General features: G+C 48.2%; 1 long non-coding RNA gene across 1 annotated transcript; it reads right to left on the bottom strand.

The window, feature by feature from the left end:
• Positions 1 to 20,802: 20,802 nt before the first annotated feature.
• LOC105853712 lies at positions 20,803 to 40,655 on the bottom strand. Its single transcript, XR_001145497.1, has 3 exons — positions 40,368 to 40,655; positions 27,936 to 28,094; positions 20,803 to 22,469 (listed from the first exon to the last, which is right to left on the bottom strand). It is a non-coding gene; the product is annotated as an uncharacterized LOC105853712 (long non-coding RNA).
• Positions 40,656 to 57,906: the final 17,251 nt, after the last annotated feature.

The following is a 57,906-nucleotide window of genomic DNA, read 5'->3' as shown; positions in this document are numbered from 1 at the left end:
CAGGTATTGTATTGTTGAGTGCAGTTATTGCAATGTTGGATGCAGTTATTGCAATGTTGGATGCAGGTATTGCATTGTTGAGTGCAGTTATTGCAATGTTGGATGCAGGTGTTGCATTGCTGAGTGCATGTAATGCATTTGTTTTACAAGTTGATGGTTTGTGCCAACCTGCATCGACCAAGTCTGTTGGCACATTTTCCCAACAGCCTGTGCTCACTTTCTGTCTCTGTGTCATACTTAATGAAGCTACTCACATTGTCTTTTTAGACATAATGCTACTGCACACTTAATACACTACAGTCTAGTGTGAACATAACTTTTATATGCACTGGGAGATCAATAAGTTGCGTCTCGTTTCAGTGCAGTATTCACTTTATTGCAGCGGTCTGGAACGAACCCCCAAGATCTTTGAGCCATGCCTGTTTTAGTGTGTCTCATTAGTTCTGTTTCACAGGTCGGGAAATGAGGCGCCCAAGGCGGAGATATACATCTGGTATCACAGGTCCAATCAATGGAGCAATTAGACCTGGGATTCCTGGACCCTGGTCATTCTGTGAGCGTGTGTGCATATGTTTTAGATTAACGGTGCATTTAGTTGAGTTCATTGAGGCTTACACCTTACCCTTTCAGGAGCCTTAAAGTGGAAGTCGACTCCTAGCAAGTCAAGGGCACAGCATGAAAACGATCCTGTGTAAATGTTGAGGAGGGAGGGATAGACAGCAGTCAGTAGCAGGAGTCGGTGTGGTACAAATCATGCCAGACACATTTAATTGTTTTTTTCTAATCTATAGAAATGCCAGATGAGGAGATAAAAGGAAATCAGTGCATATAATAGCTCTCAGTTTTAGGAAAGTGCCTTGGAATAGGGACTTGAGTGAGGTTCTGAGGAAAAATAAATAATAACAATTCAAATGGGCCTGGCAGGGGATCCTGGTCTGTGGTTAGGAATGAAGAGTCTAGCTGTCCTCACTGGATACGGGGAAATAGAATCTGATAAGAGGATGCTAAGGAGAGACTGCTGCCAGATGGCCTTCACCCCATCTTCCCCCACCCCCAGTACACACACACACACACACACACACACACACACTACCCAGAGCCTGCATTTCAAATGAGGCCTGAGTCAAAGTCTACAAATCCCACACCTGAAGGGGCCTGGGAGAAGCAGCCGCGCAAGGCTGGAAGCTTGGCAGAAATGCAGTCTGGGGCCTGTGGTGTGTGCAGGTAACAGGGTCTCCAGGGAACTAGAGACACACCGACATTCCAGACAGGCAGCGCTGAACACTGGAGGGGTCCCCTCCCCATCACCGTGCTCCCCTGCAGTGCTCTCACCCACGAAGGACTAGGGCTCCCCAGAAACACTGCACCAAAGCTCACCTCCTGCTCCTCACATCAAGCACGTGCACGGCTGCCCTGGTGGCAGTGGGTTCTCCTGGAGCAAGTGGGCAGGCTTGGCGAGGACACCAGGGAGTAGCTGCCTGTTTCAGCGAGTCAGTTAGTGAGATTCTGAATTGGGGCTTCAGGTCACATAACACAGAGCTGAAAGGCGGGTGACATATCTCTGGGCAGGGGACTCCTCCAGGAGACCCCAACAAGAGGTGGCACTGATGGGGGCCCTCCATCCCACCAGATACCAGGAGCTAGAACAGACTAGGTCTCACTTACTCCCACAGCCCTGAAGATGTTATTGTCCCCATTAAGGGTGAGAAGGAGACGCTCAGTCCCTCAGGTAGGTTGGCTGAGGTGGCCCAGAAGGTTGGCTGGAAACTGGTGCTGCTCCCACTGTCTTCTAAACTCCATCTGCTCCCTCTGCACACCTGTGAACCCCTCTAAGCAATTGCATTGAGGTGCCGGTGAGGAGTGGGGGTGGAGTTTTGGCCAAGGAACCTCAGAACCTCATCTACTCCAACCTCTTGTAACATTCACAAGTTTGAGGAAGGGTGTGAGGAATGGAAAGAAGAGAAAGTAAATGATTGTCCAGCTGCTAACTGTATTATTTAGACCTTGCACATTTTCTCAAGTAAATGTACAGCATGGAGTTACATATATTAGCCCTTTTGTGATAAAAATTAATGAGTGCCACTGAGAAAAGGGAAAAGATCATTTCCCAGAGACTCAGGGAAAAGACAGATGCTATCACCGAACACAAAACTTAGCTTTTAGTCCTCTGGTAGTTGAAGAAGAAAGCGATGACAATTTCTAGCAAATATAGCAAGTACGGTCAGGAGACACTCACTTTTTTCTTAGCATTTAGAGGGAAGCACCTTGTGAAACTAACAGATGGCCCTGCCTGGGAAGGAGTGAAAAACTGATCATGACCTGGAGAAGGAGCTGTTTTCGGTGAGGCGCCCTCAAGTGCAATTCACTTTGTAAAGGCAGAGGCATTAACGTAGGAAGCAAAAAGTAATCTTAAAGAGAAGTCAGCAAGTCCGGAGTGGGGGACTCCAGAAGGAGGGGGCCCGCCATGAGACAGGCAGCTGCAAAGCAGAGCACAAATTAGACAAGTTTGCAATGAAAGGTGATAAAAAAAATAAATTTCAAAAATGAGGTGATTTGGGTGTGTGTGGCAGGGTTGGGACGAGGTCCCTGGTGGTGAGCTGGAGCCTGGGACATTGCAGCCAGCGTGGGTATCTCATTACCCGGCAGAGGTAGGCAAAGTGGAGAGAGTTCAGAGAAGGGCGCCAGGCATGATTAGCTAGCAGGAGAGATTAATTTATGAGGAAAGATTAAAAGCTAAAGTAGGATGGCTGGGCTAAGAGCAGCCTGGCTCCCAGGTGAGGAGGGGAGGTCGGGAGCACTGGGGCAGATGGGGAGGGAGGGGGGAACTATGAGGATCCCGGACCAGGCTATGAGGGGATGAAATGGGCCAGGGGGGAGGTGAGGGGGGGAATGGCAGAAACACCCACCTGAGGAGACCGCAAGGGGAACAGCCAAAATTAGAAACTAAGACAAAGCTGCCATTTCCAGGCACCAAATAGAGGCTCCAGAGCCACAACTTCTGAACAAAGAAGCATCAGCATGGGCTCTGCAGCCCCCGCCTCCTTTTTGTCAAGGGCCTATTCCTGAGGTGGAGAAGATGGGGGGGGGGGACGGGGCTTAGGCCACTTATTCAACCTTTAGTGGATCTCTGCGTGCACTTGGCAGTGTGCTCGGCATTGAGGAGATGTAGCTATGTGCTTGAGATCAGTCCCTGATCTCAAGGCGCTTGAGAAAACAGATCAATCAGTTCTTGCATGTCAATGTAATAAGTACTTCTGCCTGAAAAAATAGAGAGAGCCCTGGAAATCAGGCTGAGAAGCCAAGGGATGTCACATTCAAAGAAGTCGCAAATGAACCAATTTTGGAAGGATGATAAGTATTAGCAATAGAAGGCAGAGGGAGGGAGGAGGGAAGGAGGAAGGGGGGGAGGAGGGAAGAAAGGAGGGAGGGAGGGAGGAGGGAGCCATGAAGGCATCACACAAATCAAGAGAGGGGCCATTTCAAGGAGGAAGGAATCATTAGCAATGTGAGACACCCCCAAGTCCAAGCAAAGTGAGGACCAGAAGATCCTCTGGGTTCAAAACCCCAGAAGCCAGTGGTGACCAGCAAAAGGGGTTGGGAGGACCAGGGGGACATGAGCCAAACCGCAACAGGTCGCCAGTGCAGGCCATGACAAGAGTATCCCCGGCACGTGCACAGCAGCGTGAGCTGGTGCAGCTCACCAGAAGGCGCCTGCCCTCCCCGCAGCTCCCAGAGCCACCTGTGATGCTTCTGCCTCTGAACGTCCTTTTCAAAAATGAGAGGGGGATGGGCACAGCACCTTCACCCCTGCCTCCTCCTACTCATCTTTCTTCTCTCAGAGTGGACCCCCCCCCCGCCCCCAGGCCCTCTTGGGGCTGCTACCTGGCCTGGGCCTCCGAGAGTCCCGCCAGCAAGGGCACAGCTGCAGAAGTTTCTCCTGGTCACATGGCTGCTCACCAAGGGGAAGAGGCAGCCCAGTGATCAGGAGCACAGGGGGATGTGGACTTTCCCCAGGGCCAGGGTGGCAGGAAGTATGACGTAGCGTGCCCAGCAGATCCGGGGTGGCGCTTCACCCTGCCAGGCATGGCTTCTGTGTGTGTTTTGTGGGGCTGCAGCGTGCCCAGCTCTGCACACCTCTGCTGGGGAACTCTCCAGGCTCCGTTATACGCACGCAGACATGGGAAGCCAGAAGCAGGGAGGGGGTAAGGCACAGGCCCAGCACCCTCGTTAGTAGTTGAGGGAAGATTCAGACCCAGCAACCCCAGAATCAGGGTTGCTGTGAACAGCCATTGAGCCAGCCCTAAGAGCAGGGGGAGAAACCTAAGGAAAACCTGGCTGAGATGGGGGAGCTGAACTGGACTCCCAAAGCTGTGAGGGATCCGGGTCAGAGAAAAGTCAGGGGGCTGTTCACAGAGGGCCAAAGTTGAAATGACCCAAATGGGGCCTGGCTAAGTGGGGGCTACAATGACCCAAATGGGGCCACAAGTGCGATGGGTGTGGCAGGACACAGGAATATGCTGCATGACCCTGGGGGACAGCTTAGCCTCAGACACGCCTGCTGGACTCATGTGCGCACTGTGAGCTCTGACCTCCCCAGGGCAGGGAGGGGTGGGGGGGAGAAAAGTTTCCCACCGAGCGTGGGAAGAGCAAACTGGCAGTTGCCCTCTCTCCTGGCACAGCCTTGGCATCCCATCCCTCGTCAATTCCATTTCTCTCTGTTGACCTGTCACCACCGTAACCCAAGCTGCCGTGATCTCCTGTTTTGATTCTGCAGAATACATACGTCTGACCGCGTGGCTTAAAACCTTTCTGGACCTTCCCTTGCTTCTTAGGACCAAGCACGCTTCCTCCCTAACTCCGCCCCATCTCGCTCAGCCCCACTCCTGCCCACCTGGCAGGCACACAGGCCCTGGCACATGCCCGGCACTCTCTGGCTCGTGTTTCCTTTCTGACTTCTATCCATTATTTAGATTTCAGTTTCTTTCAAGAAGTCTTCCTCCAAATCCAACTTGGAGAACTTCTTTTGTTATTGTTTGCTTAGAACTGTATCTCTCTTTTCCATAGCATGTATTTATGCATTCTTTCTGTGATTATTCAATTCTATAAGAGTAGGAGGGTCTGCATCTGCTTTTAATCACCATGGTAACATACTTCTGGCATAGCACAGGCTGCACATTCTTATATATTGAATGAAAGAATGAATGAATGTGTGAATGAATGAGTGAGTGAGCAAATGAATGTGTGAATGAATGAGTGAGTGAATGAATGAATGAATGAGTGGCCATTGTTAGTGAGGGAAGGAAACCACATAGCCTCTCTCCTGATGGTGAGATAGGACAGGCCTAGGGACCTGGAAATGCCAAATTATGAGTAAATGAGCTCCACTTCCCAACCCAGAGTTGAGATGGCAGAGCTCCCCACAACCCCAGACTACACAGAAAGAAAGGGGGGCACTCATATGAGAGCAATTCAGACGGGCACCAGCAGCCAACTTCATTTAAAGAGGCATAACACTTTAATTATCATGGCACTCCAAAGGGCTAATCCAGCTGAAAACGAATTGCTGGTGGAAACTGCCCGTGAGGTCAGCAAGCCCAGGAAAGGCAGGGAAGACAGTGCAACTTGGAATTAGCATGCCAGAGACATCTGAAACATATCCATTGTGTTAATAGAAATGCCTAAGCATATTAGACATTTGGGGGCTTATTATTCATATTAGTTATAATATGGAAATCACATTTTATTTCTAAATTGCAATCAAATGATATTTTCTATTAAAACTTTAATAGCAAGCTAAATTAAGCAATGCTACGGGTTACATATTAGTAATCCAGTTTGGTTATCACTCATTTTTTTTTTATACTTTGCTATGAATCATCATGGGGATGAAATAAAACAAGATATTTTCCAAAATGAACTGAAAAGACTTTTTTTTGGTGAAATATAGAGAAACTGCTTAAGAGTTCAAATTAAGGTCCTCCTTGTGGCACAATGGGTTAAAATGCAGCACTGCAAACGAGTCGTAGTCGGCTCAATGGGAGTTCGATCCCTGGCCCCAGAGGTGACCCACATGGCGCGGCAGACCTCTCCTGACCCGCCCGGGGCTCCCCTCAGTGGTGTACTTCATCCACCTGCCAGTTCTACTCCCTGGTGAATACTCTCACCACTCCTGCACCTCTGGTCTGTACCCCAGTTCTCTATGTATAAATAAATAAATCTTTTTTAAAGAGTTCAAATTAGTGATACTATCTTAGTGATATAAATGAAAACAAGCACTAATGGAAAAGCTTTACATTCATGAAAATCATTCACCTTCTTCTTCTGTTTCATTTTCCTCCAAAACCGTGAGCTAGAGGGACCCTCAAGAGGTCAGTTAATCAAGCCTCCTGTCTCAAGACTTCTCATGAAGTCCTTCCTTAAAGACAGATATCCATACTTGACGTTTCTTCATCCAAATTGCAACTGACTTCCTTTGGAATGCCCACATCCTCTTGCACATAGTAAGTGCTCAATAAAAGTTGGATACCAAAGCTTGATTTGATAAGTTAATCAATCAAAATTTAGCCATTCAAAGACATCTATTGGCATTATATAAGCATATAAATCACCAAAACAATGCACACAGGAAGTATCCTTAAATATGAAGTATTTTTCTCAATAGACACAGTTCAGGGTATCAGTTATTCCCTTGTTCTGTCTAAAAGTCATTATATTGAGATTAGATAGCATTTATTGTGTTTAGCCAATGCCAGGTGCTATACCAAGCTCTTTATGAATATTATCCCATTTATTATTCTCAACAGTCAGCACGTGGGAGCTATTTTACAGGTGAGAAAAATGAAGTCAACAAGGAGACATCACAAAGCTTCAAAAGGCAGAGCCAGCCTTTGAGCCCCAAAGTCTGATGGCTCCTTGGTGAACTGACCATTTGGCTACACCGCCTCCCTACTTCAATAGCACCTTGCCTTTCCCTCCAGCATTCTGCCTGAGTCTCTGCAGACACTTGGGGAAGGTGGCGGGTTTTCTTCAGGCTCCACCTGCTCACCCTTCTCAGCATCCTCAGAAGCCATGGGACAGACATTGTCTCCCACAGGGACTCCTATATGGCCCCTATAAACAAAGCTTCCTCAGCCACCATGACCCAGTGGTACAAATTTCATCACTAGACCTTACAGCCAGAACTTCCTAGTCCTGTAGGATCCAAGAATAGGGACCTGACCAAATAGCCAGACTTACCAAAGTCTAAAGCTGCCCTGATCTTCCTCAAGCCCTCCCGGTACCCTGTGCCTCCTGTGTCTGGGCCCATCCCTGATGCTATCTGTGCCAGGATGAATGGTGAGGAGTGTCTGCACCTCCTCAAATTCATGCCACCTTGGACTTCAGAATGTGACCTTACTGTGTCTGCAGATGTAATCGAGTGAGGCTGAGGTCATGGAGGAAAGGAAGAACGTGTCCTGTACTTGGTGACTAGTATCCTTACAAGTGAAAGTGGTTCACAAATACAGAGTGACAGTCATGTGAAGACAGAGGTGGTGTTTGGGGTGATGGGGCTCCGAGCCAAGAGGCTTGTAGGAACCACCAGACACTAGAAGAGACAGGAAGCACTCTTCCCTGCGGCCCTCAGAGGGAGCCTGGGCCTGCCGATGCCTTGACTTTGGATTTCCCACCTGCAGAGCTGTGGAAGAGTAAAATGCTGTCATTTTAAGTGGCTCTGTGTACAACTTTGTTACAGAAGCCCTAGGAAGCCGATCCACTGTTTTCCCAGCCCTCAGTCCAGAGGCACAGTCCCTTCTCCTGCTGCCCCAGCACCCAGCATCTCTGTGAGGTCAGGACCCAGGGGAGACAGTGACCCACGCCAGCCCCAAACTTCCAATACCAATGCACCAAACAGTAACCCCCAGAATTGAGAGTGCGCACTTAGAAATGTAGGGCAATTTGACAGTCGCTTTAGTATCTGTTGACTTTAGCAATAAAATATCTGGAACTCATAGGTTGGATATCTCTGTTTATATCATTTTGCTAGTAACTCATTTTTACTAAATTTTGTAAAATAATCGCTCATGACACTAAGGGATAAAAGACAGATCCTTCACAGGTATGAAAATCTTTGAAGGTGATCAAGCACCTGTCCTGAATTGGGGCCCACCTTATACAAGGCAGGCAGTGTCATAAAGGGTATATTAGGGGGCTCCTATTTATGATGTACTCACCATGTTTCCTGGCACTGACCCACCATTCCTTAGGAAGCACATCCTGGGGACATCTCCAGCTGCCACTCAAGGGCGGTATCTGGTTTGCCCGGCGCCAGCCTGGGCATATTTCCTTAGACGCCCAACCTGTCCTTGATCCCAGGCCACTTTCATCTGCTGCCTAGGGCTGTGTCTTACAGAAATGTTTGTCGCTAGCTCCTGTCCCACTCCCCTGCAGCATTTGGCTTCTCTAGGGAGCAGGCTGGGGTCCTGGGATTCGGACTGGAGGGTGGGGGAGGGTGCAGCCTGAAAACTGTAGATCACTCCCTTGACAAACCTAGTCCCTCAGGCATACTCCTCCTTCAGAAGACCTCTAGACCCAGGAGATGCCTCAACACCCCCTAAGCACCAAGGTAGCTGCAGGAGCCCCACCTCTCATGCCACAAATGTGCCAACACACCCAAGCACACATTGCAAGCCCGAGCTGCACACCAGGCATGGGCCAACCCTGCCCCACTGCGCTACAAGCGTGAACACCAAGCAGGGCTGACGGACAATAGGCATTCCACGTGCCAGCCAGTGTTGAACAGCTGCACCACTTTAACTCATTTAATCCTTATAACATCTCTGTGGGGTAGATGTTCCTGTTACCCTACTTTGCAGATGAGAAAAACATAAGGTATGACATGCCTGAAAAACGTGCCCAAGGTAAGCAGCAGGTAAGTGGCTTAACTGACTCACAGTGGTCCTTTGCCTCCAGGCCCCAGGCCCTGTGCCCCGGCTTAGCCCTCAGTGGGCAGTTCTCACTGGAATAAGCCTGCACCGGTGTGGAGTGCAAGCACTTCTCATGCTACAAGCCAGCCAGGAGCTTGCAGAGTTCACACCAGTTACCAAAATCCCCAACATGCTCTGCCTGGCAGGGAGATTTTCAATGGCTTGCAAAAATCCCACAAGGGTTTGCATCTGTGTGTCTAAACTCTCACCCATTTGCACCTCCCCTCCCTGCTCCCAGCTGCCCCTCTGCTCCTTGGCCCTGCTGACCAGCCCCCTCCTCTCAGACCAGCCGGGGCACATCCACAATAGGCAGGAGGCCTCACCAGCATCAGGAGGAGAGTGACCACCCTGCTGCTCATGCCAGAGTGTCCTCTTCAGGCTTCGCTCATCTGCTCGAGAGAGGGGATGGTGATACTAAAAGGCATGAATCTTCACTGGAAAACGTGTCACACCATATAAGGCATGAAAAGGAATCATTAAAGCTCCTTTCCCCTTCTTCCCTCCTCACCTCCCCCAGTGTCATGCCCCAGAAGGAAAAGCACGACCCACTTCACCCTTGGAGTTGTGTTTAGTTCCAGAAGTTGCTCTCTGATGCGGTGCAAACGCCTCCTTACCCCAAGAAGAGAAACACTTCACCTTTCCCAGGTTATCGAGCCGTCTCTCCCCTCAGACCCCAAACCACTTGCTGAGACAAGGTCTTGAAGGGAGCGGAGCAGAGGACCCGGGCCCTGTGGCTGCCTGGGACACGCAGTCTTTGGTGGGGCAGGGGAAGGTAGAAAGGGAGGCAAGAGCCACCTGGAAGACTCATGCAAATGTCCTAATGCCGCTAAGTCCTGGGCCTTGGGAAAAAAAGGAGAGAGCAGAATGACCACCAGAGTCCAGCCACAGACAGCGCAGGAAAGAAACTTGCTCAGAGGTAAGAATCTGGCTGGAAAATATACCATGGGGCAGTGCATTCCCAGCACACAGGGGAGCCCACACCTCTTCCCTCGTAGCCAGGGCAGGTGCTAAGGACACAAACCCTCTCTCCCCTCTCTCCGCTCCCTTTTATCCCTTCTTTCTTCCCTTTTCCCCTCTGCCTTCTCTCTCTCTCTCTAGCTTCTTCCCTTTTTCTCTTAGCTCTTTCTCCTCTCTTCCTCCCCCTTTCTCTCCCTCTCTTTCCGCTCACTCCTCTCTCCATCCTCCTGCTCCTCTCACTTCTGTCTCCTCTTCTTTCCCCTCCAGGCCTTCTCCCTCCTTCTCCTCTTTTCTCCCCTCTCCCTCTTCCCCTCTCCTTTGCTCCCCTCTCCTCTCTCCGCTCCCTCCTACTGGTGTTTCCCAGTTTTAAAACCAGATTGCCATTTCGGCTGAAAACCTGTCGGCCTGTGCTGCTTTCTGCTCTTGCACTTTCGTGGGTTAACAATCCTGACGAGGATCCTGACGAGCACATCAGAGGGTGGAAATAATGCTCTCCTAATTCCCTCACTGTTCACCTATCCAGAGAATACCCTCATATAATAATCCTCCTCCCCTCCTTTCCCCGCAAACCAACAACAAAAAAACCCAACCTGTCATTTCTTTGTCCCCTGGGGTCCTCTGAGCTTCCCTTCAGAATCGGGAGTAAATTATCTTTGAGGAAGGGTTCATTAAGGATAAATAATAATTTGCACTTCTAGTGCACCTTTTGTCTAAGTATCTCAAAGCACTTTACTTAATTAATTAATTAAGAGAATTAATTAATTCGGAACACACTCCTGGAGGGAGGGAACAAATACTTAATGACACCTGTTTTCCAGATGAGTAAATTGAGGCCCAAACAACGGGCCCAAGGACACACCAGGAATTGCGGCAAAATGGAGTTGAGGAGAGGTAAGGTAAGACCAGCTTCAATTCTACACGTCAGTCTCCAGCAACAAAAGGCAGAGAGGGCCAGGCCCAGGAGGAAGGGAGCAGGAGGGTGGTAAGTGAAAAGCTAAAGCGGTGAGGTGAGCAGAGACTGAGACCGAAGAACTCAACTGAGGCTGAGGAACTAGCTAGCAAGAGCAAGGGCTGGAGTACCATCAATCTGAACCCAGGCTGGGTGAGCTCCTGCCAGGGGGTCTGAGCCCCTCCAAGGCCAGGCACCCTCACCTGAGTGACGGGCACAGGTTGGGGGTTGGCACAGAATGAAATGCCTCTGAATCTCAGCACTTCCCAAGATGCTTCCCAGAGGTCTACAGCCACCAGAGTCCCAGGCTCTGGGGCTGCAGGGAGGGGAAGCCCTCCCGGCTCAACCACTGGAGAGGAGCAGAGCTGGCGAACTGGGACTCTTTGAACATCCTTTCTCCACCCTTTCCCGGACTCTAACCCAGGGAAGCCCCTCAGCCCTTGCAGGCATCCTGGTCTGGGACATCACCTCGCCGAAAGACCCTCGCTGACTTTCAATCAAGTAGGAAACTTGCCAGTAGCCCCCCCCCCACCCCCTCTCGCTGCAAACCCTCTGTGCGGGCCCCATCCATCACCTTAGACCATCTACCCCTCAGTCCCCGACTGCTCCCAGCAAAGCTAATTAGGCCACATGTGTGTGCACACACGTACACACGCACACAGACCCCCGTGAACATGCGCGGCACTACAAATTAACAACCCAAGCTTGTCTTTTTCATTGTTTTTATTATGATGCTCCTCAATGATGTTTTTAAATGAATTTTGAATAGTCCCCGTAATTTGGTTTGTTCTACATTGCAGTGCAAGCGCCAGGGCCCCGTAGGAATTGCTGCGAGGAATACAATATTATGTGAGCATGGCTTCTGCTTGCCTTTCTGCTTCCTCATAATTAAGCTTTATTGAGTTGTAAAATGAATAACAATTAAACAAAACCTTTTTATTGATCCAGGTGCAACGTGCAGACATATAAGAAAACTTTCTCCAATTCCTGACCTCACTAAGTAACTTGTGTTTACACTCTCACCCCTTTGATCTCCTCTACGAGTGATGGATCTCAGTCAGCTGCGTTGGAGATTCCTTTGACACCATGAAGCAAACTGTCAATGTCTGTGTTGGGCAGAGACACCCTAACTCGGCCTTGTCAAGGGCAGAAATCAACCGAGATTCTCGGGGCACCTTACCTATCCCGTTGATGCTTAAAATTCTGTTATTTGGGAAGTCTACCACTTTGGAGAGGGCCTTGCACCCCGGTGATGTGCATATAACCTCAGGAGTGAATCGTATACTAGAGCCTTAAAAAAAAAAAAGCTCATAGCCTAACGTAGGTGATCAGCTCCAGGGACAAGTCCTTGGGAAGGCCTCTGCCCATGGGAAATTTAGGATATGGAGCAGTGGGACTAAAGGGGCCCAGAGCGCAGGGACAGCAAGCAGAGATCAGTCTGGAGGTAGCAAGTGGGCACTGACTCCGGGTGGTCTGGGCAGAAAGGAGGAGGCCAGAAGAGGAGTAGACCCCCTAGGAGGCTGAAAAGAGAGGTGGGAAGGGCCCCAGGTACCCCTCACTCTACTCTTCTTTCATGCCAGAGGTTCCATGAGAGCCAACCCCATGAGCAGAGAGGAGTCCAGATGGAGTTTTCAATTGCCCAAGGGCTGAAAACTAAATGTCCTAATCCCCAGCCCACACCAGTCTTCCGTAATAGGCCCGGTCATTTGTTTAACAAGTAACTGCAGGCTTTAGGGGATTCCACAAGTGAAGCCGTGTGGAAGAAAGAGCCCTGTCCCTTGTGTGCGCACCGCTAGGGAAGGACAGGGACCTGGATGGACTCAACCACCGTCTGTCACGCACTTTCCCAGAGAAATCAGGTGGCCCTCCGAGAGGAGGAGCGAGAGAGGGTGTCTGGGGTAGGTAGCTCCCAAAAGTCGGAGCCCCAAACGGCAGGGTTTATACAGTGTTCTGCGGAAGCTTGTCACTCCACCCATCGTGGACTCTCCTTATTGTTTGGGAGGGGTCAAGGTAGCCATGGCTACTGCTGTGGGCCGGGAGTGCTGCCGGCAAGCAGCAGTCTCTCCAGCGAGCAGCAGTCTCCAAGCAGCAAACTTAGCAACTTCCTGCTGCACTGTAATTTCATGTCATGGTACATTCTGGACACAAGCCCTGGCCAGGCGGTAAGGGCTTCTCCCATCCACATGGCTCTGCGTACAGGCTTCATCACCTGACTGCCCTCCAAAGGGAAACCAGTGGACACCAGGGCCCTGCATCGGGGCCTACTTATGTGTGACCTGGGAGCTTTGGAGGCTCTCTTCAGATGCCAGTATTCTAGGCAAACATTCAGAGAACCCTAGTTGCTAAGTTCCTAGCAGAGTAGCTGAGGACCGGAGAAGGAAGTGTAGCTCGTGCTTAGCATGGTTGACATGTGTGTGCACTCTTAGTCAATCTATGTACTGTGACAGATTATTATAGGTGATTTGAAACAGAATATCATGGGTGACTCAAGCAACAGAAATTCAATTCTGACAGTTTTAGACATTGGAAGTCTGAGATCTGGTTCCCCACATGGTCAGGTTCTGAGGGCTTCTGGCTGTGTCCTCTCAAGGTGCAGAGAAAGAATTCCAGTCCCTTCATCTTCCTATAAAGGAAATAGTCCCATCTCCAGGGCCCCTCCTTCATGACCTAATTACCCTAATTATTCTAAGGCCACCAATAATTAAAAAAAAAAAAAACACAAAGTATAACTGATCGTCTAAGAATGGAAAGAAAATAGAATTATATGACAATTCTCAGTTAAAATTACAAAAAGCAGAAAGAATGGAAAACAAAACTGAGAACGATGAAGACCAGCAACAAATAGAAACATCAATATATATAGTTGGGTTTTTTTAAAGATTTATTTATTTGTGCATACAGAACTGGGGTGAGGTACAGGGGTAGTGAGAGGATTCACCAGAAACAAGAGTGGGGAGCAGGCCAGGCAGATCGCGGAAGTACACTGCTGAGGGGAGCAGCGGACGGGTTAGGAGAGGTCTGCCGCGCCATGTGGTCACTTCTGGGGCAGAGACAGAACTCATGCTGAAGTGGCTTTAGCTTCTCAGTGCTATGCTAAACCGTTGTACCACCAGGGAGGGCACAATATACAGTTCTTAATCCAACTATCTTAATAAGCACTTTGAGCATCAGTGATTTAAATACATCACTGAAAAGACAGAGTTTGTCTTCTAAATATAAAGACAAATAAAAGTTAAAAACAACTGGATGTAGAAATACACACCATAAAACACATCAAAAGAGGGCAGGAGTAACTATATTAATTTCAGAAATAGACTTCAAACTGTTGGGGTAAGTAAGGGATAAAGAGGTTCCTTTAGGGCCCTCCCTGGTGGCGCAACGGATTAGAGCACAGTACTACAAGCTAGCTGTAGCTGCTTTAGTGCAAGTTTGATCTCCAACCCCGGAGGTGATCCACATGGTGCGACCGACCTCTCCTGACCCCCCCGCCGCTGCTCCTCTCTGCAGTGTAGCTCGTCGATCTGCCTGTTCTGCTCCCCACTCTGTCTCTGGTGAATCCTCTCACCACCCCTGCACCTCTAACCTGTACCACAGCTCTGTATGCACAAATAAATAAATCTTAAAAAAAAAAAAAGAGGATACTTCTCCAAGAAGGCAAAACAATCCTTAATGTTTATATGCCTAATAACAGAATGTCAAACTACATGCAACAAAAACAGAACTTCATAAAGAAATCAATCTATCATAATTGAAGACTTCTATCAGAAGTACCGCTCTAGCAGAACTAGACATATCCAGCAGGAAGAAAATCAGTAAGGACATAGCTGAACTCAACAGCACCATCAATCAACTGGATATAATTGGCATTTATAGACTGTTTCATCCAACAAAAGCAAAATAGACATTCCTCTGAAACTCAAATGAAGTTTCCACCAAGATAAACCATGCTACGGGTCATAAAACATACCTTCACATGTTTGAAAGAATGAAAATCTTACAATATCTGTCCTCAGACCACAATGAAATTAAACTAGAAATCAACAAAAGATAACTGGAAAATCCCCAAACTCATGGGGATTAAACAATATACTTCTAAATAATACATGAACTAAAGAAGAAAGCATTTGAGAAGTTTTTTTGGTATTTTGAACTCAGTGAAAATATACTTATTAAAATTTGTATGCAGCAAAAGCAGGGCTGAGAGGGAAATTTATAGCACTAAATATATATTGGCGGTGACCCTAAGCCATTCTAAATGATAGCCTTTTCAAAAAGAAAACATATTCTAGGCCCTCCCTGGTGGTGCAGCAGGTTAAAGCACAGCACTGAGAAGCTTAAGCCACTTCCGCATGAGTTCGATTCCCGCCTGCCCCAGAGGTGACCACATGGCGCGGCAGACCTCTCCTGACCCGCCCGCTGCTCCCCTCAGCAGTGTACTTCGTCGATCTGCCTGTTCTGCTCCCCACACTGTCCCTGGTGAATCCTCTTACCCTCCGCATCTCTGGCCTGTACCCCAGTTCTGTACGAATAAATAAAATAAATCTTTAAAAAAACAAAAAAAAAGAAAACATATTCTATAAACAGTCCCCCAAATGCCAGTACCAATGTCAAGGAAGAGATATTAAGGGGGGTGAAGGAGCCCATACGGTAGTGTCAGGGTGTGCACGTCTAGAACAAGCATATATTTGACTCCTCACCTCCCACATGGATGCAGCAACTGCTTCACACATGAGACTCTTGCATGAATTTGAAGACTGGTGTCTATCTCAATTTTCTATGATTTTCAGATGTACATGCTCACACACATGCTACACATATATAAAAGCATGTAGGTATGTAAATAATTTGCCAAAGAAGTTTTATAGGTGTGTGGGCAGGTGTTGATATAATGAACTACATTTGCAAGCCACATGTAAATATGCTGTGTGTACATCTGCTCCTGCATGCTTTATGTGTATCCATGTGAATGTGCGGATGTGGGTGTGAATAATAGTATCGTGGCTAGCAATGAGGAGGCCGGCAGATGGGTGACCTCTGAATGACTGACAAGGCATGAAGACCCGTGTGTCTAGGCAGATCCACTGCTGGGCAGGGAGGTCTGTGGGCCCGGAGCGCTGAGTAAATGCTTCAAGGGCATGGCCACAGGGAGAAGGCTGGGTCAGGCCATGGGGACTCAGAGCCCCAGAGGACTGGGGCAGCTGGTCTCTGGCCAAGGCCACTCCCCGGAGGAGCAGCGCCAGAACATTAGGCACAGACTCCCACTGGGGGCCAGAGCAGGAGGGCAAGTCAATACACAAATAGGCCTGAGGGTGTGAAGCCCCTGGAGGCCCCTTCCCTCCTCTCTCCAGATTTGCCCACTGGGAGCAGACACTTGGATTTATGTGAGGCCTGGGTATGACGAATATAATTGACATGTAGCTGGAGCCAGCAATGCCACTTGCAGTTATTCTGGTCAGAGGAAACTGAGGTCTGCGAATGGGCTTGTCTGAAGCCACATAAGGAATCAGCCCAGGATGATAAATTTCCTAAACAGTTATTGAATGAGTCAGTGAGTGAGTGAGTGAGTGAAGAAATTAGTGGGTAGAAGGATGCAAGGGAAGGAGAGAAAGGACTCACTGAGTGGACAACAGGGACCATCATGAGTTTATTGCATAAGCATCTACTCCTTATCCAAAGATGAAACACTCAGGGGCGAGTAGAGATGAGTTTATTAAAAGTGGGGAGCTTGGGCCCTCCCTGGTGGCTCAGCGGGGTTAAAGCACAGCACTAAGAAGCTAAAGCCACTTCACCGCGAGTTCGATCCCCCACCCTGAGGTGACCCACACGGCGCGGCAGACCTCTCCTGACCCGCCCGCTGCTCCCCTCAGCAGTGTACTTCGTCCGTCTGCCTGTTCTGCTCCCCACTCTGTCTCTGGTGAATCCTCTCACCACCTCTGAACCTCTGGTCTATACCCCGGTTCTTTATGCATAAATAAATCTTTTTTTAAAAAGTGGGGAGCTTAAGCATCCTATCTTCTGAAGGTGGAACAGTAGGCGTTGAGAGAGAAGTGTTATAAAGTACTGTGTTTTTTTATCACAATTAATTTGGAGCGTGCTCATGTACGTAAGGAGGGGTTTCATGTGGAAACGCATCTGGGTAGATACGCTGGGTAGAGAGGAAGTAGAGAAAAACCAACTGCTGCCTTCAATGACCTTCCAAGAAAATAGGAGAGATTTAACATAATCGTGTATAATCATGAGTGATTCAGTTACAGAGGATGACACAATGGATCACACCCACAATGTACCCTGAAGGGACCACGGACACAAGGCATGCTTGCCAACAGGAAGATGACAGGAGAGACTGCAGGGAACCAAGACGGACAGGCAGGTGAAGTGCAAGAGGCATCTGGAGGAGCCTAGAAGCAGCCTTGCATGTGTGTGTCTGGGTGAAGGGCTGCTATGGTTGGGGGCTGGGATTTGAATCCACATTGGGGTATATATATGTGATTCTTGCCCCCTCCATCACCCTGAAGCATGGAAATAGAAGGTCATGGTCATCTTCTGATATGACCAGATTATTATCCAGATTGGAGTGCTTGAAAGTAAAAGAAAGCACTAATTATGCCGGGAAGCTGACATCACCCCGGCCATCCTGTGCGCGCTGGGGCCTGTGGCTACTCTAGTCACAGAGGTGGGCAGCGGGCTGTCCTGGAGGCTCCAGCAATAGCAATGTGGGCATCCCAGTTCACCTCACTGACAGCAGTTCAACTGACAGCAGTTCACTCCCAAGCCATGCCCTCTTCTAGAAGATGTGCGCAGCCCCATCCCACTCTGCAGCGAAGCTGACCTTTGGGGGCAGGGGCCAGCGTTCCTGGTGGGCAAAGTGGAAGAAAAACTCCTGGGACCTCCAGGACCTTGCTGCCCTGTGGCAGGATTTGGTGCTCTGGGCCCTCGCGGTCAGCAAGCCTGCTGCCCAGCCTGGGATCTTAGCACTTACTCCATCCACTTTAGCACTGCCGTTTTCCCTGGTGCCAGCCCTGCTAGGCGGCTCTAATGGATTACTTGCATTATCTCCCTCATCACTGCTTAAATATTTATCAGACCATTATGTATTTAGTGGCCAGGAGCGGGAGGGTAGGAGGGAAGGGGCCGAAGGCCGGACAGCTTTGGCCAGATGCAAGGGTTAATTACAGATTGGATAAATCCCCCGATTTAAAAATTAAATAAATAAGCATGGTTGGGAGATTAAAAGGGAACCGTTACTCACATGTGAGGCAGTCCAGAGCAGCCCAGTCCAAGTTTTAGTGTCTTCCAGCGTCTCTCTGTATTATCCTGCTGTTCCCTTCCCCTACCTGCAAACCCGTGGGCTGCCTGAGCCTTAAATTAAAAACCATACTTAGGTTTTGCTCCTCAAGCAAACAGTGTGTGGGAAAATTCAAGCTCTCCTACAATGAGAGTCAACATCAGCCTCATAAAGGAAGTTCTGAAGGTAACTCCAGGGCTGGCACTGTGAAATATTGTTCATTATATCGAAGCAGCTGAGATAATGCTGTTTTCTAATTTCCCTTTCTCAGTCAGAAATTAAATAAAAAGTCATGTCTAAATTACAACACTGGATTGAGATCAGACGAGGGCCCCATGCAGAGAGCTCATGATCCATCCTTCCCACATTTCATAGCCATTAAAAAAGATGATCGCAGTTTTTTTCCCCTCCTTTTTCTTGGAGGCCATTTACATTTGTTCTGAACTCTCACTGTGTTTTATTTGAGTCTCTTAAAAGTGCCACTGCACATAATAAGTCAATCGCAAACTTAAATTAAGAAAAAAACAGACACCCAGGCAAACTAGAGCTCGGAATTCCAAGCTCAGCTACCTAGAGACTCCCTAGCTTGGCTGTTACCCGGGTCCATGCCCCCAGCCTGGCCCACAACGCAGGTGGCAAAGGCTTCTCTAGAGAGCCAAAGTGGGCGGGCTCTTGGACAAAATGTAAGTGCTGGACTGGCTGGTAAAGGTATTTAAAAATGCTAATGAGCCTTATTTGCATATTTTATTGAGTTTTTAGCCAACTATTCCAGGAGGGCAGAAGAGTGACGTGGCCACATTTCACGGGCAGATTTCAAGCATTGTATATGCTAGGATGTTATTTGCAGAATATTGCACAAAAGGTTGGTGCAGAATATCATCATAACTTTTGATGGAATTTTTAAAACAGCCTCATTCTGAACTTACTGTGGGCAAGTTGTAGCACTCAGATTCCCAGGCTTGAGTGTCTCTCTGCAAAGTACCAGGTAGAAGTGAACAGAGGTGGTCTCTTCCACAGTCCTGAGATCCTAGCTGTTCTTTTCAGCCAGGACAAGAGCACTTAGATTTTACTTATTATTGTTTTCAGTTACAGTGTTTTTTATTCTGGTAACACTTGGTTACTGGTTTGTAGCCCTGTATATGACTTAAGGGTATAGAAGTTCACACCTCTTCAGAGGTTAGTCACTAGTCTTCGTGACACACGTACCACCAGAATACCCATAATCCTTCAACATAGACCCCTGGCCCCTGCCTTCTCTGCTTTGGTCATTACCCCATCCTTCCTTCAAAGTAGCCTCAGTTTTGCAATCAGATTTTCATGGTTTGAAAATGCCGAAAAAATTACCATGATTTGAGAGTTGTCAGAGGGCACAGATACTAGAGGCTCAAGGGAGGTGGCTGCATTCATCAGACAAGACTTGGCAGAGCAGAAGCGCTTGGTCTGGGCTCTGCAGACCAGGCAGGATCTAACAGCAAGGACAGGAGATGAGAGGACACTCCAGGAAGGAGCCAAGTTTGAAGCAAAGGTCAGGGAATGGGATACGCCGGGCATTTAAGGATGCAGCAAGCAGGTCAAGACAGTATTTGAGGAGGTCTCCTGCCTCCACAAGCAACCTGACTGTGCCTCTTCAGGATGCCACTCTAGGGTGGACAGGGCTTGAAAGAATAGGCTGTCATCCCTGTGGACAGTGAAGATGACCCAAGGCATCTGACCCACACTGCCCATCAGGGCTTGGGCCACCGTCACTGAAATACAAAGACTGATAATCTGCTGAGGCAAGTCAGTAGTTATGGTACCAACAGTCATGGTGATCAGAGAAGAGAGGTAGGGAGAATGGGATTGTGGGCATGGTGGCAGCAGCCCTGGAGTGAACTTTGTGCTGGATGTATGCTTTTGTCTCTTTGCAGAGTTTGTATTCAAGTGTCAACCAAGTCAGCTGCAGAGTGAAAACTCCAGCAACAGCTCTACATTGTGCAAACAAGAGCACCATCACTCTTCGGAGTCCTGGACATGAGTAAGTTCCACTGGATTGAAACTCATCTGCATCATCACAAAAACTTTCAGCACTATACTTGTCAATGAAAGAAAGGAAGGCTGTTAAATTCTTTAAATATAATTTCAACTGCAATGAATCTTTAATGGTTAGAAAAATGGCTTTAAATTTTTTATCACCCACTTGTGCAAACCAAATTTCTTATCAAGGGTGACTACCAAGAATTGTTAGAGTTCAGCACCGAGAGTCTTGCTCAGGCCTGGTGCACAGCTGTACCAGATGGAAACCTTCATGTGAACCCGCTACAAATCAGCAAGCTTGGGCGGAAGCAAGTCCAAATTTCTGTTAAAAATAGAAAAATGTTTGGGCCCTCCATGGTGGCGCAGCAGGTTAAAGCACAGCACTAAGACACTAAAGCCACTTCAGCACGAGTTTGATCCCCACCCTGGAAGTGACCCACATGGTGCGGCAGACCTTTCCTGACCCGCCCGCTGCTCCCCTCATCAGTGTACTTCGTCGATCTACCTGTTCTGCTTCCCGCTCTGTCTCTGGTGAAACCTTTCACCATCCCTGCATCTCTGGCCTGTACCCCAGTTCTGTATGGACAAATAAATAAATCTTTAAAAAAAATAGAAAAATGTTTTATCCCAATTTGATATATAATGTCCTTCCTAATCTCTCATATTTTATGTCACTTTGTATAACACAGGGAAAATGGAATGGCATTTTCCCCAAGCTCTGGACCAAGCCCTGGGCTGTGGACTACAACCTACCGTTCACATGTGTCATGAATTTTAAGTCAGGAAGCTCTACTCAAACATATCTTATTTTATCCCTATGGACCACGGTGGTATATGACCTTGGCCAGTCACCAGCTGTCCCTTGCCATTGTCTGTGGGTCAGTGTGGCCCCAGGGCTTCCTGACACCCACTGGAAGGACCCAAGCATAGGGGCTAAAGATGGCACCATATGGCCCTAAAGAGGTTCCCCTGTGGTTATTCCATGGATACCCTCTTCTCATTAATGCTGCTCATGACTAAGACCCCACTGGTAGCAAGACATGGTATCATGAAGGAAGAAGGGTGGCATGGGAGATGGGGAGACACAACTCCCCAAACACAAAGGCTTACTGGCTTACACGGTCCAATGCTCCTGCTTTAGTTCTTCTATGGTCTCTTCTCCACCTCTGGATTTTAAATAACTTCCTGAACTATAAATGCAAAGCGCTCCAAATGAAAACTGATTGATAGCCTCATGTAATTATATAATAAAAGCACACCAATATGCATATACATTATGTGTGGGCTCAAACATCTATATGCATCTGTATCTATTCCAGAGGGAGGAATATGCAATAACGTCTCCTGAAACAAATTGTCAAGGTGTCAATAAGGAATCTCATAATGAATGTGTGGGTGTGATCTGGGGTAATTTCATCACAATTATGTTGCTTAGGCTGATTTCCCAAGACAGGTCTTAAAGGCACAAGTCCCATTCCCAAGCGGAAAGCTGGGTGTTTTGCTTTCTGTGGCATCTTCAAGGCATCACATTTCCAGACCAAAACGTCTTCCCCCAAGCAGCCAGGCGAATCAGGTAATCAGGCAATGTTAGGAGCTTCAGGCCACTGTTACAAGCTTTAAAAACCTTGGTGGGGTCAGGGTGAAGGTAGGGGGACTGAGGGAGGTAGTGGCTCTGTCTGACCCCCAACAAGGTTGGCAGCTATTCAGGCTAAGAAAAAAACAGCAGTGTCACCCCACCAAGCAAGTTCAAAGTCCTAACAGTGAGTACTGACTACATCAGACACTCCTAAAACTCTAGAGGAAAAGCAAAGTGGGGGGACTGGATGTGTGTGTATACTGGAGGGGAGAGGGGGCTATATGTAGCCCTTGCGCCCCAGGAATTCCCAGACTCTCCAAAGAGACAGATGCATGAACAAGGGCTAATACTTTGTAAGAAACTGAATGCAATAGAGGACACAACCATGACCACCAGAGAGGGAAGGAGGACCTAGGAAAGACTGCAGGCCTCAGATGGGGTTTGACAGTAGAATATAAGTGCAATCAGTGTGGAAAAGATTGTTTTTGCATAGCACCTTGCTCCAAGCTGAGCACAGCTAATAATGCAATAATGATGAACGACTCTAGATGCCATTTGGGAGTCCAGCAGGGTGAGGGGCCCCGTTGTCCATCTCTGGGTCCAGGACACAGAACCTGCTGTCAGGAGAGCCATTTGGGGTCCAGGAAAGTGTGCAAGCTCCAGGCTGCAGGTCAACACTGTCTGGGCCATTCACTGCAGCTACGTCCAGAGAGCTCTGGAGACAGACTGAAAGAGAACAAGAAAGGAGAGAACTACATGCTGAGAAGGCTTCCACAGGACACGGGAACCAGTAGCCACCATTTACTCTGCCTCCCAGAAAACATCAAAATCTAGACTAGCCTGTTCACACCAGAAACCCGCAAGTTTTTGTTAACGCCTCCTTGACCCTCACCCTTGCAATGCCCCTCACAGCCTCCTCCACCTGCTCACTCCCATCACTGAATCCCCTCAGCACGACTTCTGGAACGTTTCCTGATTCCCAGGGCCACTGCCAAGCTGTACCGGACTGGCCCCAGTCCCCTCCACTCCACTCACCTGCCTGTTACCAGCATGACTTAAAAAAAGAAAAAAAGCTTTATTTATTTATGCTTACAGAACTGGGGTACAGGCCAGAGGTGTGGTGGGTGAGAAGATTCACCAGAGACAGAGTGGGGAGCAGAACAGGCAGATGAACTGAAATACACTGCTGAGGGGAGCAGTGGGTGAGACAGGAGAGGCCTGCTGCGCCATGTGGGTCAGCTCCCTGGCTGGGGATGGAACTCATGCTGCAGGGGCTTCGCAATGCTGTGCTCTAACCCCTTGCACTACCAGGGAGGGCCTAGTCTCCTCATTCTTATCTGTACCCCAACAACTAGATTAGGTCTAGGGCGGGGTAACAGTTCACCCAGAATACCCCTAGACTTGACAGGTGAGTTGAAAAAAGATGGGAGCTACAGCACTGCCTGGCAAACTGGTGTTCATCACAGAAGCTTGGATCCCAGGTGCAAGCTCTTCAGGGAGTGTGGGATGTCTCTGCCCATGGAAAGGAAGCTGACCCCAGCCCCAGCAGCCCTCAGGCCAACTATCAAAACTCTCTTAAGTGAATGATATCTTTTCAGTTCATAGAATATTTTTTTAAGGATTATCACGTCTGGCAAATAGAAACTTATGAAAATTCCACCCCTTTGTCTAGGGATGACTTCTGAATTCTGAATAAATGAGAATCAGCAGGCTGCTTGCCATGGTCCTGAGATGCAGCCTTATGTATAATCTCTGTGTTCTCCTCTGATTATGTTCTTAGGCTAAAGCTCTAGAAGCAGAACTACAGATTTTTACAGTGTGACATTTTTAAGACTTTTAATAAAATTGTCAACTTTACTTCCAGGAAATTCACACACATATCAGTCCCACTTTTATGAGATGAGCAGCTATTTCACTATGCTCTTGCTAACACAGTAGAATACATTTGTAAAAATTAGAGTCATGTTTTGATTTGTAACTCATCAAGAACTGGGAATGTTGAGTTTTTTCATGAATATAGACTCTTCTGTGAATTTCCCATTAATTTTCTTGGCCTGATTCCTTATTGGGTTTCCTGTCCAGCATTACAGATTTGTACAAATTTATTTTCATATGTTAACTTCCTTAGTCCTTTGCCATGGGTTGCAAATATCCTATCTCTTAATAAATGTGATTCCTCTCACCCCAAGATTAGAAGTGAAAGAAGGAAGTTTCATTATCATTGAATGCTGTTTAAAACTTCAACATCATTAAAAACTTAATTTACAGCCCTGTGCTAGGTGCTTCTAGACATGTCACCTGTCCTCTAGAAGTTTGTGATCTGGTTAATCTAGTGAGGACAATTAGTCGCAAACACATACAGGAAGCATTAACAAGTCAGGTCTTTAGGAAAAGAGGGGACGTGAACTGACCTTGAGGACTTGCACAATTCTCCAAGGACAGAAAAAGAAGGGGGACAAGATATCTCAGATGGAGAAGAGAGTGAGCACAGGAGCAGTGGGAAGGTTCAAGGCAGGTTGAAGCAAGCCTGTGGAGTCAGGTGTGCGTGGGGTCTGTGTTGGTGTGAGGTAGGGAGCCGGGTCAGCTGTTCAAGGCCTGAGAGTTCCCGGACTTCTCCACTCCACATCTCACAGAGGCTGATGCTCTCTCCTGGCTCAGCCAAGCAGGAGGCTTTGTCTCTGAGCCCTTCAGCTGAGTGTGCATGCAGTGTACGTTCACTCTTTTATGATGGCTGCTGTTTGTCAGAATTGATTAGCCTTTCTGGGTAGGAGCCATCTGCTGTTTGTCAGGCTCCTTGTCTCACCAGCATGTTGATTTCAATAAATTATTACAGCACTTGGTGTTGGCTGGATAGGTTGATGCTGTATAGCTCACATCCAAATCAGAGCTGACAGAAACCCACTTACTGGTGTGTCCCCCTCACCATTGTCTTCTCTCTTGGTCAACTGCATCTAAAATGAACCACAATGGTATTACCGTGGGTTTCCCAGGACATTCTTCCCACCTCTTTCTTCTCTTTCTTCTACTCACAGTACCCAATTTCCCTGGACCAAGGGCTGGTGGAAGGTGAGCTCCTAACTCAAGCAGACTGAAAGTGTTTTCCACTGGAATTGCAAGCATGAAGGCAGTGTATTTGGAACAGTCGGTAGTCATCGTTGATGGAATGTGGAAAAAACCAAGCAGAAATGGGCAAAGATGAGACACAGACAATGTCCAAGAGATATGGAGCCCTTGGTTCCTACAACTCTTCCTCACCTCTAATAGCTGCATCAACTTCTTCCTTGCTTTCTCTGTCATTTTGTTTAAGGTCATTTGAGTTGTTATTCTACCACCCACAATAGAGGGACCCTCAATATACCCAACACTATCAATACAGTTGCAGAAACCAGGAATTGAGAGTCATCCTCAAATCATTCTCTTTCATCCCTCAATAAATCAATCACTGAATCCTCTTGCTTGTGTCTTTAAAATGTCTTTTCAATTCCTCCATTTTCTCTCTAGTTATCTCTCATCTGGGTGGCACAATAGCTTCCTAACCAGTCTCCCTGGGACTTTAGCCCCTCCCAATCTATCTCCTACAACTTGAGAGTTGGTCTTTCTAGAACTCAACTTTGTGACAAAAACTATAGAAGGCATAGATTACCCATGAGCCAACCTCAACATCAAAGGACACAGGCCTGTCCCTATCTTCTCAGTTCCTACTTCTAGTTCTTGACATCCAATTGCCCCCTAGTCCCCTCCAGCTCAAAGCCCTTCTCAGCCTTGTCTATCTGGTTTCTCTTCACATGGCCCATCCTTTGCAGTCTCCAGAGCCCTGCCCTGACAGCAGGAGCACAGTCTTCTACTGGCATTCCTGGGCTTCACGTTTGAGTTCATGACAGGGAGAACTTGTAGCAGAGCAGCGAAAGCATGGACCCTGGGTTAGCTGACCTCAGTTCCGAGTTCTGACTCTCCTTTATTAGCTGTGAGAGCTTTAACAAGTCACCTAACCCTGAGCTCACTTTTCTCAGAGATATATGAGTGTAGCTATAAAGATCAAATGTAAGAATGCGCGAAATTCTTAGGTAGAATATAATACAAAGTAGATGCCCAAACAGGCTATTTTAATCATTGCATTTATAGCTTTACATTGTCAGTATATGAACATGTTTCATTGTCAGTATATGAACATGTTTCCTCCTTCATTTGTTCCTCCCCAGCCCACATCATGAGCTATTTGAGGTCAGGGGCTGGGTGCTTCTTCTCATTCTGCTCAATACCTATGACACACTGCACTGTTTCTGACTCTGAGCAGCGTGCAATGAATCTATTCACCCACTGTATTCCGCTCTAATCACTGCTATTTTACTGCCATTATGACTGGAACTCCTCGTGGCTCAAAACTGACTAACAACAGGATCTTCATAGGAAATAATTTAGAAGTGACAACTAGTGAATAGAGAATACAAACATGTGTTCCCCAATAGAGCAAATACAATTTGTTGTCTATATAAAATCCCTTTCCCCATTCTTCTTTGCCAACTAAACTCTGATTTTGATCAGGCTCTTCTCTCAAGGAAGCGATCTCAATTCACAGGTAATTTTCTTTTTTAAAAAAATCTAAGCCAGGCATGATAATGCCTGTCCCCTTGCTAGAGTTTAGTAGGGGGTGGGCATAAGTCCCCAAGAGCAGTATATGCCAAGAGCAGGTAGTCCTCTGAGGAACTTTAATAGAAGGTTCCCTTGTTCTTAAAAAGAGACACGAGGAAGAAACAACCCCTTTTCTTCTACTTCCACATTGTCTGCAAAAGATGTCACCATCATTTGGCAACCATAAAGAAGTCCCAGCAAAGGATGAAGGAAGAATGGCAGGGCAGAAAAATGGAAAGAACCTGGATCCATAATGACATTAACGGGCCATAGAATTCACCAACCCTAGAGCAAATCTACTGTAGAACTTCTTCTTTGATGAGATAGCAATGTTTGCTACTGTCCACATCACTTACGTCATAGTTTTCTATTATTTGGGGCCAGAGCGTCCTATCAGGCTCACCTAACTTTACAGCCTTTCTCTCAACCTGTCTCTGCTCATCCCGTTCTTGAAGGTCAGATAAGGTCTTGCTCCCCCATACCCATTTTCACATATGCTTCTCTCTCTTCTTCAAGTCTATAATTTATTTCACTCCTTTTTCTCCCAGCTAAATTTCACTTGTCTTCTAAAGTTTGATTCACTTTCCTTGAGGGTTAGTTATCGGAACACAGCTAGGCTCTTCTTCAAAGCACTCGGTGGTTCCTCTAGAGATACCATAGGTAAGTCCCCCTTATTCTCCTCCTCAGAATCCCCTGAGTACAATCTCCCCATCTTAAGTCACATTTGATATCATCATTGATCTTATTCTCCCCAGCTACAGAGAGGCCCTCAAGAGTAAGAATGGCATCTCATTCCCCAGAACCCCTTGAACCTAGCTCATTGCCTGGACTGGAATATGATAAGCACTCGAAAGATGGCAACTAGATGACTAGATTCATGGGTGACTCATAGTCTCACAGGCTCATACACTCACCAGGGAAACCAGAGTAATGTGAACAAACATGGCATGCCAAAGAAGGATGAACCCACATGCGATGCACAATTAAAGACATACATATTAACACAACTTTAAGGTATCATTACATGATATTAAGTTTAAAGAAAATAAATAAAACATATACAATTCTATTGGGTGGACTGGGGGAAATAGTAAGCCTATGTACTGTCAGAAGCATTGTAAATTGGTTCAATCTATCTGGAGAGCAATAAGGCAATATGTAACAAAAGCTATAAAACTGCTCATACCCTTTGACATAGCAATTCCACTTTAAGGACTATACCCTAAGGAAATAACCCAAACCAAAAAAAAAAAAAATGGCAATTTATATGAAGACATTTATAGTAACAGTATTTAGAATACAGAAACAGAAAAAATAAAACATTAACTACCTAAGCTGTATTGAGACAGCAAAGCAAAGTGGATTATGATAGTTTTAGGTAGGAGCAAAAACTAGCAACATCCGCATATATAAATGCATATATAAAATATGATAAATGAGAAAATATCAAATAGCAGCAACATGCTGATTTGAATGATGTAAAATTTTATTTGAAAATATTTGTCTACACATTGCAAAAGACATTGAGGAGAAATAAAAACATTGTTTGTAGGTCATTGGTACCTGCATTTTCATGGAATTCAATCCTCCTCTCTGGCGTCCGTGCATCTTGCCTACAGTGCAAACAAGCTTCCGCTCCCTCTCCAATCAGCATGATGTTGTCAATATACTGAATCAACCTCATGTCTTGTAGGATGAAGATGTGATTAAATATCTCCGCGCCTGAATTGTGACATAGAGAGGAAAAGCTGAAGCAATAAAGTGTACCGCAATCCTTGCCAGGTGAAAGCAAACTGTGTCTTCTTCTCAGAACTGAATTTTTAAAAAGCAGTAGCAGTATAAATAGCATCCGAGGGTAGGTTATTTTCTCCAGCAATGCAGCCATATCTGGAATAGCTGTAAGTGGAGGTCACTTCATCATGGGTATAATAATCTGATGCCATTTTCCAAGATAGATCCACTTTCTGCACTGGATAAATGAGTGATTTAAATGGGGCTATGTTAGGGATCATGACACCTGTACCTTTTGAGGCTTCAAAGGATTTAATGATTTCCCCAGGGATAAAGTATGGTTTTGGATTTCTACTTTGCCTTCTATCTGGCATTTTCTGACCAAGGAAACTTTAAGGAAATCAATGTTATCATTCTGCCTGGTACCAAATATATGTATTCTAACTACTTAGTCAGGAACTTAGGAAGTAACACAGAATGGACTTGGGGGTCCAGTAAACAACCATGATGTAGGATATTTCACCTATGTCTTAAGTCCTGGAAGTTCCCTTACAGACCATTAAACCTCAGTAGTATACTGGTTCCCCAGGAATTAGCATGGAATGAGTGAAATATCTAAAAGTTATAGGTATCTCCTTTCCTACGAAGTCATCACAATCTTGATAAAACGCTCCAAATCTCTGGAGAAAGCCAAGAGTAGGAGTCACATATATAGTCATGAAGAGTCACAGGGTCCTACCTTTAATGGTTCTGGGTCTCTGACTTAAGATTAAAAATTGGGTGAGGCCCTCCCTAGTGGTGCAGCGGGTTAAAGCACAGCACTAAGAAGCTAAAGCCACTTCCGCATGAGTTCGATCCCCGCCTGCCCTGGAGATGATCCATATGTTGCGGCAGACCTCTCCTGACCCGCCCTCTGCTCCCCTCAGCAGTGTACTTAGTCTATCTGCCTGTTCTGCTCCCCGCTCTGTGTGTAGTGAACCCTCTCACTGTCCCTGCACCTCTGGCCTGTACCCCATTTCTGAAAGAGAAAAAAATAAATAAATAAAAATAAAAATTGGGTGAGAAGCAATGGCTCTCCGTAGTTAGTGATTCAAAGGAGGATTCTTTTCTCTAGATCTAACATTAGTTACCTATCTGTTTTTTCTTTATATGGGTTAAAAAGCTTTTTTGAAGAATGCCTGCCTATTTCAGTGTAAAAGACTTCATAACCAATTAGTTCAAGGCAGCTATAGGCCTTTGGATTGTCCTTATTTTCCTACTGCCCAGCCTCTGCTAAGGAACTAGGCACTCTCAGCAGGGTTAGACACTCTCAGCTGCTTGCTCGGTAGCCACCACTTCCTCCTTGCTCACAGAAGCTGAATTGTTGCAGTACAGTAACGTGCCCTGCTAACAGGTCTCAAGATCTCAACATTTTTTTTAAAGACTTACTTATACATACAGAACTGGGATACAGGCCAGAGGTGCGGGGGCAGTGAAACCATTCACCAGGGACAGAGTGGGGAATAGAATAGGCAGATGGATGAAGTACACTGCTGAGGGGAGCAGAGCGGGTAGGTCAGGAGAGGTCAGCTGAGCCATGTGGTTCATCTCCAGGGCCAGGGACCGAACTTGCATTGAAGCGGCTGAGGCTGGCTTGCAGTGCTGTGTCCTGCCCATTGCACCACCAGCGAGGGCTCTCAAGTTTCCAACTTCTCTTGCAGTTGTAGTTACGTCACTTAGAATGCTACATCAGACAGGTCTGTGGGAAAGCTGGATTCAGAAGTGAGCAAGATGAAGAAGAGGGCATCCCCTGGTGGTACAGGGGTTCAAACCTCAGAGCTATCAAACCATTACCAGCCACTGAGGCATGAGTTCAATCCCCAACCTGGGAGGTGACCCACGTGGGGCAGAAGACCTTTCCTGCCTCTCCCACTGTTCCCCTCAGCAGTGTATTTCAGCCTCTGGTGAATCCTCTCACCCCTGTACCTCTGGCCTACACCCCAGTTATTGTATGCATAAATGCATGATTTTTTTTTTTAAGTGGAAACTAAATGCCATGGAACTGACATGTTGCAAGCACATGGTAGAGATACCCAGCTCTCCACCAGGGAGTGGGCAGAGGGCTTGGTGTCCAGTTCTGAGCACTGCCAGCGTCAAGGAGCACTGGTCTTCCACTAAAGCCCCCCACAGCCCCAGTCTTTGCTGGTTAGTCACTCCCTGTGCAGCACATCCCGTGTGGTACCTAGTATCCTCTTATACAAACCCTTTTCTGCTTAAGCCAGGCTGTGTAGATTATGTTGCAATTACGAACATTAAATAATACATGTGCCACGTTCCTCTGGAGGGTGTTGAAGTGTCACTCCTGGATCTCCTCTCCTGGGGATCCTACCATCCCCTGTGAAATCAGGGATCCCATTTCAGCGCGAGCACTCTCAGCATCAAGGGCCTCTACAGCGCTCCTCAAATATGTTGACACTCTCCGAAGCGGTATTGCTCGGGGTCTTGCTAACAGAGCACTTTCAGTTCCTGCTAAGGGAGGGGTGAGTCGTTTGCCTAAGATAAATCTATGTCAACTTTTTTATCTACCTAAGTTTCTGATAACTTTCTATTACATCAGACTTTTCTGGCATCTTATTTTTATTACTTTTGAGTCATGATTGAAGACAGGATTCAGTAAGCAATCTTAAAAAATAATTAGAAATCCCAGATATGTGAGCATGTATGTTGAATCAAGTATCTTTCATGAGTGTCCCCAGAGTTACAGTTTCAGCATGACCTCAATGTATAGCCTTCCAGAGTGGGAAGACCTTGTAGATACTGGGTTATCAAAAGGAATAACAGTTGTTCTTACAAAGATCAATATCAGTTCTCAAAATGTTCCCCAAGATCCAGGGTTTTCTCTAGGAACCAGGATGGCAAGTTCAATCATCATCTTCTGTTTCAAAATATATTCCAAATTCAATGGATAGGCTGCCAGGTAAACTTTCAGTTGAGGAAGCTATCTAACGTTTTTTTTAAGAGGTTGGAAACTACTGATATCTTTGAAATTCACCTGGAAGTCTCCATGGTTTCCCTCGTTACTGTGATGGGTTTGATGTTTCTCACTAGAATCCCATGGGGAAGTGCCACAAACGGTTGGCTGTTTTTAGGTTTATTTTCTCCAAATTCAGTGAACATATCAGGAAGCCTTCCAAGAGTGTGTTTGATTTTCTAAAGTACCCTGTGACATATACTTCTCTTGGCAAAGGGCAGAAGCTGGCAGCCCCTAGCAGTAGGTAAACAACAAAATGTGTTTACGATGTGTGGGTAGCAGGGACCACATGAACTGCAATAGCCAAGTGACTCTGGGGCGGAGGCCAGGCTGGAAGCATCGTATGCCCACTAGTGCTGATGAAGGAGGCCCAGGTGTTTAAGAGCATAGCTCTGAACTCAGTCTGTCCAAGTTCAAACTCAGTGCCACCATTTCCCAGCTATGCAACCCTGAAGCATGCTTTCTCCAACCGCAAAATAAGGGTGGTAATAGTTACTGGGGGTGGGGGTGAAATAACGGTATTTAGCAGAGGGACTAACAAACAGTGATGATTATTAATGTTGAGAAGTTGGTCAATTGGATTTGCAAACCACACATTATTAAGGGAGAAAAATACCAGCTTTGCTTACTTTTGAAAACAGTGCAAAGGGACTATTATGCAAAGAATCGGGCTGGCACAGAAATAAGAAAATACAGCCCTAAAGACCCTCCTCTGCTGGCAACAGACATTCTTCCTTTCAAGTCTCCCTCCTCTGCCTCTTGGTACCTTTTCTGTGGACTTCCTATAAGGCTCTTGCCACCCGAAGTTATTTAGTAGAAAATCTGAAAAGCAAAAGAGACCATAGAAATTATTTGATCTACACCTCCTGATGGCTACACTTGTAACACCATTGGTAAATAAAAGCTTCATGTTATATTTTTAAACCTCAGGTGCCTGAGGTTTAAGCTCTCTTCCCCTGTGATGGAGAGGATGGACATGTAACCGGTGGGCAAACAATCCATGCCTCTGCATAATGGTCCCTTTGCACTGCTTTCAAAAGTAAGGAAAGCTGGTATTTTCCCACTAAATAATGTGTGGTTAGCAAATCCAATTGACGAATTTCTCAATGTTAATTATCATCAATGATTGTTAGTCCGTCTGACACATATTGAGCAGTTCACAGGCTCATCTAATCCTTACATCTACCTCCTCCTCTATCAGGTATCCATAAGAAAACTGAGGCTCTAAGAGAATAAATAAATTGTGCAAGGTTACATGACCAGCAATAAGCAGATGGGATCTGAACCCAAAGTAGATGGCTCCATACTTAGACCTATATTCACTTAGATTTAATCAAGCTACAATTAGTGACTTGCAGATTCTTAAGTGGTTAAGGCAGACAGGTAGCCTCTGTGAGTGCTCACAGAGAGAGTCAAAGAAATCCTTCATGAAGATGTGATCTATATACACAATAAAATACTACTCAGCCATAAAAAAGATAAGCTCATGCCATTTTTAGCAACATGGATGGAGCTGGAAGGGATGATGCTAAGATAAATAGCTAGAAAGAGAAAAATAGTGTGCGGTTTCACTTATATGTGGGACATAGAGAAACCAAAGGGCCAGGAAAACATCAAAACCAGCCTTTGAAAGCTGACCATAGCTCTGAGGCACCTGGCGTGGGAGAGGGGAGGGAAAGATGAGAATGGGGAAAGCCGGAGCACCATAGACCATGGTGGAGGGCTGTGCAGCCTGGATTTGAATTGACCAGGTGAATGAAGACTTCATCAGTTCCATGTTAACATCTGCCCAGGGACAAAGGCAACCTCCAAAAATCATTCAGGGGGTAGGGGGTGGGTGAATAATCATGAGGGAGTCCCACTCATAAAAGTTGTGAGTCTGTCACTAAATCCTCCTCTGAGGATGTGCTGCACCATCATTACACCAGCCTGTGACAAGCATTTCTCCAGCTTCATCTGCCTTCAATCTGCCATGGGCTGGGCTCTGCCTTCTTAAGTGGGCTCAACTGAATTACAGGCTTCTGTGGTGATGTGGGACTGCAGTGAAGCTCCATTTTATGTTCTTAAATATTCATAAGGAGCTTTGCAACATTAATATCTTAGATGGCTTACAAGAACACTTAAATACTGGGTCTTCACTCCCCTCCCTCCTCCCCAAAAGTCCCAGCCTGTTCTAATTTGTGTAATGCATTGGGCCATTTTAATAATTGTCCAGGGATTTATTTGGTGGTTCTGCTGCCCTGTCGCACAGGGTGTAATTACGACCCTAGCTTCCCTTATCATGCACTAATCCTGCTTGTTTCACTGGCAAAGAAGCCAAGATTGGAAAGGGCAAATGCAGGACAAGGCCAATACCCAGGAATTAAGTTATGGGCCTCAGCCATTTCTCTTAACCTTCCTGTACCTCCTCCAGCTTCACCACTGCTGAATGGGGAGTGAGCAGCCGTCGCGGTGTCTAGAGGATGTTTTTAATTAAAGAGCATGTTTTATCAAAAGGAGAAGATTCAAGAATGGGAGATCAGGGCCATCAATGAGTACCCAAACAATAAACTTTTGGCACACGCTGCTTAGAGGCATAGAGACACGTCCTATCCTAAAGTGGCATAAAACTCTGTTGTCATGGTTTGACATGAAAGCAAAACTAAATAGAAGCTGCCAGTTGTAACTGGGAGGAGGGGGAGATTGGGTACCTTAGAATGCCCTGAAATGTTCTGATATGGTCCAAATGCCATGGATTGGGCAACAGTGCAATGAAATTGCTCTAACTCTGGATACTTCTACAGAAATGCAGTGCAGGGTCTCCATGGGAATCACCATGATATCATTTTGTATAGAGTCAGGCATTACTGATGGTACTTGATCACCTCTTGCCCAAGGGCAGGGCAAGAAAGAAGATGGGTGATGCGGTGAGAATAGCAAGACAGGTAGACTCCATGTCAATGCACAGAAAATGCTGGGTACCAGGGTTCTGGGTTGGACCCCAAGGTTATGGAACTTCACTTCTGGATAATGCCAATAGAGATAAGCCAAATACATGGAGTAGAGTATCAAGCTCCTTAGAGGTGAATGTGGGCAACAGATTAATCCAAAACTGACTAAGAATATCTATGCTTTAGGATTAAGCCCTCTGCCACTAACTACTGTCCTGTTAAAGCCACGTTTCTATCATTGTAATCATGTTCATGTGTGAGAGGCTGGCAAAGCTGGGTGCTGGCCTGGAGCCATAGACCAAGCCTCAGCTTCACCTCTGCCCTCTTTACACCCCCTCTCCAGCCTGGCCCCTCACACAACCCTCACTTAACCCTGGCAGGCAGTCTCTGTCGCAGAAGCAACCACATCAACCCCATCTGACATCCTGGAGAGAAGTCTTCCAAGTTCCAGGAATTCTTTCCTCAAAAGCAGTAACCAGAGAAGACATCCTGGCAGAGGTGAGATTTGCACTGGACCAAGCGGAGCTAGTGAATGGGACAAAACAAATCCAAGAACATAGAGGAGGACTGTGGTAGCAAAACTTTTTGGCAGGTAAGCCATGCTCCGGGATGATTAATTGGTTTGCCTTTGGGGACAATATTTATTGGGCAGTGATAGGGGATAAAGCTGGAAAGACTGAGGCTAGCCCCTCGTCCTTAAATCAGGGCATAGTGAACATTAGAGACCCAAACTGAGGTCGCCTCATATCTCTGCCCAAAAGAGATGAGGAAGCAAAGAATACTGATCATCTTTTTTCTGCTTTCCCCATCTGTCCTCTGCCTTCTTTCTAGCAGACATAATTTGGACACCATGGAATAGTCACTCCACCCTGTCTTAAAGTGCTCAACGACCCACATGCATGAATGAGAAGTTTTTTCTAGCTGGAGCACTAATTATCATACATTACTCTTGCTCACTCACATTCTCCCCGTTAATCTCCTAAGGGCACAACAAGACATCTCTATTTAGAGGAGAAAGGTATCTCCTCTGCCATCACTGCACCTCCCTAAGATGAGTCCTTCCCAAGTGTATTAACTGATTGACATAATCAATCAAACCCTCAGAACACTTCCAGACCAGACTCAGAACAGGGTAGGATCAGATCAGTCAAAGGATCTAACAAAGTCCCTACGGCTTGACCTGCATGATCATGCATAACCCGCTTGAGAGTCTGAGCCTCAGTTTCCCCAGCTACAAAATACGGGGGTTGGAGGGGACCCTGGCACTGTCCACCTTTGTGATCTAAGACCTCACCATCTCTTAACTATGAGAAAGCACTTTGTTGTAGTATGGTGTCACCTGGTAGACGAATTTGCCACAAAGACTACAAAAGACAGCTTTATAACCAAGGCCCCATTAACATTTAATTAATGCCAGCATTCATCTCCATCTAATTCATGTAAGATCCTCAAATAGAAGGCCAACTGCTCCCACAACTGGCTCCCGCAGGCTCCTTGATATCCGAGCACCAGGGTCACCCACTTTCCTTGTCAGAACATGATTTACAGCACTCGGAAAAGTTACATAAATTTCCATACACATCCACAAATGCCCCAAACATCGAATTCCATGTGCATGAGAGTCCAGGCAGGGAGAGGCAGCTGAGGATGGCAGGTGATGAGGAGGTTCTGTGCATTGGGCGGTGCTGCCACGCCACAACTTTAGGGCATTAAAGCTAAATTTGACTAATTGTGAGCGGTTCTTCCTCCGCGGAGCACCTGAGCGCTAATTACATGCCTGGTTAATTCAATAATGTACACGCACTGCGTGCGCGCCCGCTCTCCCATCCTCCACTTCACGAGATTAATGAGGGGGAGACGGTTGTTACAAACCTGTTTGCGGGGTAGTTCTTAACGCCTCCTGGGACGACAACCAAAACTGACAGGAACCAGTCCATGCATACCGCTCCCCTACCATGAGGGGCTTAATTGTCTCTATTCAGCCCACAGGCTTCTGCCCCCCTTCCCCCCATATCCCAAACCCCTTACCCCCCCCCAAGCGCTGGGGCACAGTTAACAGAGGCTCCGAGTGTGGGAAGGAGACTGGGGTGGGGTGCCACACTTTTCACAATACACTGCTCCACAGCACCCCAAAGCATGTCTCTATTAGCAACTGTCTCCAAATGGCCATGCCAAAGGTGTGGGTTTCCACCCTCTTCAATACCAGTGAAAGCTTCCTTGTCTCCCCACTTGTCCCTCCAGATGCTGCTTGAGTCTTTCTTGTAAGAATTGAAATGGGCACATTCCAGGGGCTGCTCCTGAGAGCAGTAAACTTAAACATCTGAGGCTCTGAGACCCAGAAGCAGAGCAGAGACTCGAGAGGACAGAGGGGTGGTGGCTGCAGGAAGGAGGCTTGCCATGTTCCCCAGGGGGATACTGAGGGTCCCCTATGCGGGAAGAAGTCCAATCAGCTTGTCACCCTTGCCCTGCCATCCTTGCTGCCATCAAGGACAAAACAGATGACACCATCCAGGTGTCAGCGTGGGTACCCCAAGACACCTTTTCATACTACTACTTGCCTCGGAGTCAAAGCTTCAGTCCATTCCTCTAAAAATGCTTGCAGAGGAAAGGGGAGCCTGTCCTCGCATGTAGCCCAGGCCTCGCCCCGCCCTTGCGGCCCCACCTCAGGAATGACCCTCCATTCTGGCCTCCTGGGGTGTGATGTGCTTACCCAGGCCAAGGTAGGCATCCATGGAATGGAGCGAACCCCGGCGGCAGGCCGTTCTGCCTGTGTTCAGTTCAGCACTCTGCCTCGGGGCTACCATTTACTGGATATGCCAGGGAGACCAAGCAAAAAAGATAGGTTCTTGCTTTGGGGTGCTTTCAGTTTAACTGTAGTGGAACAGACTGATTGTATAGTTGAATCTGGTACATCCAAGTATATGATCCAGAGGAGGTATAGAGAAGGAACCATCACGTGCTGGGGAGAGGGGTACCCAAGACACTTCTCCCACAAGGGGAGAGCTGAAGGAAGATAAGGAGTTTGCCAGGCAGGGGTAAAAGGGGCAGCAGGAAGGGCCAGGGAACAGCATGTAGGGATGCTCAGAGACTTACAAGTGGTCAAGACAATTTATGGTGGCTTTTTCTTCCTTTCCTCTCCTCTTTTCTCTCCCCATTTTCTTCATTAGCTCTCAGGGAGCGCTGCGAGAGCATCATGGCCCACACAGACCCCCAGGGGACCCTCAGAGCTGGACAACAGCCCATCCACACAGCACAGAAGCCAATCTGCGGTCTCTGCTTCCTCATCCGGCACTTCACCAAGATGACTCTGGATGGAGTCAGAGCCACTCTGGTTGGAGAAGCCAGTGACCTGAAGGACAGATCTACCTCTTTTATGAAAGGAAAATCTGATGCCTAAAAAAAGGGATGCGTCTCCAGTGGTGAAACTTCCAGCATCAACTTCAGGCCCTCCTGAGAGCCATGTTGGAAAGAGAGAGCACCTTCCTAATCGCCCTGCAATGGTAACAGAGTGCTGAACCCACCAGGCATTGTAAGTTGGACAGGCGGTTTTAAAGCATCTCATTAAATCGAAAGTTCTCAAAGCTTTTCAGAGCAATTCACCTCAGGATGAAAAACAGGAGCCCTGGGATCTGCTGTTTCAGCCATTTGCTCACAGGCAGACAATAGTCCGAAGGCAGCTGGGAGTTCCCAGCTCAGACCAGGGGCCAAGTTGATTCCCAAGACCCTGGGCAGGGGGTTGGGGAGGGTCAGGACGGTGCTGGGGACTATATCAGACCTGCCTTAGCTTCATGCTGCCCTGGACCTCAGCCCTCTCTCTCCCCAAACCATGGAGGCCTCAGTTTTTAAAAGAAACAAGGGATACCATGGAAAGTCCACCCCAGCTGTGGAACCACCCAGAGATTTGGGGGATCCCCTCTTGTGGGCAGGCAGTGGCCTGAATCCTGGAACAGACCAGCTGAGGTCCCATCGCCTCAGTCTGCTTCTTCCCAAGCCACCAAGGCCTTGTCAGGCCAGGAGATTAACAGTGCTGCGGGGCATCTCCACTTCCCAGAAAAGCGGAAGCCCCCCATGCAAACCGCACTCACGGGGTTCTACCGCAGGTGCCCACTGGCAACCAAGCGCTGTGGCAACCGCCCGGTCTTTAAAAAAAGGCAAGTCATCCCAGAGGTGCCTTGATTACATCACGGCTGCTGTCCAGCCCGGCTTTTACTCGGGCCCACAGGAGAGCGTGGTCTGCAGCGGCCTGGCTGTGGCTGAGCGGCCCCTCGACCACCGGCCATAGATCACGTCTGTGAGCCCATGGAGTTCATTATCTCCCTAATGATGCTCCTTTTGTAGATCATTAGAAAGAAACTTGACCTGACCTATGAACTCTGAAATTGATTGTTGCCTTGAAACGGTCAACAGCCCATTTTCTAATCGATGCGTAGAATAATTTTATACATATTTAAATTATATATTAACTTTAATGCTTGTTAAATTTATCTACCACTTTCCTCCTGTGCTTCTTTTACATTCAGGCAGGTCTATTTACCACTGGGTGGGAGGAAAAGGGAAAGGGGAGGAAGCCAGGCAGAGACCACGTGAAGGAGGAAAGAGCAAGCCGGCCCTGAACCTGAGAGAGGCGGAAGTACACTTGTATCTAACATGTGTGTGTGTGAGTGTGAGAGGTGACACGTGTGCAGAAGTATGTTTTGTGTGGGATTCACGTGTGGGTGCATCTACCCGTGTGTGTGTGTAGCTATGCGAGAGCAATGTGGATGGGCTGTGTGTGTCTGCCAGAGTGCGTGTGTGCCTGGGGTTATATGTGTGTGGATATGTATGAGAGAAAGGATGTGTGTGTCCATGGGGAGCAGGAAGATGCATGTATGGTTGAAAGTGTGTTTTCTTTCCCAGGCACTCTCCCTGACTTGCCTAACTTGGGAAGTGTCTAACCCCCAGGACCAAGAGATAGAGTGAGTTTCTCCCCAACCTATAAATGAAGGCGTATCGATACAGGTTTTTGTCTAAAAAGGGTAAGCTCAGACCATTAAGGGTATCCTGAATGCGGCTTGTAATTTCTACTACAGAAGAGTCCCCAAAGTGCTAAACTATCTGGAAAGAAGGTCAGAACTGCTAATGGTCCCTAAAGTAGAGGTTCTTAACCTAGTGTTCATCAACCCGAGACCTCTGCAGATCAATGGATCCCTGGAAATTGAAGGCCATACACTGGTGGGGGGGAGGGGGCAGGAGGAGGGTGGGAGTGTCCTGGAAGAGGCTTCATCACATTCATTGGACTTTCAAAGGTTTCGGAGTGTGGAAAAACCACTGCAGGCCAGACAACACACCTGATGGGGTCAGGGCTACTTGTCCTGTCCCCCTGCATTTAACACTTTCAGACACGCAAGCAGCACCCTGGCCTTGCTTCCAGTGGAGGCAGGGCTCACATGGGTTTCTCATCTTAACCAAACAACACCTGATAGGGAGTTACTCCGACCCAGAGCACAGCAGCGGCAAGCAGAAAGCGCTCCAACTCAGGGTCCACACCAGCATGCCCATGGTCCAGGCCACCCAGCCTTGCAAAGCTGGAAACCCCCAAGGCCTGCCTTCTCTACCACCCCTCTGGTTGGAGTGAAAACAGATACAAGCAAGTATGAAAAATCTGAAATAGTCATACTTTTCACCGCAGTTATTTTACTTTCAAGGATCTGGAAAAATAGATCCCGAGATGTGAGCACAGAGATGTTTCTCAGAATATTAACACCAAAGCAAAGACTGGAACACCCACAGCCAGCAAGAAGTCAAATAAGTGCAGCAAAATGCATGTGAAAGGTGTTCTCTGGTGATGAAAAAGCATCTCTGCCTTTGTGGACCTTGCAACCGAATAAGCTATCTCCAAATTTTAAATTTTAACTGCCCACCCTCTACTTTTGAAAGTATCTTAATAAAAGTTTTTAATGATATGCAAATTATACAGTGCAATTATACAGTGAATATACACATGATATTGTGAGATTTCAAATTTTTCTAATGCATAGAGAAAAGGCTCAAATTTTAAAAATCCAAATAATAACACTGACTCCCTGAGGTGGAGTGATTTTTCTGGTCAATTCATACATTTCTGTACTTTCCAACACTGTTATGAGCATGCATTGAGTTCATTTAAAAATTTAAAAAGCTAAGTCAATTCATCTACCACAAAAGTCAGCCCTACCTCCAGACACCAAACTCCTGAACTGCAAATTAGTGTTTTCCTCCTTGGGAGCAGTCTAAATGCACAGGAATGCCTCCCCAAGATTTGCATTTCCCTTTGAGGTCCCTGAATAAGATCAAGACAGTACTTACCTCTTCTGTTCCTGCAGATTCCACTTTCTTCCTTCACACCCAGGATTCTTCAGGCAGCCTGTTTTAACTTAGTCCACAGCCCCCACTATTCAACAGCAACCCCCTCTCTCATTTACAAATAAATGGCCAAGTTAGATAAAAGAACTTAACTGGGTTGTTTCTTCCATTTGAAAACAAGAGGAGGGGGTTGGGCAGAGAAGGGGAAGAAAGGAAGTGGGTGAGAAGCCCAGGTTACTCATGGAGGTTGCTAGCTACTTTCCCGGGAAGATCAAGGTCATGTAATATGTACTGCCTTGACTTTCTTCCCTCTGCCGCAGAAACTCTCTGCTTCATTATCATCCATCCTTCCTGTCTCAAAGGAAGACGTATTCTTTTACTTTGCCAAGGTGCACCCCTCCACCTGGACTATTGATCCCATCCTTTTCCATCTCTTCCAGAACTTTGCTAGATCAATCATCCCCAGGCTCTAGGATCTGTGCGCTCCCCTCTCCAGGGATTTGTTCCCTTTCTGCTGAGCCAGACTGCATGGCTCTGATGCCTTGCTCTGCAACCAGGCGACTTATCCTCTCTGGCTCCATTTCCAGATCTGAAAACTCAAGTAAGAATTGCACCCACTTCAGGGTCCTCCCTTGAGATGCAACGGGTTAAAGCACAACACTTTATGAAGTTCTTCGCAGCCGCTGCAGCACAAGTTCCATCCCCAGCCAGGGAGCTGACCCACATGACACGGCAGACCGCTCCTGACCCACCCGCTGCTCCCATCAGCAGTGTGTTTCAGTGGATCTGTCTGTTCTGCTCCCCACTCTGTCTCTGGTGAAATATCTCACACAACCCCCACCCTCACACTCTGGCCAGTTCTTGTAAAAGTAAATAAGTAAATCTTTTAAAAAGAAAAGATTGCACCGACTTCATACAGTGATTAGAATGAACTGAGATGCTCCCTGTCAAGTGCTTAAAACAAGGGTGTCACATAGCAAACGTCAGCTGCCTTCGTGTGGCCCTAAAACATGCTCCACCACTGCCCACCTGGGGAAACGCCTTTCCTTCCACGCTTCTCAGTCAGTCTAATGTCCTGAACTCTCCTTCCTGGCAAGGGAACCTTTCTCACTGCCTGGATTTATCTGCTTCCATCAGATCACCACTTGGCCAGCTGGCGGCCCACCATCACCCCCACTCACAAACTGCTTTCACAGCCATGGCCAGTGCGGCTCCCACGCCCCCAGGAGCGCCCAACTTTACTGTCCCCACTTTCCAACTTTGGTTCCTTGGCCTCCTGACTCTGAAGCCCCTTCCGTCCTCCACCTCAGCTTCCTGGACCAGCTTCCTGCACCAGCTCCTCCCCCACGGCTCTGAAGCAGGTGCCTCCCTTCTCTCTCAGGCCAGGTGGCCCAAGCCAGCTATCATCCCTCCTGCGTTTCAGCAGCTTCTGCATATCGCTCCCTCCCCTGTACCAAGGTGCCCCACGAAGGTGCATTGCATAGGTGCTGGAAAGCCAGCAGACAGGGGGAGAGTCCAAGGACTGTCTTCCTTAGACACTGAGGCACTTGGGAATAGGGGGCCGTTTCTGGGGTTTACAGGCGTTCATGGCTCCTGGCTCCTCTGGCTCCGCAGTGCCCACAGCGTGAGAGTTGACAGTCCCCCCTTTAACTTTAGTCAAGCCTCTTTTAACGCAGCTTATGTATGTGGATCCCATGGGGCAGTGGGAAAAAAGTGGGCTGAAGATTTGGGAGACCTGTTTGAACCCCAGCTCTGCCACCAACGGTGTGTTCCACCTCTCATTAGCTCATGGTGGTTAGAAACAGGTCACGGTTCAGAAGAGCCCTTGGAAGTGCCATGCTTGTTACTCATTTATTTCACCTTGGCCTCAGTTTCTTTACCCGGGAAATGGGTTTACAACCTCCTTTGAGAAGATGCATCCCCAGTCCGCTGCCTGACTTGGGAAGCCACTCCTTAGGAGACTTCAGAGGTCACCAAGTCATACTCCTCTTCCCCCCAGATGACTGAGGGGCAGCTGGGCCCACCGGAGGGGGTCCGCTCCATCCCAGCCGGGTCAGACGGAGGAGGCAGCTTCAGGTCTGAGGCAGCCGTGGCCCCACATCTCATCAGAGAAACCCCACTTCCCATCCTAGAGGGAGACCCACAACCCCCCACCCCAGCACAAAGGAGGATACCTTCCCAGTGAGGAAAATTTTGGGGAGCAGACAGAAGTTCTGAAGTATTCCGGGGCCCCACAAGTGGTAGCGGGCTGGGGCTGGAAAGGGCCTCTGACTTCCTGGCCTGAGTTCCTGCCTCTGCAGCAGGAAAATCCCCCGGGGTAGCGAGCAGTGGCCGCAGCCCGAGCAGCCCTGCAAGTTCAGGGCCTCAAGGAATAGCAGAGGGGCCCTCACAGCAGCTGGAGCCCCCCCAGCTCCCAGGCCAAGAAGCCTGAGATGATAACAGTTCGCATTTATTGGGCGGTTCTAGATATGCCCAATATCAATGAGCTCACTTACTGTTCATGGTAGCCTTCACAGGTCACTGGCATTGTCAACCCCATGTGCAGAATGAGGGCACTGAGGCAGAGCGGATACTGCCCCAGACCACACATACAACAAGGCTGGGGCGGGCGCTTAGCTAGGCAGTCTCAGCTGCAGCGTGGGGCCTTAGCCAAGCTGCAGATCCCTTGCCATTTTTGTTCCTTGGCACATGAAAACCCCAGGGTTACATCTTGCATCCCCCGGCATCTAGCACAAATAGCTACTCAGTAATGGGGAAATGGGCTGTCCACGGGTCAGATGCCCAAATGAACAAGCCATTCGGTTTTGTGATGGTGCAGGACTATGTGAAGAACAAAAAGAAAGTGAGTGAGGTGAGTGAGGAAGAAGGCTGAGACGTGCTCCTGACAGCAGCAGCCCAAATCCTTTCCCGGCTGTAGAACATCGCGAGAACAGTGAGGTGGAGCCAAGGGGAGAAGAGGCAGATTCTGATTCCGAGTGCATCTTTGACTAGCTGTGTGGGTTCCGGTAAGTTTCTCAACCTCTCTGGTCCTCTTCCTCTGCAGCTTTTTCCTCTGCAAAATGAAGCTGACCAGAACATCCACCTCAGAGGGTTGTCAGGAGGTCTAAACGAACACATGAAGTGCGTGCTTGGGACCCCCCTGGCACACAGGAGGCACTGAGTGTGTTTGATGAGCATCAATCAACATTTTTCACAAGTGGTCCCGCAAGAAGGTTCACATTCATCTTGTAACTAATCCGAATTCTTTCATGTTTCAGCCCTGAGGTTCTACCTCACATGGAGGTCACACACCTATTCCCGGATTCTGACACAGGGCCCACCTTCCCAGGAGAGACCCACATGAGGATTATAACCTGAAATTTCAGATGCCCCCAAAGAAAGTTCCATGTTTCAAGAACCAGGGAAAAGACACACTGAGCCACCAAAAACATTCAGCATCTTTCGGGAGGATTATTTGTTTGTTTTTGCAAATATTAAAATTTCCAATTTTCTTATAACAGTGGTGGCTTCATCAGAAAGCAGGAATTGGATGCCCAGATTATTATGAGAGAGGCTGTGGCTTAATCTTCTCGATGTTTTTATATTTGAGAATAAAGCGGCATTTGGTACTTATCTAAAATTACACAGCGAAAAGGGAAAAGCCCTCGCAGGTATATGGCTGTGATCTGCATATGTGCATGCTTCTGAGTTCATTATGGAATCACAGCATCATGGCCTCTCAATGCTTGAAGGAGGTGCCCATACCACTCTTCTACCCCCTCCCCTGCGCCTCAGGTGGGGAAACTGAGGCCCAGAGGAAGGACATTCATTACCCAGCATCAGCTAGTCACTGATGGGCAAACTTTCTGCCTAAGGAGTGGAAATAAAACTGCTGGCCAGGGAGAGGGACGCACTCTTGCCGTAACAAAATGTTCACCTTTCCCTTCTGGGCAGAAGCACACCCCCCATCCTGCATAACCAACGGGGTCCAACCTCTTCCTCCTATTCCGGACATTCCAGTGGCCAATCTGCCCCCTATTTCCTGTGTGGCCTCCATAATCCAGACTCCCCCTCTGTCAGGAGCACCTCTGCCCACCACAAGGAGGTAAACGTTGCCTTTCCCTCAAGGCCAAGCAGGAGACAAGTTTTTGAGTGTTTCTCTTGACCACCATAGCATGTGAGCACTCTGGACCCCAGAACTCACAGAGCAAGTGTGTTCTGCAGAACCAGGCTGAGAAATACCGGAGAAGGAGCTCAGGGGATCCTGAGGGCAGTCCCACCCAGCCCTGCTGGGGGGCCTCAGGCACACTATTTCCTTTCCCAGAGGCAGATTCCTCCACTGCGCCTGCCCAGGGCAGGTCAGAAAATTAAATAAATGACTTATCCTAGCCAGTGGCTGCTCAGGTAATGAAACCTAGGTTTTAAAATACCCTGTTGACTTCAACCCTTTCATCCACACTTCCTCTGCTTGTTGATTTTGTCACGACCAGGAGCTATAATTCAACTTCTGGGGGTGGGAGTGGGGGGACAGGACCGTGTCCTTTTTAAGGCCCTAAACTTCCCCCAGTGCCTGGACATAGTAAGCTCTCAGCATAAACCTGCTGAACAAACTTTGTTTTCACCCCTAAAGAATTGAGATCCACAATCACAGTAACAAGCCTTTGTCTGTATAGTGATTAACTTTTTGTAAAGCATGTTCACATGTAAAAGTGTGCTTGATGCTCACTTTTCCCTGGAAAAGTGGAAGGTGTCGTGGGATCATCTGTGCCCTCTTCATAAGTGAGGAAACTGAGGGACAGAAGGTTTTGTTTTCGAGGGGACGGAACTCGGAAGTGGTGCAGCATGGGGCTGAGAGAATTTCGTCACCAGCACCCACTTCCAGTGACCACAGAAGGCCTCGTGGAAGAACGGAATCATTTGGATTCTGATTCTGAGCAACTTGGGGAAGCATGTGATGACTGTGTGTGTGAAGACTTCCCCAGCTCCTACAAGGACATCTCTGAAAGGGGTGGCTGAATAAAGGGGCAGGGAGGCAGGGCTCAGGAGGGGAGTGAATTAGAGAAACTCTTCCTTCAGCAAGACAAATTTGTGCAGGGAAACCAGGCTTGGCTGGGGAAGCCAATTGGAAAAGAATGATAGAGAGCTGGCTCCTGAGGTTCATCAAAGTCATTTGTTGCAGGTAAGCTCATTTTTCACAGGCCAAGGGGATATTTACCTGGAGTACACCTTTAAGGAATAGCCGACAGATTGAATGGTACAATGCTTTATTATATTTCACACCCTGGTGATTCAATATGATGGAGTCAGAAGGGAGGGTGCTCAGGAGAAGGAGAGAAAAGGAGAAAGACAGAAGAAAGATATTAAAATGTCCAGCGACTGGGTGTCCTCCTTCTCAGTGCCCAGGGCGAAACTCTCCTGTAGTGGAACTTGCCAGCTGGAACACCAGCAGCCTTACCCTGTCCAGGGAGGGGTCTGTCTTGGGTGGAACCCACCCTTCCTCCTAACCACTGGCCTACACTCTGTAGGACTTATTTACACGCTCCACCATTTTGTGAAATGTTACCACACATTTCTTGGAAACCTGGTCCAAACACTCCTTCCCTCGATGAGCTGAAGCGACACAGTTGACCTCGGGGCTCGAGTTTCCTCACCTGTAAAAGATGATATTCCCTAATGCTCTAGGCTCCCTTCAGGCCTGACAGTCCATGACTACAAGTCAGCCCCAGAAGTCCACCTTCTCTGGCACCCCAGTGGGCACCCCAGAAGGTGACGGCAAACACCATCAGAAAGACCGTCCTCACCCACAGGTTGCTCTGCCCAGGCATCCCAAGGAAGCAATGGTTGTCTCCTTGAAAACCAGTCACCCTTTGTAGTTCACAATAGTTCTCTCACCTTAGTTTTCATCTCAGCCCTCTGTGAAACTATTTTTTTTTTTATTTTTTATTTGTGCATACAGAACTGGGGTACAGGCCAGAGGCTCAGGGGCGGTGAGAGGATTCACCAGAGACAGAGCGGGGAACAGAACAGGCAGATCGATGAAGTACACTACTGAGGGGAGCAGTGGGCGGGCCAGGAGAGGTCTGCCACGCCATGTGGTCACCTCCGGGGTAGGTGGGAATCGAACTCATGAGGAAGCGGCTTTAGATTCTCAGTGCTGTGCTTTAACCCGCTGAGCCACCAGGGAGGGCCCTGTGAAACTATTTTTAGTCCATTCCACCATCTACACAGTGTGATAACTGGAGTATACCCAGGTCATTGCACAACACAAAAATCATGTTCTGCTGTCCTCAAGTCTCCAGTGTCACTGGGGAGTTCTTCCCCTCCATTTTTTCTTCTCACACCATCACTTGCACACTCCTCTCTTCAGAAATCCCCCCCATGTCAGATCAACCTGGCCGGCCGTCTCAGTTGGAAGGTCAACTAGCATGACAGTGAGCATGGAGTGTGGCTGATTTCCCCTTGTGACACTCCTTAGCCCCTTCCTTTCGCCCCAATCTCTCTTCCCTCGGTGTTACTTGGGACTGGAAACTTTTCCCTTGTGTTCTTCCTCTTTTTTTTGTTCATGTTCTTCCTCTTCTGGCCACCTGGAATGGACATCTGATGGCTGGAGCTCTGGTAGCTATCTTGTGATGATGCTCCCTTGAGGATACAAGTCATGAGCTAAAGATGATCACCCAGAAGTCAGAAAGCGACTGCCGCCTTGATGTGGTGGAGCCATTATGTCCGCCTCGCTCTGCCCCTGCTAGCTGCCTTTCTCAAATCAGAGATGTAAACTCCCCGCTGGATTAGGTCACAGTCTCCTGGGTGTTCTGTCGTGTGCAGCTGAGCCCAGTACCACTCTTAATGGATGTTACAGCCTTGTCTGAGGGTCTCTCCATGACCTCCCCCACTAGGCACACATGGGCATAGCACATAACAAGAAGCAAGTGAACATGTGCGAAAGAAGGAGTGAAGAAGTGGGGGGAGGTAGAGGCTCCTCCCGGGTCTCTTCTCTCTCCACTTGTGTGGAAAGCCTTGGGGACAGCTAAAGACTAACCGGGGTGGTCACCCACTGAGCTGACACCCCCTGTAGCACCTCCATGTACTCCACAGTAAGGGGTGTGTGTTTTGGAAGCACTGGCTGGGGGGACCTGAAGCCACTTTTTTTTTTAATATTTATTTATTTATTCATTCATACAGAACTGGGATACAGGCCAGAGATGCAGGGGAGGTGAGAGGATTCACCAAGGACAGACTGGGGAGCAGAACAGGCAGATCTAGGAAGTATACTGCAGAGGGGAGCAGCGGGCAGGTCAGAAGAGGTCTGCCGCACCATGTGGGTCACCTCCGGGATGTGGCAGGGATCAAACTCATGCTGCAGTGGCTTTAGCTTCTTGGTGCTGTGCTTTAACCCGCTGTGCCACCAGGGAGGGCCCTGAAGCCATTTTTATAGAGAGGATTCACTTCCTCTATGAAAGGTCAACTAGTCTGGCACTGAGTGAGCAGTGTGTCTGAGTCCTCCCTTGTGACACTCCTTAGCCCCTTCCTTTCACCCCAATCTCTCTTCCCTCAGTGTTATTTGGGACTGGAAACTTTTCCCTTTGTGTTAGAGCAGAGGAAGCATGCTCAGTAATAATCATAAACTTGAAACTATACTATCAAACATTTGGCAGTCATCGAGCCAGGCCCAGAGACAGTGTGCTATGTGACAAGCATTTGGATAAAAAAGAAAGTCTCAGAAGCAAAGGACCGGATGGAGAAAAAGGCAGGGAGAATCGGGCTGCCTGAGAGTGGGTTTTAGGAGGTTGGGGAGCAGGGATGAGGGGTTGGATTGGGGGCAGCAATTCAGTCAGTCCAAGCAGCAGTCACTCAGCACTCAGAAGAGCCCAGAGAAGGACTGTAGGTCTGAGGGGACCCAGATGAGTCCCTGTCCCTGTTGTAGGAGGTAACCACACCAAACACCCAGAATCCAACACATTGTCAAATATCCATAAAGGCAAGGAGACCAAGAGTTTATGGGAGCGCCAAGGAATGCAAAGCCATCTGCCCCAGGAGGAGAAGCCTCCCCGAGAACAACCGTGGGAAGGGGCCTTTGTCGGGCTGAGCAGCAAAGGCTGTGTGGGAGGGAGGGGGAGTGATCCACCAGGCAGCAGTGGCCCAGCCAGTTGTCAACGAAATAGATGAGCACTTTCTGGACTCCAGCCTCCACCGAGAACACCCAGGAAATGGCTATTCTCACCACACCCAGAAAGATGGGCATGGAGCCCAGTAGATGCGGAGACATGGCACTTCCTGGGACAGAGGCCAGCAGTAGAGAGAGCTTTGCTGAAACTGGCATGGCCCATGAGGCATGTCAGCAGGCCCAGCACACAGACGTGCTCCCGACCACCCCCCAGGTGGAGGCTGCTGCACCTAAATGCCCCTGGGCTCTTGAGAAATGCGGTAGAGTTATTAAATGTTTTCAGGCCATTGGAGCCCCAACCAGTCCCTGCTGAAGAACCCCAGGATGTCAGCACAGCCATGTACTGTCTTCAGGCATCCAGGTCACACCAGGAACCTTCTAGTTCCTGGCTCCTACAGTGACACAGAGACAAGAAAGAGATGTTAGCCCTGGCCCAGCCTCACCAAGCTCACCTCAGAGTTAGCCAGGCAGGAAGCCCACCTGGGGGACAGTGAGAGGATGCCCTCAGGGAGTAACAAAAAAGCACTCAGACTAGGAGGGGCACAGAGCAGATAGACAAAGAGACAGAGGGAGAGCAGTCTGGGAATACTTCTTGAAGGAAGCAGCTCTGAATTCTAGAGTCTGTGAAGGTGGGGACGCCTGCATTATTGGTTGAGTCACCTATTACCACGCTAATGCTGCATAGTATTAACACCCTAACACTCAGGATTTAAACAGCAGCCATCATACTCACCCCTGTAACTACAGGACACTGATCTAGTCGGGTGTGGCTGCACTTGTCTCCAAGCTGCAGGCTGGAACCAAGTCTCCACGGTGGCTTCTTATCCTCCTTCAACTAGCAGGTCAGCTGCCACGTCTTCTTGAGGCTGTAACAAGAGCACCAGAAGCATGTTAATGTCATATCTGCTGATACCCCACGGACAGGCCCTCCCAGGAGGTGCAAGAGGTTAAAGCACAGAATTATGAAGCTCTCTGCAGTCCCTGCAGCACAAGTTCGTTCCCAGGCCAAGGGAGGTGACCCACATGGCACGGCACTCCGCTCCTGACCCGCCTGCTGCTCCCCTCAGCAGTGTATTGCAGTCAGTCAGCCTATTTTGGTCTCCCACGCTGTCTCTGGTGTATCCTCTCACCCCCAACACCTCTGACCTGTACCCCAGTACTTTTATGCATAAATAAATAAATCTTATTTTTTAAGATTTATTTATTTGTGCCTACAGAACTGGGGTATACAGGCCAGAGGAGCAGGAGTGGTGAGAGGATTCACCAGAGACAGACTGGGGAGCAGAACAGGCAGACTGACAAAGTACACTGCTGAGGGGAGCAGCGGGCGGGTCAGGAGAAGTCTGCTGGGCCATGTGTGGGTTAGCTCCCTTGCAGGAAACTCAGGTGATAGCCCTGAGCTTAGCCTCTGGCCCTTAATTCAGTTTTTTTTTTTTTAAGATTTATTTATTTGCATACAGAGCTGGGGTACAGGCCAGAGATGCAGAGGGTGAGAGGATTCAACATGTGGTCACCTCTGGGGCAGGCGGGAATTGAACTCATGCAGAAGTGGCTTTAGCTTCTCAGTGCTGTGCTTTAACTCGCTGCGCCACCAGGGAGGGCCTAAATAAACCTTTTTTTAAAAAAAAATCCCATTGACTAAAACAAGTCACATTACCAAGTCTTTCATTAAGAGGGATGAAGCACACACTTTGTTTACAGTGAAGTCAGAGCAAGTCTCTCACACAAGGAAATGTGTACCCCAAATCAAAACAGCAGGGTAGGCAGGTCAGTGAGGGAAGACACACTCATTTCTAATGAAGGGGGGCAGCCAGAATCAAGCCTGGGGGTGCAGAAGGCATGTGCACCACAGGGCCCCCAAGACACTGTGTTACAAACTGTGCAACAGTGTGTCACTGACTAGATCATGGTGGTGTGCAACCTGTCTTGACTTTTCAGCTAGATTTTAAGCTCATGGCTTAAGACTACATTTTGTACCTTTTTTTCCCCCCTCTCCTAAACAGCAGGAGGCCCATAACCACTTGTGGAATAAATACCTGAATAGTATTTGGTGTTAAGAGATTCAGGCAGCACCATTTCTGGAATTAAAAAAACTAGGGAAAGTAGGCCAACTGGACCAGCCACAGTCAAGACAGTCCTATTAATAGAAGATGCAAACATTATTTAGGGACAGGAGCATGAAATGGGAAAGGAGAAGGACACTTGAAGGTAGATGGAACTCAGTCTTGTGTGAAAACACAAACTTGAACAGAAATGAAATTGCCAGGAGGTTGTCTATTCTTAGGAAATGTAGTTGCAGGTAATGGCCCCAGGGAAGTTTCCATGGCCAATCAGCACATCTGCTGCCTCCTGCAGAGCCCAGAAAGGTGTTGCTAGCAAGGCAGATGTTGGGGGTTTGTGATGAATCTTTCCCATCACACGAGGGAGGCTATCAAGCAGCTACTCCTGCTCCCTTAATGGGATTTGCCTTACATGGGGGTTGCTCGTCGTAGAATCAATGCCATTCCTCTTGCCTCCTCCAAGAAGTCCTCCAGGATCGACACTATGGTACCGACCTAAACCCAAAAACCTCCCTTCTTGATAATTGATTTGACTTTTTTAACTACTGCAGAGTTTGTTGTCTCTTATGTATGATCTTGTACACTAATTAAAGTAGGAGCCACGGCTTTTCTTTCCTGTGGGCCCCTCCTGCAGTCTAGTTTCACTCTTAGCTCTTTCTAATTTCCCTTCCACAGGAGGTGGGATAAATATGCAAGGACACTGATTAAGATCAAAGACACAAATCAGAAGTCAAAGACGAAAAGCAAGAAATTTGATGTGAGAAGCTGTATCTTAACTGAAAATGGAAATGGAGCGTGCTGGGAAAGGAAGAACATCTGGCAGAGCTCCAGTGACCTCATCTGAGAGCCATTCCTCCACGGGACTCCTGGGCAGAGGAGAAAGCAAAGAAGGGACGGTGACCAGCCACCTCACCCCGCTCTTCCCCAGGGGCCCCTCCATTCCCTTGACCTTAACCTCAGCTCAGTTTACTTCTGCTCATTCCAAGTCCTAAAAATTGGCCTGACCTGCCACAAGTCCTCTAGACCAGGGACAGAACCGCCATGTCTCCAGGTGCTTTTCTCCCTTCTTAGAGTCCCAGTAAATTCCTCAGGCGCTCTCGGCCCTCGGTCAGCCTCTCTGGAGCATCCAGAGGGAGGCCATGGGGGCCTAGGCAGGGAGAGGAGCCTGGTACCTCTGCTCTCGGGGTCAGCATCACAGCTTTCCATGGTACTGTTCCCACACTGTGTCCTCCGGGAAACCATCCCCAGCCACCAGGCCCACCCCATGTCTCTGGAACACCACCCTGGGGAGGGCTATTCCCAGGGAAAGGCTCCAGGAAGGGTACCATGTTTCTCCCATCCCTCCATCGGGCCCAGGAAAGTTCCTTCCGGTGCCCTCCAGGGGCCCTGGCCAGGCCCTCAACCAAGGAGGCCATTTTCATTTGACCTGATGTTCCCACCCAGAGAATCCAAGAAAAAGAAGCCCAGGGCCTACCTGGCCCTGCCATGTGAGCACAGGAGAGGACGGGATGTCAGCTGAGCTCCAGACATGGCCTCCTGTCCCCTGCGCAGACCTTTGTTTGGCATCATGCTGCATGGCCTCCTGCCTCTTCGGCTGGCTGGGTGGTTAGTTGTGTTGCAAAGATCACCTTGGTTCGGGTTTGAGACCGTCAGAGACCAGCAGAAGCCAGTGTGTCCATTGTCCTAGTGGAGGAAAAGCTGAGGGTGACCGTCCTTTATTTCCAGCACGCCTGTGGCTCTGTCTCCTTTTGAGTCCTAGCTTGACTGTTAGGCCACCATGGTTACAGTCAGGGCTTGAGAGGGAGGCTGGAACTGACCCACACCCAGAGGGCCTCACTAAGTCCCCATCTGGTGAAAGGGCTTTTTCTTCCTCTAGGAGTGGTGATCACACCCACACACACGCTCACACGCTCACACACACACTCTCTCTCACATACTGCTCTGACGAACATTTACTCTCACACACATACTCCCTGCCATGTTTTCACACATAGCATGGATTCAGGGATTGTTTTTGTATCATCCTTTTAGCTTTGCAGATGATTCCCATAGCTAGTATTTTTAAATCTTTTATTTGACCACCTCCCTGAGGCAGGCAGGCAGCGATTGCCAGTCAGTGGAATTGAAGCCCTAAAAGATTAAGCAGCTCACTTCAGCCAGAAAATGCTGCTGAGCAGAAGCAGGGTCTGGGCTGAACACCCCACCTTTTGCAGGAGCCCCCACAACACAGAATTACCAGCCACAGGTGCCATAGTGCTGTGAAGGGAAACCCCACAAGGGAATCAAGAAGAGACAAGAAGCTGTTTTTTTTTTTTTAAAAAGATTTATTTATTTATGCATACAAAACTGGGGTACAGGCCAACAGTGCAGGGGCGGTGAGAGGATTCACCAGAGACAGAGTGGGGAGCAGAACAGGCCGACTGATGAGTACACTCCTGAGGGGAGCAATGGGTGGGTCAGGAGAGGTCTGCTGTGCCGTGTGGGTCAGCTCCAGGGCCAGGATTGAACTCATGCTGAAGTGGCTTTAGCTTCTTAGTGCTGTGCTTTAACGCACTGCGCCATCAGGGAAGGTCCAGAAGCGGCTTTTATCTCAGCCCACACCCACCATTTCCACTCATTAGCTGTGTGGCCTAAGCCAGGAGACCTCACTGCTCTGACGTTCAGTCACCGCCCTCTGAAGCCTTTACTGTCCCTGGGCTCAGGACAAGCTTTGCTCTGTCTATTCATCCTCCTGAATGCTGAGCGCTGCTCCTCCACCCACCTCCAGCCCCACTCTGGCCAACTGGAACAGTGCCAGCTACCCCAGGAAGCCCCTGGGATTTCCATCTCCCAACTCGGCACAAAGCTCACTCTGGAGCTCAAGCCGTGAGGCCTGGCTTTCAGACCTGCAGGCAGTGTGCTTCACTGATTGAAAAAAGAAGGATGTCTGGAAGACCTAAACCAACCCCAGAGACAGGCAAAGTGGGGCTCTGGGGTGCTGCGAAGCTGCCCTCACCATCTTCAGGGCCAGCCAGACCCTGGCTTTTCTGACACTTGGTGATTTCTCTTTTGACTATCCCTGATGTAAGCTGGATGAATTGGGGTTCTGCCACTTGCAACCAACACATTCCCACCCCGCCCCGTGTGCTCCTTCTCCAGTTCCCACCCCCACGCTGGCTTTCCCCGCCTCCCTCACAGCTGCTTCAAGACACCGGTCTGGGTCTGAGACACGCAGATGCTGTCTGGTGACATCTCCAGTTCAGAGCTCCTGACTGGCTGCAGCTGCCACTGTGTTTCTTAGTTGCTAAAGACACCAAGACACCATCCATCAATAGATGTCTTCTTCAAGCTGTCAAAAAGCACTCTGGGCTTTCCCTGGAGGCACGACGGACTAAAGCACAGCACTATGAAGCGATCCACACCACTGCAGCATGAGTTCAATTCCTGGTGACCCACATGGCACAGCAGACCTCTCCTGTCTTTCCCGCTCTCCCCTCAGCAGTGTGTTTCAGTCAATCTGCCTATTCTGCTCCCCACTCTGTCTCTGGTGAATCCTCTCACCCCCTGTACCTCTGGCTTGCACCCTAGTTCTGGTATGCATCACTAAGTAAATCTTTAAAATAAAAAAAAGCACCCTTGTGGCATAGCTAGTACACTGGTAGGAGTCACTGCCAACAGGAATGGGGGACCAGCTGGTCACTCATGCAGGAACCCCCAATTCCCACATGATTATTCCCATCCCTGCTGGCCAAGAGCCTGAGACTTTAAGATTTGGGGATGTCAGACAGTACAGCCATGATGCTGTTTGACTTGGGAGAAAGCTCGGCTGACCTGTCTTCAGGTTAGGTGGGGCTGCTGAAGGGAAGTGTCACTGACTAATACTGACAAGTGAAGCATCCAGGCTGGATAATCCTCTTAAGTCAGAGAAGAAAATAACTAGTGTGATTGATGATGCCAGGATATCTGAAGCTAGGGGCCAGAATGGAGTCAGGGAGCACTTGGAATATTCCTACCTGCTAAGCTGAGGCTTCAAAGGAACAGCCAAGCCCTGAGCTCCACGGGTCAGGCCACAAGTCATCCAGAAAGGCCCAGCCCCTCTTCTGACTAGCCTTCTGTTCCAGTTACAGCCAAATATACTAATCAGTCTGGGACCTCAGGCCTCACAAGGAGCCAGAGGGAGGAGGCAGGAGGCACTGCAAGACAAACCCAAGCATGAAATTTATCTTCCAGCCTACCTGCAAAATTGGGGTCCAGCAGAAAGCATGTTCATCACCTTCACCAAATATGAAAATACCTTAGCTGTTGGCTGGTTCAACCAACATCCAAAAATGAAGAGACCAAAGTCCAGAGCGAGGGAATGTCTTGACCCATGGCCCGCAGCCTAGAACCACACCAGGAACCTACATCTCCTAGCTTCTCTCGGGCATTGTCACTGCCAAGCTCTCTCTCTTGTTCACTAAATTACTTGTTGGGTCCCTAAATTGTATTAGAAAGGTAACGAGCATTCTAGTCAAGGGAGATGTAGAAAGGTATTGGTTTTCTACTGCTGCATAACAAATGACCCACAGTTAGTGGCTTAAAACAATAGGCATTCATCACCTCACAATGTCTGTGGGTCAGCTGCCCATGCAGCTAGGTGCTGGCTCAGCGTCTCTCATGAGGTGGCAGTCAAGATGGCGACTGAGCCAATTGGTTGAAGAAGAAAAGAAGGTGCTCCCAGCATAGGGGAGTTAGAGTTAACAGGAACCCAGTGAAAAGAGATCAGGTATCTGAGATTAGGTCTGAGTGAGGCTAAAATGAAGAATGGGAGGTGGGCAGGGAGTGGTAAGTGGTGTGGACAGAGAAGACTCAGTCTCAGCTAACGGAGGGCCCAGGACCCTAAGCGACATACGGAACTCATACTTAGCCCATCCGGGCCTTGTAACAGGCACGGGATCCCACAGTCCTTACAGCAGATGTCACAGGGATAAGACTGATGTGCAGAGGTGAGAGAGGAGGGAAGACTTCCGCCAAGGATGGGGGCAGAGGACGTGCGGAGACCTGAAGCTTCCCAGTCCACACAAGACACACATGCCCTTCCCCAGACTAAAAATGACCCTTGAGAAAAAGGGGAGGAGAAGGAGAGAGGAGAGAATCATGCAATAACCTGTGTTTGTTTTTTCCCTCAGCGACTACATCTAACACCAGGAGACGTTGAGTTGGCAGAATTAAATCTTGTGTCCCCAGAGGGATGATATAGGGCTCATGAATTAGATTAAATTTGGGGAAATGGAGTTGCTTTTGGCTGTGTTGCTCTCCTTTCACCTTAACTCCCAGAGACACCCCCACCCCTGCTCTGGCTCCCTCAGCCATGAATTATCCTTCAGCCGGTGCGCTCTCTGCCTCTGCTCTCAGGCCACCTGGAAAGCGATCTTCTAGTCCCCCTGCCTCCTTCTCCAGCCGGCCTGCTCCCTGCCTGGCCTGCAGTCTCCCCTCACCCCTCCTGAAGGTCAGCCGAATGACCAGTGCTGGCCACAGAGGGAACAGCTGGGTTCCACGTGGCTCCAGCACAGGCTGGCTCTTAGCTCTCTCTGCCTCAGCCTCCACATCCTAAAAATGGGGGCATTGGTGGGGAAGCCCACCCTCACATGAAGTGGATAAAACATGGGACTAGACATGTGGAAATCACCACAATAGAGCAGGCACGAGCCTAAGCAGTGTCTGTGAATTGGTTATTCCATCATCAGTAGCCACATTTCACAAATGGGGCAAAGGTGGCCCACAGAGTCCAGGTCTGGGACACAGACCCGCAGGTTACTGAACATAGACGAGCGACCCTGCTAATGTCTGAGTCAAGACTGCTGGCCATGGGCACTGACCACCTGGCCCTACGGTGAGTTCCCTCGCCCTTCCTCCACAGTGTGAGAACACGGAAGTCAGCACCCCCAGGAAGAGCACCCTGGCCCTCCTGTGGGGGCTCCCTCTCCCCAGACCCACTACAAGGCAGCCAGCCCTCCCAGCAGCTGCTGACACGTACAAACGGTTGCCAGTGGGTCAACTGTTTGCTTGCATTTCACCAGTGTGAAGGCTGAGTTGAGTCATTTTGCACACAATTACTTTGCAGTAAATTTACCGGATGGTTTTCGTCCTGTGGTATTGATCCGGCGTCTCACCTTGAGCTTGTTTATTGACACATCAAATTCAGAAGTCAGGCCCGCTCGATTGACCACTTCCCAATTAGGGCATTTATATGATGTCACCGAGCCTCCTTGTCATGTTCCGATGAGAGCCATTTGTCCCCCCAACCACCAACCTAACCAATCGCCTGCAACCTAGTTGCCATTTTTCTCTGACCTTTCCAGAGACAGATGGCGGTCTATAAAATACATCATTAGCAGCGTGTCATTTTATCTTGCCGCCGTTTCTTCACGTGAAAGGTGCTTGGTTCAACAAAAGCGTTCCTCCCAGGGGAGGCTTCCAACTGCTCCTTTGCAGAAGCAGTGGACGATGGCAGCAAATGCCCCCTTTTCATCTCGCGATGCCCCTTGGCCAGATTCGCATTGGGCCAATGGCGCAGAGCTGACCAGCAGGAGGGGAGAGTCGAGGTGAAGTGTCAAAACACATTTGGAGCAATTCCTATCTTCACAGGGGTGAGGAATAGAGAGCAGGATCTTTACTGACCTTGGACACCAGGAATGATGGGGGACAGACAGAGCTGTTCAACCTCACGAGGAAGACACTTTATTTTGGTAGGAGACACTTCTGGTCCAACAAATCTTTTTTTTTTTTTTCCTCTTCCTTTCAGTGAGCTTGTTAGAAGAGGAACACACAGAATTCATAGGGCCCGGTACCAGTCCACGTGGGCTTAGGAACTACTAGGAAAATGAGGGACACCCACATAACAAAAGGAAGCAGTGCAGGCAACAACATATATATTGAAAACAAAAATGAAACTAAGTGTCCCAGGGGGTGGTGCAAACAGTAATTCCCATAGTTTGTCTGTAGAGATGAGCACTGACTGAATTGTCAGAGGAAGCTTCATGGCAGTGAGGCTTGATAGCGGACAAGAATTTGATGTTTTAATTCATCTTTGTGCCTTGGAAAGACCTGAAATCTGATATCCTATGTCTGTCAAGAATTTGGACAGTCACACTCTGGGCAGTTTTTCAAACTGTAGATTATGACATTGGGGATGTTGAGGTTAATAGGTTATTACCAGCAAGGTTTTTAAATGAAGGAAAATAATTGAATAGCCAAAAATTAAAGTGGATGGAATGGAGTGGAGAGGAAGGGAGGGAATAGAATAGAATAGAATAGAATAGAATAGAATAGAATAGAATAGAATAGAATAGAATAGAATAGAATAGAATAGAATAGAATAGAA

The sequence above is a fragment of the Condylura cristata genome, unplaced genomic scaffold (assembly GCF_000260355.1).
Source record: "Condylura cristata isolate star-nosed mole 26May11 unplaced genomic scaffold, ConCri1.0 scaffold00016, whole genome shotgun sequence".
NCBI classification, from domain to species: Eukaryota; Metazoa; Chordata; class Mammalia; order Eulipotyphla; family Talpidae; genus Condylura; species Condylura cristata.
Note: the sequence above shows the minus strand (reverse complement) of the source record. Positions and strands in the feature narration are given on the sequence as shown.